The sequence below is a fragment of the Ochlerotatus camptorhynchus genome, unplaced genomic scaffold, assembly GCF_037179485.1.
Source record: "Ochlerotatus camptorhynchus isolate MF236.1 unplaced genomic scaffold, CSIRO-AGI_Acam_v1.1 ptg000361l, whole genome shotgun sequence".
Taxonomy (NCBI): Eukaryota; Metazoa; Arthropoda; class Insecta; order Diptera; family Culicidae; genus Ochlerotatus; species Ochlerotatus camptorhynchus.
The window spans coordinates 11873135-11945223 of NW_027040849.1; the positions used below are offsets into that span (position 1 = coordinate 11873135).

General features: G+C 40.0%; 1 protein-coding gene across 3 annotated transcripts; it reads right to left on the bottom strand.

Annotated features, from left to right (window-relative positions):
* Positions 1–3300: 3300 nt before the first annotated feature.
* Positions 3301–47823, bottom strand: LOC135709526 (pro-resilin-like). Of its 3 annotated transcripts, none has more exons than XM_065231926.1 (5): positions 47741–47823; positions 47525–47640; positions 9874–10074; positions 9612–9803; positions 3301–4632 (listed from the first exon to the last, which is right to left on the bottom strand). In XM_065231926.1, exons 2-5 carry the CDS (start codon positions 47537–47539, stop codon positions 4555–4557), a joined length of 486 nt encoding a protein of 161 aa, XP_065087998.1. In that variant the 5' UTR covers positions 47540–47640; positions 47741–47823; the 3' UTR covers positions 3301–4554. The 3 variants fall into 3 exon arrangements, with proteins under 3 accessions (XP_065087998.1, XP_065088000.1, XP_065087997.1); XM_065231928.1 differs by having other exon boundaries at positions 47721–47780; XM_065231925.1 differs by having other exon boundaries at positions 47525–47754.
* Between the last annotated feature and the right edge of the window lie 24266 nt (positions 47824–72089).

The following is a 72089-nucleotide window of genomic DNA, read 5'->3' on the forward strand; positions in this document are numbered from 1 at the left end:
ACCCGTCAAAACTGGTGTGGGAATGTACTAAAATATTGCAGCAACTGTACTTACGGGTAACCTTTATTGGGTTCATGATCATTGTGGAATCGAAGGAAACGAAATCAATTGGTAAAAAATGGGTCATCCATGAAATTCATTGGTCCTGAACCATTTTTTGGACTTTCTTTTTGTGCTTTAAAAATGGAGCTAAAAAACTGAGAAAAAAACAAAGGTACAGTACAAGTAGACCAGTACCTTAAATTCTCGGCAAGCTAAACGGTTTTATAAAGCCGAACGCTTTTCGTTCAAAAAATTACTTATCGTTTCTTAAAAGATTTGAGTACATACACTGGTTTGATGACAGGACATTTTCCTGGTAAATATCACCTGAAAATCTTTGGTAAACTTCATGAAGATAAATTTCGCTTTTTTAACTAAAGAGTGAACGCCAAGGGGTAAGCCAACTGTACTCAGAGTTAATATTTTTGCAGCGAGTAAATTTGAGTAACTCATGATTACTCAAAGTTGATCAAAGTAGTCACACATTCATCAACAAATAAGAATTAAAAACTGTTTTAATAAACATCAACTGTCAGAGTGATCTTTTTCGTAATATTTTCATATATTGATACTAATATTAACCAGGCAAATTTAATTCATTTACAGCACATTAGCCAGAAATGCTAAATCTTGAAAAAATTATATGTTCAGGTTGTGTGACGTTAAGATTATCCAATCCAAATGAATCAATTCACAAATCCGTCGAAACTGCTGCGAAACCGTGTGAGGGTCGCTAAGGGATATTTTAGCTTGGATTGGATGATTAACTTGGAGAATTGTAGAGTCAAGCGGAAGCCTTTAGGTAAGAGTGGACAACAATATAGAAAACTAGCTAGATAGATATATAGCTCCACAGAAGATGCCATTAACAGTGAACTCATCGTCAAAACATCCAGAAAGGTATGCATAATGATGGACGTTTTAAGCAAATTTGGGGTCTACAATTGTAACTGTAAACTACAGTAATTCAAATTACATAGATCGAGTTTATGAAGAAGGAAACTCAATATCCTTCTTGAGTTTCCTTCTTTATTTGAATTTACCTAGCATAAAGTTTTGAATAGACAAATATGCTTAGACGATGAAAAGCTTCTTTTCCATCGATACCGTGACAAACTTACTGGAGAATGGAATTTCTTTTAATTAATATACCAGAAAACCATGTGATTCCTAGATGTGAATCAGGCATTCCAAAATAAATACAAGGGTTATTTTCTTAGTATCACTAAGCTATAGTCGTGATGATGCCACATGATGTTATACTAGAGAAGTAACGGGTTGCCTACAACATTTTTTAAACGATTTTCAATGGAAAGGCCAAATCTATGTTAAAAAAATTTAACCAGGAGCAGCCATGGCAAATCATTTACATTCATTTGCCTCTAACTTTTTCCATCAAAAGAATTCCGTTTAATGATGTATGAAACTTATTTAGGCTTTGATATTAACTCTAACTTTTGCCGATAACTGAAATCTGTACCTCTTATGCATGACGAACTAGAGCGGGCAGAACTTGTCACTATTTTTCAGTGAATGTAATTTACATTCACTGAAAAACATTGGTAAGTTCTGTTCGTTCCGGTTCATCATGCATAAGATATACAGATTTGAGTTATACAGAAAAGTTGTAGCTAATATCAAAACCTACAAAAAAAAATCACACATTATTTCATGGAATTCTGTTGATGAAAAAAGCTAGAGGCAAAGGAATGTAAATGAATGCACGAAATGAATGTTAATGATTTGCCATGCCCCCCAGGAGCATTACCTAGAATAAAGTTTTTTTTTATATTACTCTGTTAAAGATATTATGACAATTTAATTTACTTTTCTTAGATACGTTAAAATACTTGGATTTCTATAATGAAGGCAACACTCTAAGCTACGATTACCTAAAATTATCGGATATTTTTACCGATAAAAACCGTTACTTTTTACTTTAAATTGGATATTTTTACTATTGATTAGAACATTTTTAACGTTAATTATTGTTAATCCATAATAGCCGATAATTTAGGTATGTGCACTTTCTTCGATTATCGGTAATACTTATTTACCGATATCTAGGTATTCTTTACCGGCTTTTAGGTATGTGCATCTTAGCGTGAATCTTCTCCATGTTGATGGTGATCATTGGTCTTCATTCAATTCAGGTGAAAAATACTTAGTAAGGTTTAACAAAAATGTACGAAGATAAGGATTCGAGGATAGTGATCCAGTTTGATACGTCAATGGATGGTGATGGGTTTGAAACTTCTGAAATGTTTGCTACGTCAAACATCTGATGGCACCATTTGGGAAATAAACACGTACACAAACAGGTTGCTGTGCTACCGTGCTTTCAATAATGAGCAATTCGAGTTACTCAGAGTTACTCATAACTAACTCCAATATTACTCATGATTAAAAGCTGTCTTGCCCCTAGGTGAAAGCTCTGAACATTTTCTGTGTGATTGTGTTGCACTATTTCATAAATGATGCAGATATGTTGATAAGAGTCTGATGGGACCTTGGGAAATCTGGGCTGCTGCCCTCTTTTTTTCATGATTTGTTTTCCGTCCATCTTGTTTTCCGTGCTGAGCACCAATGCTACCGACGCCAGGGAGGCAGCTCCCGCTCCTGGACCCTACCTATCGACTCATCAGCTCATAAACCGGGGACCAACTGCTTTACTTCCCTTCTAAACGAAGGCGTGATCAGAGACGTTATGCCTTAGAACATCCCGGTGGCGCCGACTGGGATTGAACCCAAGCCTGCTGGGGTGAAAGGTAATCACGCTTACCACTACACCACCGGCACCGCTAGGGCTGCTGCCCTCAATCAGGTAGTAAATTTCATGAGGAATGTATTACCTGGTTGCGATAATTACTTACAACAGTAGTGGTAGTTACTCAAACAATAGTGGCTTAGCACTACGTTATGGCATAAATAAAAAAAGGATATGGTCGCGGTGGTATTATGTTCCCAACATAGGAAAAAATGAGGAAGCATAACGAACTGGACCCACAAGATTAACGAAAGGTTCTTGAGTTCATGCCTAAGGAAGTCGTAAATAAAATCGATCGAGAAGACTGGGAATCTAAACCACCGTTTTCAGAATGAATGTGTTTTAACGAAGTTACTGTCAATGTTTGCCAAATATTGATGATCAATTTTGCTCTTTATCTTTAGAAAATCATTTTGCGCGTCGTACAAAGGCTAAGTATGTTAGGATTTCTTTCTATTCTATGAAACTGTTTGCGTTGATTCATTGAGGTATTTTTATATTTTTATAATTTTTCTCACTTTTCGTCATTATTTTGCGTGGCGTAAATTTGTATACATATAATCAACTGGCAGTTCCAAAGTTCTTTCCTCATCCGTACTCGCCGCTTAAGACCATCATTTTAATTTGGAAGACTTGCCCAACTCTCGCATGGCAGTTTTGCATCTTAAATTTCCACCCGCTATCTTTACTACTTTATCTCTCAAAACGAAATGCCTGCTAATGTCGTAAACGTGTGAGTGTGGGACTCTGCGAAGACAAGTACATTCTACAGGCGGAAAAGCGATCCAAAGGGGGAGGAGCAGTGCATTTTACGATTTCGAAAATCACCTGTGTCATGTTTGAAATTCTTAACGAGCGCTCTTTCCGAACGTCTACGGAGTTCTATGTGTGTCCGTTGTTGCATGGGGTAATAATCGTAAAATTAATTAGACTTAATGTGACATACTCCCCGTCTCGCTCCGCTTGCAGATGTGGGTCTTCGTTTTTTGCCCCTATTGACCAAACATGATTATTTCTTCTATTCATTTTCGCGAGAGGAACGTACTATAATGGTTTAAACATTTGTCGTGTCGCTGTGGATGGGTCTAATCGTTGTGCACGGGGGAATGTAGTTTATGTTCAGCTAGTATCACTTGAGTTACGGGGGGAGAATAGCAAAATTAAACACTGGACCATTTGCATTGGTCCACTAAATTTATGACTATTCTGAGAAACATGTACAGGTTACAATTATAAATAAACGCGCGAATATATTTATGTGCTACGAACGGTGATGGTGCTGAAGCAGTCCGAAAGGGTAGTTGTGGCTAAGGGTATGCGCTTATCCGGCTAATTTTTCAGGTCATTAATTTTGTGGTGCGCGGATTATTCTCGTTTCTTGTCGCGTTTCGCTCCATACTGGCATCGAAGATGATGATGATGATTAATTGGGCAACGAAACTATGCAAGCGTTTCGTTGGTTTTTCCTTCTTCGGGGCAATTAAGGTGCACTTAGCGGTGTACGATCTTACATGGTTTTATATAAGAACTAAATGGGAGAACATGGTTCGTTCGTTCGATGTGTCATCGTGAGTTGAGTTGATGTGAGGGATTTTTTGTTGCCCTTACACGTAGTATCTACAAGTGATCGATACGTGGAGGAAAAACGAAATTTTGTCATGAGAGTTCTCGGCTAATCACGTGTGGAGGGTTTCCGAAACACTCTTGGGAGGGTGCTGGATCGATTGTTGGTAGGGGTACTAAACTTAGTACTTGTATCCACCGGAGTTGGCACCGCCCTGACCTGGGCCTTCTGGGTATTTGGCTTCACCTTCGTACGTCACCTGAAAATGGAAGTGGTTAGCATTGTTGGTGAAGTTCTTGAAATAATCCACGGTTTGAATGCGCAAATATCGTAGAAGCAGAAGGTTTTTAGGACTTAAACGATTAGGACGAAAAATTTAAAAATAAATAAGACTATTCCATTCTTCGAAGGTCTCATTATATCCTAGAGGTTCTGTAAGAATGTAAGCTTTCTGAATATTGAAATTTCTAGGAGTTTCAAAATGTTTGGCTGCCCAAGTTTGGAGAGTTCTTGAAGATCCGTTAGCTATTCCATGGAGATCCATAATTTCTCAGAATGCTACACACAAACCAAAAATGTATTACATTGAATGTTAGTTGCATTTCCTAAATGTTAGCTCAAATAATAATTACTGACCATAGCAAACAATTATTCAAAGTTTCATGCAAATCGGAGATTGTCGCATCAGATCGATTCGACATTTGGCGTCCCAAGTAACAATTTTGGTTTTATGAGGATTCTGTAGACCATGATTTAGATTTGTATCATGCTTTAAAACCACTATAAAACTTGCAATGTTACTTGGGGTGTAACTGCTAAGTTTTCATGTACTGTGGAATTATTTGGGCCACATTGCGCATCTCGAAACGAAATACTTTTCGTACGAATGCTTGTATGAAAAAGTTTTTCGTTTTGATATGCGCAATGTGGCCCCTGGCATATCCTACAACTTCTAGAGCTTCCGGAACATCGAGGATTATTTGATCTACACAGACTCCCAGTATTCCAAAAAGAAAGTAACGAAGCATCAAAATGTCCAGAAGCTTACATTAAGACTCTGATCCATCGAAATCTACAATCTTTCGATGTCCTAGGATCGGTTCATCAATTGAATTTTTAAATCCCATATTGGAAAATTTACGACTCTTTCGTCACCGCCATTAAACGCATTTGAAATCATCTGCTAGGTCTGCGATCTAACCAGGCATCCACCGCCTCTGGGTTTCATCATCGAGTTTACGGTCTGGTAGGACACCCGATCTCTGTCAGTTCTCGAATATCTGCGACTCCATAGTGACCGGGTTTGCTGACCAAACATCCATCGTCTCTGGAATCATTTGCTAGCTCTACGGTCTGGTAGGACACCAGCTCTCTCTTTCTGTCAGGTAACAACACCAGTATGTCTATCCGAAGACGCCAGTACCAGTTCTCGAAGATCTGTGGCTCCGCTGTCACCGGGTTTGGTGAACAGACAGCCATCGGCTCTGGGATAACCTGTTAGGTCTATCGGTCTGACCAGACATTGCCACCTACGTGATTCTCTATTAGGTTTGGAGTCTGTCAATAATTAAACGGCTCTGGATTTTATCATCAAGTCTACGGTAGGCCAACCAGACATCCATCGCCCCTGCGATCATTTGCTGTATTGGTAGAACATCAGATCTCTGTCAGTTCTCAAAGAACTGTGGCTCCGTTGTCACCGGGTTTACAGACCAGACAGGGTGGCTGTCTTCGGGATTCTATATTCAGTTTACGGACAGTCCAGACATTCAACGCATCTGGGTTTCATCATCAGGTCTTCAGTCTGCTCTCTGTCAGGTAACAAGATCGGTATATGTCTGACTGAAGACGCCAGTCACGCTGTGCCTTCATTGTTGTTCCAGTTCTCGAATATCTGCGACTCCGTTGTTACCGGGTTTGCTGAACAGACATCCATCGCCTCTGGGATAACCTGCTAGGTCTATCGGTCTAACCAGACATCTGCCACCTATGTGATTCTCTGTTAGGTTTACGGTCTGTCAATAACTATACGGCTCTGGGTTTTACCATTAAGTCTACGGCAGGACACCAGCTCTCTATCAGGCCAACCAGACATCCATCGCCCCTGGGATCATTTGCTGTATTGGTATAACATCAGATATCAGTCAGTTCTCAAAGAACTGTGGCTCTGTTGTCACCGGGTTCACAGATCAGATATCGGGATTCTATATTCAGTTTACGGACAGTCTAGACATCCAACGCATCTGGGTTTCATCATCAGGTCTTCAGTCTGGTATGACACCAGCTCTCTGTCAGGTAACAAGATTGGTATATATCTGACCGAAGACGACAGTGACGCTGTGCCCCTAATGTTGTTCCAGTTCTCGAAGATCTCTGGCTGTGTTCTCACCGGTTTTGCTGACCAGACATCCACCGCCTACCGGATCTTGTGCTGACTATCAGTCAGACCAAACAATCACCGCCTATGTTATATGGTCTGTCCAGGTCTGTGCCGTCATTGTTACCGGGTTCGCTGACATGGACATCCACCGCGTACGGGAATCTCTGTTAAGTGCATGGTTTGTCCAGACATTCAACGGCTCTGGGTTTCATCATAAGGTCTGCGGTCTGGTAGGACACCACCACCGTCAGATAACAAGATTGGTTTATGTCTGGTTGAAGATGCCAGTAATACTGTTCTAGTTCTCGAAGATCTGTGGCTCCGATCAGACACCCATAGTCTCTTGGATTACCTTTTAGGTCTATCGGTTTGACCAGATATCTACTTCTAAGCGATTCTCTGTTAAGTCTACGGTCTGTCCAAAATTTAACGCCTCTGGGTTTTGTCATCAGGTCTACGATCTGGGAGGACATCAGCTCTTTGTAAGGATTTCTAACCAGACATCCATTGCCTCTGGGATCATCTGCTGACTATATGTCTACGGGTTGGTAAAATACCAGATATCTGCCAGTTCTCAAAGAACTGACGTTCCGTTGTCACCGGGTTTGCAGACCAGTCAGCCCTCTCTACGGGGTTCTATGTTAGCTTTACATACTATCCAGACATCCAATGCCTCTGAGTTTCATCATCATGTCTAAGATCTGTTAGGATTCCAGCTCTCTGTCAGGTATATGTCTGACAAAAGACGCCAGTTGTGCAACATATGCTTTCAGTTCTCGAAGATCTGGGGCTGAGTTCTCATCGGGTTTGCTGACCAAACATCCACGGGATGATCTGCTGTCCAACGGTCCGACCAAACAACTGTCCTTGTCACCGGGTTTGCTGACTTGGACAGCCAATTAAGTGTATGGTCTGGCCAGACATTCAACGCCTCTAGGTTTCATCACAAGGTCGGTGGTTCGATAGAACACCAGCTCGCAGTCAGGTAACAAGACTGATATATGTCTTGCTTAAGACGCTAGTGCTATTGCGCCATTAACACTCCGAATACGGTGGGTAAAATACTTTACGCCGACTACGAAGCCTCCGAAAAACGTGTAACAGCAAGTTTGCGATGACATAACTTAGCCATTTCTTGATGAATTTCAAAAATTGTGGTACCTCTAAAATTCCTAGGCTCTGTAGATTATTTAAATTGCAGAAAGATTGAAATAGGGTCGTCTACTTTTTCCAAGAGTCGTTATACGTTTTTTTTAAAGGTTTTGCAAGTGGCTTAAGCTCCATAATTTAGATTAATGGGCCCAAATGTTCATAATTAGCCAGAATACAGTCATGGTTCCTATATATGGACGCTGGAGATAACGGAATGGTCCTCTAAAGATCCGGAACATCCGTAAAAGTGGTCTATCCATAAACCTGATCCTAGAACTCCACGGTTTTTTTTTCGAAAACATTAGGAACTGTGATATAAGAAAGAATTTGGGTTCATGACATAAACATGGACCCGGATGGCCATCGGATCGTCATCCGGAACATCCGGAACATCCGTAAAAGTGTTCAATCTATGAAACTGATCATAGAGCTCCACTTTTTTTTTCGAAAACATATGGAACTGTGGAGCTCTACAATCAGCTTCATGGATGAACCACTTTTAAAGATCTTTCGGATCTTCCGGAGGACGGTCTCATAGCCATCCGGGACCACGTTTATTTCACGACCCTAAATTCTTTCTTATATAACAGTTACTAGTGTTTTCGAAAAACAAAAATCTGCGGAGCTCTAGAATCAGTTTCACGGATGGACCACTTTTATGGATCTTCCGGATCCTTCGGAAGATGATCTAATGGCCATTCGGGTTCATTTTTATTCACGACCCAGCATTCTTTCTTCTATCACCGTTCCACGTGTTTTCGAAAAAAACCACGGAGCTCTAGGATCAGTTTCATGGATTGACCACTTTTACAAATGTTTCGGATCTTCCTGAGCAAGCTCCCATGGCCATCCGGGTTCGTGTTTATATCATGAACCCAAATTCTTTCATATATCACAGTTCCTAATGTTTTCAAAAAAAAAAAAAAAAAACCGCGGAGCTCTAGGATCAGTTTCGTGAATTGACCAATTTTACGGATGTTCAGAATCTTCCGGAGAACCGTTCCGTATATAGGAACCATGACTGTATCCTGGCTGATTATGAACATTTGTGCCCGCTTATTTAATTTATGGATCTTAGGCCACTTGCAAAACCCATAAACACTCCTTTAAAAAAAAGTGTAACGACTCTTTTCGCTTTTGAATAAAGTAGAAAACCATATTTCTAATCTTTTTACAATCAAAATAATCTACAGACCCTATGAATTCTAAAGTACCACAATTTTTGAAATTCATCAAGAAATGGCTAAGTTATACCATTGCAAACTTGCCGTTACACGTTTTTCGGAGGCATCGTATTCGGAGTGTTAATATTGTGCATCATATGGTTCCAGTTCTCACAAAGTCTTGACGTACAATAAGTTTTGAACGATTCACAAGTTCTGGAGAGCCCTGAAGAGTTTGATTTTATAGGAGTTGCTAAAAGTTATTTTGCTCTAGGATTTCTGGAAGTAGTACGTGGGCTTATAAAAAACTAAGGGACTTGCATGCCATGACAAACCCAAGTAACAATTTTAGTATTATGAGGGTTCTGTAGTCCATGATTGACCATGCAGTAAGCTTCAATTCCCCGCAGAAGACATAATATGAAAAGGTATCAGATTGATCTGTTTCACTTCAAGACGATGAAAGGGTCTTGAAAGTCTAGATTAAATATCCTTTAAACTTAATCCGTCCCATTTTTTTATTAGAAAACCATTTAAACTCACCTCCGCGTTGTAGCCGTTCTTCCAGTCGGCGGTGTAACGCACAATCTGGGTCCGTCCGTCGGGCAGCTGGACGCGGTACTCACCGCGGGTCACATCCCCATCGCTGACCGCGTTGTGCGAGTAGTCGTTTCCGGTATCAATGTCGTTCACATTGTAGTTGAAATCGAACGGCATGCCCGGTTCGTGGACGTGCTAGGTTTTGGAAATTTGAAGTCGATTTTAGAGGGATGTTCGGAATCGGAAAATTAACTGGAATACTCACATCACCACCAGCCGCTGGTGGGGGTCCATAGGAAGGAGCTGGTGCAGGTGGTCGCGGGAATGGAACCTGCTGTGGTTGCTGGGCAGATGGGAACGGCTGGTTGGGCTTGTCGTAGGCATATCCCTTGTCTGGAGGTAGGTACTGGTTGTTCTGTGCTAGCGTCTGATCTACGATGGTCAGTGCCAGGCATAGTGAGAGACCCTGTTGGAGAAAAACCAAATGGTTAGAAATGCAATTGAAATGCGTTTTATTACAGCAGCAGTGAAATCAGCTGAGCGAGGTCTAATGATTTAACATCCCACAAGTGTTGCAGTTCCACATAACTTGATTTAGGTTAGGTTTGTTTGCGAGATCGTGTACAATTAATGACGGAGGCCTTACTACCATCCTCCCACACGTTGTCAAGTGTCGAAATTGGCGCGCTCTATAAAAACAATGACCTATTGAAGTAGAAAATGAAGGGAGATCTCGCAGTACCTTCTTCAGTAAAGTGAGTACAATGTGGCTGAGCTGAGGAAGATAAATGAGTCACGGAGATGGTCCCTTCCTAATCTTTCCAAACATCGCAGACAATGGAAAGGGGTCTGATCGTCGCAAATTGTAACATGCACCGCCGATGGCATCATTTTCGATTGCAGTAATTCCCTCCACAACGAACGATTGCAGCTCCAGTGAGAAGGGTTGATGTTCTTCCACAGCACCCCCCCAAACTATGGGATAGGTTGAAACAGGTGGGTTCGGTTGACTTCCGAAGAATCGTTCTTTGTCGCAACGAGCTCTGCGCTAGAACATTGGCAAACAAAGGTCTGTGTGCCACCTTAAAAGGTAATATCTCATCTCGTTAATGTGTCGACGTAAATCAATGCGCTTCTTCTACTTCCAACTATGCTGAGCTGCCGCAGGGCGGAGGAGTGCTCTGCGGAACGGAATAAATTTTGATTTACTACAACTCATTATCTGCACATCGGTTGCAAAAAGTCAACCCCGATTCGTACCCCCGAGCGGGTGGTGCAACCCATTGATCACAGTTGCGCCGTGTCGCTTCCGAAGGTTCCGAACCCTTCGATTGCTGCCGATGATGGAATGAAACACCATGCGTGACGGGATTGTGCCTTCTTCGGATAGAGAAGCTAATTAAAATTAGTTTCTATCTATCTCTCTCTCGGCGTCGTTGGCTAAATTGCCTGTCAAAGTTGAAGGAAGGGATGACAGTTCGCGCCCAGAAGCCGGATCCAATCTGAACCCAATAGCCGTCGAGGTCGTCCTATGCAAATGTGCGGTGAGCGGGCTGGCGCGCACTCAATCGATCAAGTCAGGCAGACAGATTGACAATCTATCTAGGAACTAACGGTGCTGATGGTGTGGTGCAACATTGTATTGTTGTGCGTTGTCAATTAGGAATTTTAATGGGAATTTTTTCTTTGTTTTCATATATGTTTCTGCAGGTTCGCCCATTCACGTGCGTTGATGTCGTTTGAATGTTAAGTTCTCTGTATAAGGAGCTTAACATTCACGGTGTCTGTCTTTGACGAACGTTAATTTACTCCATCAATCAATTGGACTAGAATACTTCTTCTACTTCTTCTTCTTCTTCTTCTTCTTCTTCTTCTTCGCACTTCAAGCTTATTGCTTATCGCATATTAGCTTATTGCGTTATCTTAACTTAGTGTTCTAGATGCACTTCCATATTTATTAATTGAGAGCCTTCAATGCTTGTAGCATTTTTGCATTAGTATAATTCCGGAGTGATTTGAGATTTGAGCGTAATTGCATTTGTAAACAAACACGTCAATCACCGATTTCTCGCGAATAAAAGCTTAATCTCGAAAACTAATAACGCTATGAGGTAGAGGAATGATTCCTCTATCATTTGGTTTAGTTTGTTTATGAAATTGAGCTTTATTTCAAGAGAAATTGGCAATTGACGTCTTTGTTTACAAAAGCAATTACGCCCAAATCTCAAATCACTCCGGAATTGTGTGACAAGTACAGTCATACTCTATGCTCAGGGAGCCGAGAAATTTTCCATGCTGAAAAAAATACTAGGCCGAACCGGGAGTCGAACCCAGTCAGCTCCAGCATGGTTTTAGATTGTAGCTACGCCTTTACCGAGTGAGCTCAGGAAAGCCCTGTTTGGACTAGAATAAGGGTTGTGAATTTATGTTTGTCATGCTCTCATTAGTAGGTAACGCTTTTTCCTTTAATAATGTGAAATACCTATTTGTCACATTCAATGATTCCTAATAAACCTTAAGGTAAGTCACAGCGGAAGCCTTATTTCAAATCACGCTCATTTTACCTCGAAATTTCAAGAGCACAAATATTGGCTCTCACAAAACATACAACAATGAAACTGAAACTTAACGTTTGCTACAATGCAGCACACAAGGAGTTCCTATTTCATAAGCGATATCGCAACAGTGCCCGAGATTTGTGCTCTAGAAAACTTGAAATGATAGGGCACATCATGACGGCCATTTTTGGATACTTCAAGGACTCATCTTAAGGCCGTTCGCAATGCTGAGTTACAAAATTGTGTCAAACTACTCGACAGTTATACAATTTCAAACTATCGAAACTTCAACACGATCAGCGCAACGCACATTCTTGAAAGGAGTTTGGTATTCATCCCTACATATGAGTGCGTTTGTTTGCTTCGGTGATTTTAACACAAACGAAGAAGGTCATTCTGGTTCAAGAACATGTTTCCTGGAACAATATGATTGCAATAGCGTACTTCAGCGTCAGGTAACGAACTCGAAGCACGAGAAGAGGACCCGGAGATTCCGGTGGCCATCATATTCAAAGCTACGGGCGCTGATTCGCATAAGAAGATTAGGCAAGTGGTAAGCATCGATACGGACACGCAGAAACGGTTTGCCGATTCGATGCTGAAAACGGTCAATCTACGCAACAGTGGACTCTGGAGTCCATGGGGTTGAAGCACCAAGTATAAGACAATGGCCGACTAGGCAAGAGATTTGCAGGCGGTGAGCAACTCGTGAATCGCTAATGTAAATTTTCTTCGCAGGTGAAAGCAACCTACATCTCAGCGTTCTAAATGATGATCAGCGTAAACTCACAGTTTTAGAGGAGGCGGAAGGATCGGTGCAGTCAAGTCTATGAACATACGCTGTGTCTATCGGGCATAGGATAATCTTGAACTTGAAGCTTTCGGTTTGGCGAAGAACTTTGGATTTGGATTACCTATACCGATAACGTACAACTTTCTCCTACAAATGTTTCACCCTCAAATTGGCGACAAATTCAGTTCTCTATAAGCTCAAAAAGTGGGGGGGGGGGGGGAGATCTTCCCTTCAACAATTGCGGAATGTCGCAGGATATAATCATGAACTCAAACAGTTTCTTCGCGTGTAATAGTCGGTAAAGCACTTGAACTTCAATATAGTGAAACTGGAGTTTTGGATGGTACATTTCGATACGGATCCAAATGCCAAAATCTACAGGATGATATAACAGTTGAAGATTTTTAGAATAATAATTGATCATCCAGAAATATTGGAAAAATATCCAAAGAAGTTTTTGGAGAAATCTGATCACCTAAAGGTCTATGGAATAGTTCATAAGTCACGAGGTGTCATACGAAGATATATGAGAGACGCAATTTGAATTATTTTATACCTCCAGAATGGTACCTATTTAAACTGAAGGCTTGAAAACATATCTTGAGGAATAAATGAAGATCCCTGATCACCTGATGGCTTTTGGAATAATTTCTGAGCAACCTGATATCATAAAAGAAAATCTGAGAGACGTGATTTGAATTAATGAACAGTAGAAGATTCTCAGAACAATTGATTAGCCAGAAGTATTGACAAAATATCCAGAGAAGTTTTTGAGAATCTCTGATCATCTGAAGATCTTTGGAAAAATTATGAGTCATCTGGTTTCTCTTACAGCTGAGAGACATTATTTGATGGTACCTGAAATATTCTGAGTAATTTATAGAGATCTCTGATTACCTGAAGGGTTATGAAATAGTTTCTGAGTCACTTGGATTATAAAATATCTTAGCGATATGATTGGATTGTTGAATCTGATTGGTCTTTGTACACATTTCTGAGTAATCTGGTATCGTGGAGTGAGAGGCAATCACACTTACCACTATACCATCGGCACCGCTTGTAACCTGAGGTTATCATGGGTATCTCTGATCACCTGATGGTATTCGGAATAATTTATGAGCAACCTGGTATCATGAGAGAAAATCTAACAGTTGAAGATTTTTAGAATAATACCTGATCATCCGAAAATCGTGAAAAAATATCAAGAACACCTGAAGATCATTGGAAAATGTTCTGAGCAGTCTGGTATCATATGAGAGAATAGCTGTATGATGTAAATGGGTTCACATATAAATAGATGCATTGATTCAAATATTTGATGAAATCCGATGCTGTTGATCACGGGTCGTAAGTGTTGTCACTGGTCGTGACTTGTCCAAGGGTGATATTTAAACTCGTCACTTGGGTGTGATAGGTATGGATGCTAACCTCTATGCCGGGGTCGCCCCCAAAAGTCGTAAGTTGATACACTTCTTTTTCAAGCTTATCGTTAAGAAACAAATCATCCGAAAAATTAAAGTGTTTCAAGATTATAATTTGTCGCATTATGTTAGATTCTACGGGGAGCTGTAAAACGACGGGGATATAAACTTTTGCATAGTGTAAATGGATGGATCGTTTTCCGCGCCAGTAGGCAACCAAATCGATAACTCAAGCAGCATACCGTAGCTAGAACCCGTGCTTGAAAGCTGTATGACAGTCTCCTGACCAAGTCCGGTGGTTGTATACTTATGGATGATGAAACCTATGTAAAGACTGACTTCGGACAGCGTCCAGTGACTTACATTTTACTGCAGATTAAAATTTGTTTTAGCGGATAAATTCGCACGCAAATATATGATCTGGCAGGGAATTTGCAGCTCCGGCCAAAAGACAAAGATTTTTGACACTGAGAAAATGATTTACTCGGAGGTTTACAAAACCGAATGTCTCCAGAAGCGAATTCTGCCCTTCATCCAGTCACATGATGGTCCGGTGAGATTTTGGTCGGATCTTGGGGGTTGTCACTACAGCCGGGAAGTAAAACAATGGTACAATGACAACGGAGTCCAGTTTGTTCATAAAACCCTCAATCCGCCTAATTGTCTCCAGATCAGGCCCATTGAAACTACTGGGCAGTTTAGATGAAAAATTGCCAAAACAGTGAACGAGATCACCAAAATAGTGCGTCGCTTGATAGGTCGTATTATGAGAAGAGCGAATTCCTTCGAATCCATGAAGAATAATTCGTTTCGTATTTTTTCTTAACGTATAAGGAATAGTATGCACGAGAGAGGGTCTAGGATGCGAGAGGAGCGGACTGGCTGGTTTTGAGCCACACAAACTGTCAAAGCATGAGCCAATCGAGCAGCGCCTATCTTGATTGCATTGGCAGTGTTGCTAAAAAACCGTCATAGGCATAGGTAACCGGCTAAGGCAGCCCTCAATAAAGAGATCGCCAGACGCAAGCGCGCGTGCTTTGACAGCCTATGCCAAAGCGCCAACACGAACCCATGGGGGGATGCTTACAAAGTGGTCATGGCAAAGACCCGCGGCGTGACGGCACCCCCAGAGAGATCACCAGCGGTACTGGCTCCGATCGTTGGGTTCCTGTTCCCGCGTAGGGACGCAGACTCCTGGCCGCGGATCCCAGGCGCGGATCAGGGAGAAGTGTCAAGAGTGACGAACAGTGAACTTGGCGGTATTGCCAGGTCGCTGGTGGTGGGCAAGGCCCCGGGCCCAGATGGGATCCCGGTTGTGGCTCTGAGGGCGGCCGTTGCGGAAAATCCAGACATGTTCCGTTCTGTTTTTCAGACTTGTCTGGACGTAGGCGTCTTCCCAGACGCGTGGAAGCGGCAGAAGCTGGTGCTGCTTCCGAAGCCAGGAAAACCCCCTGGGGACCCGTCAGCATACAGACCCATCTGTTTGCTGGACACCACTGGGAAACTGCTTGAGAGGGTCATCCTCAACAGGCTGTCGGCCTACACCGAATGTGTAGACGGCCTGTCAAGCAGCCAGTACGGGTTCCGAAAGGGCAGATCCACGGTGGACGCCATCCGCGACGTCATCCAGACGGCAGAGGTGGTCCATCGGAAACGAAGGGGCATTCGCTACTGCGCGGTGCTAACCTTAGACGTGAAGAACGCGTTCAACAGCGCGTGCTGGGGGGCGATAGCCCGCTCGCTACACCAGCTCCAAATTCCCGGAGGGCTGTATAAGATTCTGGAAAGCTACTTCCAGAATCGTGAATTGACGTACGACACAGAAGATGGCGAAAAATGCGTTAGAGTCACCGCAGGTGTGCCACAAGGCTCCATCCTGGGCCCGGTGTTATGGAACGTCATGTACGATGGACTGTTGAGGATAAAATTCCCGGTAGGCGTGAAAATTGTAGGTTTTGCCGACGATGTCACGCTGGTAGTCTGCGGGGAATCCCTCGAGGAGGTAGAGCTGACAGCGGCCCACTGCGTCTGGCTTGTGGAGGAATGGATGAGAACCAGGAAACAGGAGCTCGCCCATCACAAGACGGAAGTGGTCGTAGTCAACAATCGCATGTCAGTACAGCATGCGACGTTGACAGTCGGCGGAAGCACAATTAGGTCTGAGCGCTCTCTAAAACTCTTGGGGGTCATGCTCAACGATAAGCTTAGCTTCGGCTGCCACGTCGAGTACGCCTGCAAGAGAGCGTCTATGGCTGTGGGGGCATTATTCCGTATGATGTCAAACAGCTCGGCAGTGAATGCCAGTAAGCGCAGGCTCCTCGCTGGGGTCGTAGTATCTATCCTCAGATACGGCGGCCCTGCGTGGGCTGCGGTACTGGATATTGACTGCCACAGGCAGAAATTAGAGAGTACACACAGGCTAATGTGCTTAAGGGTGGCCAGTGCATACCGCACTATCTCGAGAGAGGCCGTCTGTGTCATAGCAGGGATGATGCCAATCAGCCTTATCATTAAGGAGGATGTGGCGTGCTATGACGCGAGGACCGTTCGAGGGGTGCGCAACAACGCGCGAGTTGTTTCGACCGCGAGATGGCAATCGGAGTGGGAAAACTCCACAAAGGGGAGGTGGACTTACCGCTTGATACCTTCCGTATCAAGCTGGGTCAACAGGCGCCATGGGGAAGTAAACTTCCACCTGACGCAGTTCCTGCCAGGCCATGGCTGCTTTAGGAGCTACCTGCATAGGTTCGGACATGCAAGTACTCCCATCTGCCCCACATGTGCTGGTGTCGAGGAGACCGCCGAACACGTCGTGTTTGCCTGTCCACGTTTCGAGCCAGTATCGAGCGCTATGCTAGAGATATGCGGAGCGGATACCAGTCCGGATAACATCGTTCATAGGATGTGTGGTACCACCGAGAACTGGAGCGCAGTGGTGACTGCGGTCACCCACATAGTTTCGGTATTACAACGACAGTGGCGAGCCGAGCAGCAGTTACCTACTGCCCGACCAGATCGTTAGAGTATTGCTAGAGAGGCGCCATAGCGCTACAGCGGCCCCTTCCACGAAGTAATGCCTTCGGGTGGTTCCGGGGAGGTCAAGGGCCAAGCGCACAGGGTAAGGTTTAGTGGGTCGGGAGTGAAATTCTCCCATCCCCACACCCTGAGTTCCTTCTCAGGTGTCTGTAAGCAGATTCCCCCCGGTATAAAAAAAAGGCATAGGTAACCAAGGCAGTTTGTTTTGAATCCACTCCTCTCTTATCCTAGACCCTCTCTAGTATGCATTTGAGTGAAAAACGTTTTCAAATCCGAAATAGACCCAAATGATGTTGTTCCATTGCTAAGAGAGCCATGCTTAATTCTTTCAGAGTACGGCAGTGTGAACATTTTATGTAGAAGTTGAAAATGTGCAAAGGGCAATTTTGGGTGATTGTAATGAGACATCTTTAAAAAAAAAACCACGAAGCTCTAAGAACACCTTCTTGAATTGACTACATTTATGGATGGATGAACTCATTCAAATAAGACGTATACGAGTGGTTTTAAAAAAAAACGCAGAGCTCTAGGAGCAGTTTTATTACTTTTACGATTGTTACGGATCTTCTGAGGGGTCACTCTGTGTCTCCCAGGGTCCAGGGTGGATTCGAAAAATCTGTGGTACTGTCCTGTACTGGATCTGTTACATTAATGGATCACTTTTACAATTGTTCCAGGAATTCCGGAAGACCAGCTGGTCTCCTAACAGAAGCAATTTTTCCTAGAGGTGATCAGCTATCTGCTCAACAAAAAATGCTTCGTTTATTCGTTAATGTCGATTCCTAGAATAACAAGATGTGTTATTAAGATGCTATCAGGCTGTTATTTTACTTTTATTGGAACCGCTGCCACCACCGTTTGTAAATAAAAATCGCCGGCAAAAAATGCATCGGCACAGAGGCCTAGTGTCAACCTTGGCAAGTCAGCTTATTCAAATGATGATACTAGAACTCCTTTCTAATTGCCTAACCAATTTACATACATTACGCTATTGAAACTGATTCAGGGCGATCGAGGTGATCTACTCAGCGCATTTCAATGTATGCACATGTTGTCAATACATTACACATTGTTGATCACCAAAATTGTGTTAATTAATAAATTAGGAAAACCTATCTACGACTAATAACATTGATCACCTAGTCTGAATATTTGATCCATGTGAATACCCTCTAATGGTTGAAAATTGAAGCCAATTCGGCTCCGGCATGTCGAAAAAATCACCAGAATTACAAATCAAATTTCAAAGGAACTATCCTAACTTCCTAACCTGTGACGTCTAGAAACGATCAATATCTCCACAGCTACCTACGTACGATTGCGGTTACATTTGTTTACCGAGGAGATCCACTCGGTTCAACAAATACCGCATGCATCGCTAAATCATTCTAATGAAGGTTTTATGCGATACTTAATTATGGAAACTGCTACACTAATGGCGGTACGCATTAAGCGGGTAATGTGCACCGTGATTGATATCATTACTGGGAAACCTTCGGTGACTTTGATGGGACAAGTCTAACTCTCTAATCGCAATAGTTTAAGCAGCCTCTGCAAGAAGATCTTAACGTAAAACAACATTGGACCATAAATTATCAGTCATTTAGCACAGGTTGAACTCAAGGAGCATGATTTACGGATGCCCAACAGACGTGTGCAAAGGTTAAGTGGCTGCAAATTGAAAGTTAATGGCCATCGGTTGGTGCAGTCTGCGCAGAAAGTTGTAGGCCAAAAGGTCATTGAACAGTAGAGGCACAGAAATCGTTCGTAATCAAACTAAATTCGTAATTTTAAGTAATTCACTCAACACCAACCACGCAGGTGGTCCCTGAGCGCGTGGCCGCTTCCATAAACATCAAATCGATCAACTCACCAACCATCCGTCGAACAATTGATGAATGGTCGATGATTGCCTCTCGGTGGGTGAATGGGTTTTGTAACCTTCCTTCTTCCTTGGTGTCTTTTGCAAACTCCGCTGCTTGCTCAGAGAGGGTATGCACTTGAGTTTACGAGCATCTGGCTGCAAGCGGCGGACGCCATGAAGTTTCGGAAGTTTTGTTAAGCTGGTCGGACGTACTTGTCGAGTAGATACTACTGACTGACAAGTGCCTTTTGAACACCGCCGCAAGCAGCGTGGCTACTTAAGTGCCTACCATTTCCATAACAAGGTATTGTTCAGTTTTATTAACTAGGGGCAATTTACGACGATTTCCGAGCGTAGTGATTTGGGAGCAAAAATTTACGCTTCGGTGCATATAATGGCCCATCAATCGATTAACGCTGATCAAAGTGTGATTTTTGTTTTGCTGTAAGCTAATAAATTAATTTTTCACAATTAGCCATCATCGATTCCGATCACGAGGACACGCGATCTCTCAATTGATTCCCTACACACTGGGAAATCTCCAATGAATGGAATGAAGAAGTGTAGGCATTCATGATCGCACTCAAGATTAGATAATCGGAACCGGTCTCCGGGACGCGAGTTCGTGGCATAAATTAGATTTACCAGTAGTAAAAAGTGTGCGCCATCTCACAGCAGGTGACATTCTCTCGGGCGTAAATCAGCAGCGATCTCCTGGACTTTAGCGGTGGGCAGATGAGCTCCACACTGGTTCAGACAGTTCGTAAATCGTCCCGGATCGAACCTTCTGCCAGCCACTTGTCCCAATTGTAACGGCGACAAGTGCTTCGTAGAATGCGATTCAAATGATATAATTTAAATCATCCTTGAGCACCTTGATTTCCATTTCAAATGCCGTTCGCGTTGAATTATGTCCGTTTCTGGTGGAACGCGTCGCCGTTGTTGCAATTATTACGATTTATGGCCACCGTTTTGTTGCATTCAATTTGCATAATTATTAACGGCTTCATCTCACGAGTGACTGCGGCGGCGTTCATCTTCAAGTGCCCGGTGACTATGACGATGGAGTTGTCGTGTGACTCCCGGCAGCTCCGGTGGTGATGATCATTGAGTTTATTCAATGTTTCCCCTTTTAGCAGCTCTTGTGTGCCGACAACTGGCGAACGAGTCGCTCGGGAATGGAACGAATGATTGATGCGGTCGCGAAAGCAAAGATCGGAAGATGCCCTCTCCGTCAGTACCGTCATTTGTATTCATGTCAGCAGCAGTGAGGAGTGAGCAAAGTTATTTCCTTCAAATTTTAAACTATTGAATTTTGATGAAGGATAATTTCAGAGTAACCCGTAAAGCATTAGAACACAGGTCTCATCTTAACCTATACAGTAGTGTTGCGTTTTTGGCTACACAACAGAAATTTGAATAGTTTTTTGGACAGGTTCAAGCACTTAAGCTGGGTTAAGATTAGGCAAGTCAAATGATCAACTCAGTTGAATTCAATTGGCTTGAAAAGTTAAGCTTGGTTCAACTTTTTTCAATTCAAGTGAGTTGATCAAGTCAGTTGAATGGCATGGTTTACCCGTTCAATTCAGTCAGTTGAATTCAACTGACTTGAATAACAACCCAAGTCCTGTCAAAACCCAGCTTCAAGGGCAGATCCGGTGGTGGATTTATTAGAAGAACATGCGGGACTTCAATGATGAGTCTGATACATTTTGGGAACGAGTCTGATGACCATGAGACGAGTAAAGTGCACTTCTCTTAGACCGGGTGAACTTAAGGAGAAGTAATGGAAAGATGAAAGTTATGAATTGGGATGCTAGTGGAATGCTCACTTAATTCGACTACAATGTGCAATCATCAGTGTCATTCCCACTAAAGTCCTATAGAAAACTCTTATTAATTAGTAACTCCCTTAGCTCAGTCGGTAAAGCCGTAGCTTCAAAGCAATACCGGTCTAGTTGGAAAATTTCTCCTCTTGGCTGGGCATAGAGTATGATTGTACTTGCAACACAATTATACTAGTGCAAAAATGGTACAGGCATCGAAAGTTCTCAATTAATAACTGTGGAAGTGCATCTAGAACAGTTGAGAGCACGCAATAAGCTTGAAATGCGAAGAACACGAAGAACCTTTTGAAATCTAAAGTATTCTTTCATTTCTCGTAACTACTTGCATCGCGCATCATCTTTTTGCAAGAAATCTTCAGAATCGTCATCAATCTTCTTTCTATCTACTCAGCGTGCGCACAGCAAATCACACCAAAACAAAATCTTTCCTGCATTGCAGATAGAGTCGTCCCCCTCGATACGTGCCAGGTTTGAAAAGAATATTTGCGAACCTGTAAGTGTGTATGAAATATCAACATTCATTTGATAACGGTGATGCATACACACTTAGAAATTATTATTTTTAAACGAGACGTAATTCAGCTTTGACGTAAATCATGGAACGTAAACAAATATGGCATGTAAAATTAAGTGTCCTGAACCTGAAATATATGCTACTCGACGAAAAGTGCGTTTGATTGAATTGATTTCTCGTCCTTTTCAACTGATTCTTGTGTCAAAAGGGCCGCTTGCATGTGTCGGTCTCAGGGCACTGATATTTACATGTATTTTTCGTAGTGTGTAAATACGGGGCGTATTGTATGTGAAAATGACATTGGAATGCACGTGAATTATCAGGCATCCTGAAATGAGTTGCTGGAATTGCAATAGAGCAAACAGATTATAACTCCCAGACGAAACATCAACAGAACAGTAACGAATACTTCAGGGTAGTTCCAGAAACATAAATAGTAGTTCCCAAAAATCGTAGGAACTTTAAAGAAGTTCCAAGGGATGAAAATAGAAGGAGAAGTTTCATGAACAGACTACGAGGTGGTAAGGTTCTGTAAAATTGTGGGCACTTCAGGGAAACTTAGAGGACTTTAAGGTGGTTTCATCTGCTTCAGGAAAACTGAAGGAACATTAAGAAGTTCTACACGGTCAATGAGAGCGACCCAAATTTGAGTTTAGTTTACTCATAATCGCAAAAGTGTAGGAACTCAGCGATGAGTAAATTTGCTTCATTTCTGTGGAAATCCTAAAAAATCTTCCGGAAAATGAGAAAAATGAACGATAATTTTATTCGTTCTAGGAGTAATACCAATATACCAATATTCGGGATTTTTTTACTGGACAATCCTGGAAAAACCTGGAAAAACTTGGGGCAAAATTACTTATCGATGAGATTCTGCACTTTATGTGATTTATGAGTAAACCTAACTCAAATTTGGGTGGTTTGCATTGGCCGTGTAAGTAGTTCAAGAAGGTTCAGAGGACTTCAAGGAATTCAAGAAAACTTCAGATAAACCCAGAGAGCTGGGAAAAAGGACCAAACTCTAAAGAATATCCACGGAAACTAGGTCTACAGATCTTCAGGGAGGCTTAGATATCTTAAGGATAGGCACAATAACTTCAGAAACTTTCTGACTTTCAGGATACGCTAAAAGATCTGTCAAGGTTAGATTCGATGAATTTAGGATAGCACCATAAACTTTAACAGAATTTTGAGAAACTTTAAGAAGTTCCAAGTATTTTAGGGTCGCAGCAAAATTTCAGTAAACTTTTTACATTTTTTAGGAATATTACAGATGTTCAGAGAATTTCAGGGAAGTTCAAAGTTTTTAAGGACACTTAAATTAATTTCAGAGCAGTACCAAGAAGTTCAGGAGACTTGTGAGAACTTTAGGGTAGCATCGAGAACATCAACATGGAATATCAGTGAACTTGAGGGTAGTTCTATTAGCATCCAGAAAATTGAAGGAACTTTACAGAAGCTTCAAGATACTCAGAGAATTTTCAAAGCTCTTGGAAAGTTCTGATATCTTAAGGGAAGTCCAAATAGTACAGCCTTCTCGCGACAGTTGGTTTATACCTGAATTGACTGTTGCTTTGAGGGCTTTACTGCCGCTTGCTACCATACCCGCTTTGCTAAAATCATCGTGCTTGGAACGTAGTGAACCGAATGGGCTGTATTTATACATTTCTTTATGACCAGGTTTTCAATGTTTCTGTCGTCATGACAGCCTTCACAAACCGACGACATCCCTCAGCTTACCCAAGTGGCTGTCACGAAAAGGCTGTCACGAGACATTATATACAATTGATATACGGCAGTGGAGTATGGAAGAAACCCAGAAAATGATCCCGAACAGACATGTCGGCCCGATATCGAATCAATGTAAGGTCAATTTATGATCGACGTCGGCCAAATGTCGATCTCGGGTCAATTCTGTTTTTATATCGGGTCAATGTCGGGCCAACATCGGGTTCGGGTTTGGTAGAAGTCAGGTTGGTGTCGGGTAGGCTTATATTTTCGCCGGATTGTCGGAATGTCTGATCTGTTCAAGAACGCGCGTTTAAAAAAAAAATATCGGATGACAATTTTGCAATTGGCAGCACGAACGTGATAGCAACCTTCGGCGTCACACTGGTAGTCTCAAGGCTGTCGTAGGAAAAAGAAAGCCGTTGGAATACTGTCATGAGGCGGTACTTTTATTATTTTCAGGATGATCAAAAAACTTCGGAGCAATTTAATTGATTGAAGGAACTTTTTAGAAGTTCCGAGAAATCATGGAATATTCCGTGAATTTCATGAATGTTTCTAAAATTTCTAGACATTTGCGGGTCTTCGGAGAAGATCCATCAATAACTCAATAAATTGAGAAATTTAGAGAAGTTCCTTGAACTTCTTGAAAATTTTGAGAATTTCGGGGAAGTTTAAAGACTTTACAGAAGCAACGTAAGCAAAATTGTGAAAGCTTCAGGAGAGATCAATGAATTTCATGGCGAGGCAATAAAAATTGCGGGAACCTTAAAAACTTCTGAAAACTTCAGGAATGGTTGGACAATATTATCGCAGCTCAGAGATCTTTAGGGCAGCATCGAAAACTTAAGGAAAGTCTAAACATTTTGGGAAGTTTAAATATCTTGAAGAATTAGTTGCAATGTAACAATTCTGCAATCATTTGGCATCCACTCTGATATATGATGGTTTTATAATGGCAATGAATAATCCATTTAGTTTAAATACAGCAATTCACAGTGTAAAACGTTCCTGCTAAATAGTTAATCTTTTCGTTGTTTTAAAAACCTTTTACAGTCTGGCGAGAAGTCAAAAATTGTCTTGTTTTAAAATTAAATTTAAAGTAGTTCTCAATCCCACAATAAAACTGTTCCATGAATCAATCATAAACTTCATTAGCAATTTTTTATTAATGTCTTGATAAAATACTCCATAAACCTGTTCTATCATTATTAAAGCAATCATAATAACCATTAGGTTTTAAATGACAGTAAAAGGCATATATTGTTGCCTTTTAGGCTTTTAAAAGTGTATCATAAAATCTCCTCTGTTTACAAATTGAACTTTAAGGATGGATCCTCATAGTGAATAAAAACCAAATTTATGACAACGATATCTCGAAGGATAAACGAAGTTGGAGAAAAAATCAAGCGATGCTAACGACCGAAGGGAAGTCGATTTCAGTAAAATTTAGTTCTTTAGAACTAACGGCGAAACGGGTACCATCAACGACTGAGCATCTGGTGGAGAAGAGTGAAATGAGCGTGGTTCTCAAATTTATAAAACATTGTCAAAACAGTCGGAAAACAGACCAGCCTTCTCCAGACCTTGTGAATAAATGAGGATCGGAATAACTTGCGTCAGTACCGACAGCAAACCACTGAAACTGTCAGCTAGCGGACACTAGTTGGTTTCCGATCGATAGCTGCGATTTTATTCGGCGAAAGGGTCATCACTTGGAAAAAATTGCATCGTTTGATGGTGCACTTCCAGAACCATCTGGAAGAAGGCGATCTTTTCGGGAATGATCGAGGTTACAGCAGTGCGAAATGCGAAATGTTGTGAACACTTTCTGAGTAACTGCTTCCAAGCCATCGGGAGAGAATCGCCTGGAAGAACGCTGAATTGCACAGCGCAACTATCGAAAGGTAAACAAACTTTGACGTTTAGCATTTAATAGGCAACATTGCCGCCATAAATGCTGCCATAAATCTGAACGGGTTAGGATCAAGGAAAATGGCTTTAGATAAATATAATTCAGTCTACAAGTTTTCTTCATAAAAGCCATTTTAAAACCTTATGAATTTGTTAAGGATTTCTTGAAAGCAAAATAACTTTTTCACAAATGGCCCATGAAAATCAACTTTTATGTCTCTGCCATATTACAATTATTTTGTTTTTTTTTTGCAATCTTCAATTTTCAATCTATATTTCCTTGGATAGAACTTTATTTTAGTTAATTTAGCAATGAAAAAATATTTAAAATTCAGAAATCATGAGAAACAAAAATCTTGGCTAAGCTTAATGATCGATGTGAAGAATATATTTTTTTTCTTAATGTAAAATAATTAGTAAAATCGATGCTTTCCGTGGGCGGAATCAAGTTGTTCGATGGTTACTTGAACCATTTTATAATCTTGGAAATTCGGCAGAATTTTTATACGATCAGTTTTTATTTTAATTATTTTGATAAGATCGGATGGTATTTATGAGACCTTTTTTATCTTGATTGTTGTTTTTCTAGTGAACTTAGCAAGCAGCTATAGTAAATGGCTCGGAAAATGGTTTAAATTGTTGCCAAATAGCTTTTATTGTAGCTTAAATTCGGTTTTGAAATGGATATCAATGAGTTTATCGTACAACCATTTTGCAGTAAATCAATCTTGAAGAGCTTCGAAAATATACCCTTCAGAACCTTCTCCAGGGTGGGCCAAGTAGACAGATTCTAGCATCAATGAGGTTTTGGTGGATGCATCAATGGCAAAGCAGTCTTGACCAGGGTTTTATGAATGTTGTTTTATAGTAGCTTTGTAGTATTGTATAAAACATAAAATGTTACTTGGGTTATCTCGTTTCGGTTTATCAGTCATAAAAAAAGTGTTGGCTATAGTGTGATCATCATCCAGGGGTTGCAATGTTCACCAGGGTTAGTTGAAGCGGCCCCTCAATTATGCCTGTTTTCAGACCTCCAACTCGGACCTTGAGCCCGAACACCCTCAACAACCACGGCCACAGCTAAGAACAAGGACTCCGCCTGCCATCCATGGAAACCTTCTCGCCAGCGTAAAATGAGACAGCACAATCGTACCTTACATATTACTCTGTCTTACATAAGTATTCCACACTAACGAGACTCCCCTCTGGAGCCTCCCCCATCTTTCAGAAGTACCCCCTCCGGACACTTCCTTCTATTTTCAACTTCGTAATTTAGGGAACCAGCTTCTGGCTGAAAATCTCCTTGATAACTGGAGGCGAACCAGCCCAAGGCTGAAAGCCTCCCTAATAAAGATAAATTGATTAATTAATGAATCTCCTTGATAAAGTCAACCAACCAACCAACGATGGTTAGTTTTAGTTTAAGATCATAATCATGCGCTGATCAAAAGACTGTACAACTGAAAAATTCCAAAGACTGATATCCGAACAATATAGTATTTTTATATTTTATGGCGATTGTGATAGCTGATAGCAGACAAGTTTACCCGTACTCTAGTTTTAATAAGATGGACCTAAATTGTGCGTACATTCCATAATTTCAATTATGGCCGCTCCTTAAAGAGGCGCTCCTCTTACTAAAAAATCACGGATAGGACTGTAATTCTTAGTAGGTTTAAGGAGAATTTCATCGATTTCATATTACGTCTCCATAGCTGCCGTAATTAACATATGAAAATGGCGTATTTTATACAGAAAGTCGTTAATATTGCGTGATCTTTAAGAGTTATCAATTTATTTTCCTTTAGCAAAACTTGCAAGAAAATTACAACTCAAGTAACCATCAAGCCCGCTAATTCATCTGTTTGCAATATTAGCCTAATATGCCGGTAATATAAACCTTAGCATGCCCAATGATCGCCGTGTATCAGCCTTATGTTGGGAAAAGGTGAATTAGCGGGTTTGTTGATTATTTGGGAAAGATGGACTGCTGCATACAATATTTGTAATATTTCATTAAATCTTTCATAACTACTTGATCCATTATGTAGTTTTGTATGATAAACAGCTATCCCCCCGAAGAACGCGTTACCACTGAGTTCTAATCACCGCTTTTTCTCTATGGGTTTTCAACCAAGCGCTCTGATTTTCTGCGAGTGACTAGTTCTCCATTGGCACTACTCACATGCAAAAAATCAGACCGACTGGTTGAAACCCCGCCGAGAAAAAGCGGTGGGTGCAACTCAGTGGGTAACGCGTTCTTCGGGGGATAGCTGTATTACGCTCCATTTATGTGCACCATATTTAATAAAAATTAACACTACTTTTTTGAACTGTATATGCAATGTTCTTCTACCTGCTTCCTATTATGCCACGTAGGAACACAGCATGATAGGTTGCACACACTTATTTCATGTATTCTACGGCAGCGACCATTACCTGGTTCAACTTCACCTTCACGCCGTTGCCGACCCTGCAGTCACCTCTGTAGACCCCGCCGGAGATACGAGGAAGCCGGCTGGGAAACATACGATGCCTTTTAGAGTAATGCAACCCGGATAGCATTCTAGGCTTCACGGAAGTGATTCAAGATGCTGCCGCCTCCTCCGTTCCGAAGACCAGCAGCAAACCAGGACGAAAAGCCCTTCGTTGGTGGAACGACAACACCAAGCTCCTCCGCCTTGATGACCCCGATAGCGAAGCTGCCTTCGGCAACTACCGAAAGCTCCACAACCAGCGCCGGCAAGAAGTGAAAGTTACAAAGCAATCCAGCTGGATGAACTTCCTTGACAGCATCAACGAGTCGCAGTCCTCGGTTGACCTTTGGAGTCGAGACAACGCCCTCAGTGGCAAGTGGTGTATGGCTGCACTGCATCTGCAAGTCTATGTCTCCGCGGTATCCGACCCTGACATTGTCGCGGACAAACTCGGTATGTACTTTGCCGGTCTTTCAGCCATTAACGAGTTCGAAGATGATTTAAAACGCCACGCACAGCCCCGCTCTACCTCCATCGCCAATTTCAACGTACCACCGGACCCTAGCAACACGGACATCAACCAGGCCTTCTCCTAGGAGGAACTCCGTTTCGCACTAAGTCGAAGCACTGGAAAAATCCGCCGGACCGAACGTGGTTAGCTACCCCTTCCTGACACACTTGCCCGTTACAGGCAAGGTCAAATTGTTATAGTTATACAACCAGCTTTGGCTGAATGGGGTGTACCCTGACAGGAGGAAGGAGAGCCTTGTTGTGCCAATCCTCAAAGCAAATGAAGCATCCCACGAGGTATCCAAATACAGGTATACCTCGATATAACGCAACTGTCACTTTTGACTTCCAGCGCTGATGTCTAGCTAACAATCATTAAATCAAGCAAAGTGATAACACGATAGGAGATGTGAGACAATCCTGTCCTGACAATCAATGTCTTGTCAATTTGAATAATTCAATTGTTATTTGTGAAGTCAAAAGTGACCGTTGCGATAAATCGAGGTATTCAGATATCGTCCAATCGTACTCACAAGGTCAATGGTCAAGGTGATGGAAAGGATGGTCAATCGCAGGCTAAAACAGTTCTTCGAGAACGCTTGTCTGCTCGACAACCGACAACATGCGTTTCGGAAGGGGTATGGCACCTCTACATACTATGCGATGCCTGGAGATGTCCTCTAGGAAGACAAGAGCAACGGCAGACACATTGAGATGGTCTCTTTCGAAAGCTTTTAACAGGACGTGGACTCCCCTTTGTCCTTAAGAAACTCGTCGGTTGGGGATTGAAAGGCTCGATAGTCTACTTCGTCGAAAACTTGCTCACCGATCGTTCTTTCCGCGTCACGATCCCCAGGGATCGGTCAATACTGTGACGCTGTTCTTGATCGGAATGAACGGAGTCTTCAATCAACTTCCTCGCAACATATTTCTAGATAGAGCTGGAATTAGGGCGTAACAGCTTTTGTAAACAATGACTTCTCTCGATGATTTCTCGGAAATCATGGCTCTTTCTGGCAAATTGACATCACCATCGAGTTGACGAATACTTCTTCTACCAGATGGATTTGTTGGTTTGTGTAGGCGTGCCGTGAATTCCAGGAAATCAACTAGAGAAGTCATTGTTTACAAAGGCTGTTACGCCCTAATTCCAGCTCTATCTAGATTTATCTTCGTCTATGCCGATGAGGTCCTCGTGGTTTCCGTCGGCCGAACTCCAACCCGCACCTGGATGAGGGCACAGGCTGTTATCTTGGGCCCGTACGACTGGTTTCCAGCTATCCGCCGCGAAGAGCGTCAGGTGCCACGTCTGCTCCTTTCTCCATCGAGTAACTGGACCACCGATATACATAAACAACACTGCCATCCCGCTGTGGAAAACACTAAAGGTCCTGGGCGTCCGCATCGACCGCAAGCTTTGTTTTGAGCCCCACTTTCAAGCCGTCAAGTTCAGCTGCCGTAGCAGGCTAAGCCTGGTGCGGACAGTCTCCAGACAGTACCGATCCAAGAACCGAAACATTCGGTTTAAAGTGGCACGGGCAATCATCGACAGCCGCCTGCTCTATGACCTTGAGCCCACCTGTTCAGCCACCGAAAAGCTGATTAATACCCTTGCTTCGTATTGTATTCGGCCTTCTCCCGTTGACGCCCGCCGATGCTGCCTGCATCGTAGCGGGAATACTTCCTTTACGGTTCCACACACATGCAGCTATAGCTATAACAAAAAAACCCGGATGTTGATAGGATCTTTCTCCTCGAGGAGGGGAAAAGAATCATGACACTCACTCGACACTCGTCAACGCATCAACCGACTATCGCTAACAGAACGTTTCGTCACGCAGTGAGAGTTAGAGCCATGCTTAACAACAATCACCAGTAATGGTCGCTACTCACAAGTAAAACGTAACACTCGCTGTTGATGATGTAAAGCACAACGAAAACAGTGAAGACTTCTGCAGTACGATGATGAAAAAAAGCGAAACGACAGAAGAAATTGAAAACAATGCCTACGCATTCCAAGTTTGCCTCGGCAAGCGTGACTGTGTGAGTTACAATCAATGCTTGAAACGGAAGCTGTTGGGCTCACTCACATAAGCAAGCAAAGCAGCAACTGATTCAAAACGAGCACAGATGAGTGTCGTTATTGTCGGGAATGATCAGATCGGTGAAGGATCATCACCGAAAACGACATTCACCAGTTGCTTTTTACTTCTTTCGTCAACTTGATGGATGGTCATAGAGAGAGCTTCGACGAGCACATTGATAGGAATGTAGCAAGCGTTACTACCATCATCTGTTTGACGATCGCGATTGTGATAGGTCACAACTCTGACAACCGGATAAAGGACAATATTAAATCAAGAGGCTTTGAGAAGGTCGGTTACAGAACTAACTACATAAATATACCCCAACTACACTCACCGGTACACTGATGGGTCATGATCTCAAGCAGGTGTAAGCAGCGGTATTTCCGGCCCAGGTGAAGCGATCAGCAGCAGCCTAGCCCCGAAATGTTCGGTATTTTCAGCTGAAGTCGTAGCCATCCAAATTGCTCATCCAGTACGGATTCTCACAGTGCTATCCAGGCTCTCCAGTCTGAGGCCCCAGTACATCCATCGGTATAAAGTGTGATCCGGTTTGCGCCTATCAGCACTATATAGTAGACTGATACAAAATTTGAAATTTTCGCAAACGGTTCCAAATCGGGTTCTGATAAGCCTCCGAAAGTTTAAACTCATTTGATAGGAAACTGACTTGGCACAAACCATTTGAAGTTTCTATGGAAATTACTATGGAAAACCAAAACTTTTTGTTCATTGTCTTCTAACCTTTTTACATATTGTACTGTTAACAAATTCTTTTACTATTCTTATGGTAATTTTTATCAGCTACAACTTTGCAGAAAACCGTTTTTCAGCCAAACGTCAATAAATAGTTATTAATTGTTTAAGAGATTGATAATATTATGGCAAGATTAAGCAACTGTATTGTGGGCAACACTGTATTCTGCAGTGTGACATAGTAGCCATGATTTTTGTCCTCTATTCTACGCGCCTTAAACACCAATGTTGCCTGTTGAACAGTTGATTGAGCATTATCATAAGACATCAGTGACTTGAATCATTAATAAATTTTGTTCCTTAAATTTAATCGAAAAGTAGTGTTCAACAAAGTTGTAGCTGAGAAAATTTTCAACAAGCTCAGCTATCATTTTCTAAAGTAGAGTGAACTGGTGAGTTTTGAGATAGATATGAACCGAAATTATGGTTTTTTTTCCATATTAAATCCCATAATATTACAAAGGGGGAGAGGTAGCTCATCGATTCTTCCGGTTCGCCTCCTAGCATCGTGCTATAAGGTACCAGGCGATAACCAGGGTAGTTGATCGATAGCTCGATGACGTCATTTCGTTGGCGTCTGCAATGGGAAATTCTCATAGCAGGCGTTGACGATGGGACGTTGTCGAGTTGTTGAATAGCAACTATCGTGGTAACTCACCGATTACCTGTCGATCTGCCAAATTTGGAAAGACGTCTGCATTGAATTGTCTCATATAATAATATTCCGCCCACTATATCACAAGAAATTGCGAGTAGCTGAGTGGAATGGAGATAAGTTAAGCATTGGGTACAGGACCAAGTCTCCCCTGGGTGGTGCCAAAAGATGAGCGCAATAGAATCATCAAGTTGCCATAAGACACGGAATGAGACTATTGCATGGCTGGGTAGTCAAAGTCTTCCATTCGTTAGTCATTTCAGGTGGATTAGAACAGGTTTAGGTTTAGGGTGGGCGTTGGCCAGATTTGGATTTTTCAGATGTAATCCTGGATAGGACCCTGTCATTGAACGTCGCGTGAAAGTGGAACTTAATGAAGGCCTAAGTACTTTTTCGTAGTTTTTAGTTTTCGGATTTGAAAGATCGTCGGTTACAGTGGCCTGCTTACTGAGCAGAAAAACGCGGTCCCAGGTCCTTACATATCAAAGAGATTTATGGTAAAATCGCTTGTGTATCGTGTATTTTGCGAAACTCGTTGTTGTCGTTGGTTCCGGGTTTGAATGGATACACAAATTTGAGCAACGGTATTATGTGATATGAGGGGCTCGGTGGCCTTAGAGCAACCGTTTTTGCTTACTGAGCAGAACATCATGAGTCTAATCTCAGGCCCATCCACATTCAAGATTCGTCAATCGTTTTATTTGTTAATATGACTACATGGTAATAACAGCAACTCGGTGATTAAAAAGGTGCTCGTCTGCCTAGTGGCAAACGTTTTTGTTTACTGAGCAGAAGACCGTGGGTTTAGTCCCAAGCTCCTTCGCGTTATATGATCGTTAGGACATCAATTCAGCTTACCGTTTACCAAAACGAACCCTGCTGCAAACCCAACCCTCTTATCCAACATCCCAGTGATTCCTCGTGGAAGTGCAGAGGTGTTCTCGGCTTCCATCAAAGCAAGTGTCATGTCAACACAATCCTTCCCATTCCTTTCTTGACCTGTGTTCGGGTGCGGCCGGCGCTGGTATTGCCTAATTTAAGATCACCAGTTTTTACACATTGAGGATGATTGCTAGTCCCAAGCATCGTCTATTGGTTCTCTGTGTAATTACAGCTGATCTGGCAGTAACAGAGTAGCAACCGTGGGCGGTCAATCAAGCTCAAGCTCAAGCTCAATTAAATCCCATAATATTATAAACTCCGCTGAGGGTCCACCTTATGAGGCCCTTTTTCTCTTTTTAAACGAGATGAACTAGCCAAGGAGCTAAACATCTAGCTAATAAAGTTAAATACAAAACTAATATCATGTCCAAGGATGCCAACTGGTTTTATGAAAAGTCTTCTACTAATTCGGATAAAAGGTTATAATTATAGATCACGCTTTTGTCAAAAAACTTGTTCAAATAGCCAAAACCGTCGTTACTCAACAAACCACCAATCACAACATTGTAATGCTTCGAAAGTGTGAGAGAATCAAATGCGCTGCGCTCTTCAAGCATGCAATAGTTTCCGACTAAGACTCATCTGCTCATTGCATAAACCGATCCACAAAGTGTAACCAACAACTGCTAGCATCAGAACCTGACACTCGACGCCGAAGAACGATACCAAAATGTCATCACTCCCTCCTCAACTCAACGTCGGAAATGAGAGGAGATGTTAGTGGGAAAAAATTGTGGTTGACTAAATTACCCTCTAGTTTGACATTTCGCTGACGCTCAATACTCGCATCTCAGTTTTGCAAACACAGAGCCGGGTGTCTCGCATATAGATACTGTTTCGTCCAACGGACGAATGAGCGAACGGGTGGATACAATCAGACCGTGAAATACGGAATGAGCTGGGCGAGTGGTTGTGATGTTCAGCGGAGACAATTTCGTGGTGAATTCAATTAAAATTCTTCTGCTTTATGACACCGAACTGCATTTCAACTAAGGTTGTTTTAGTTGATAAACGCTTAGGTTGGATAGTCTTCAAACCTCTTGAAAGGTGATCCAACTTAATCTCATTGGGTGCTGAAGTGGAACATCCAAAGCCCAATTCCTAAGACGAAAGATTGTTAAAGCTTCATGATGTCATTTGGAACCTCATTACACTCAAGAGTTCCAAGCCGTTTCCAGCACTCATCTATACTGTAACATACACCTGTCCACATATCACCTGTCGCCGAGTTTGAAACCAATTAGTATACATTCGAATCACTCCATTCTGATCGGTTCCCATCCGCAAGAGCCACAACGAAATGACCCGAAGCAACCCCTCCGTTCCGACACGTCAAGATTGCATTCCAACTGATGTCCCCAACCGAAAGTGACAGACAGCAGTGGTAATTCGAAACATCATCATTACGGCGCTGCGCAGATCTTCTCCTGATCTAGCAAACGGATCAATTTTTCAATTTTTCCGCCACCGCCACCCCCACCGCCAAGGCAGCATCCTCGCTCGTTCAACTTGTTAATAACATATCATTAGCCATCCTCAGCCAGGGGCGCAAGTCAACCTCTGCCCAATTGACTGCCAACTGTCGGAGATTTTTCCAACTGCCAGTCATTTGGCAGCTCGTTTTCTTCTTAGGGAGGTCCAGCGAATGGCAGACGGTAGTAAGTTGCACTTTTCCAAATCGCCAACAGCCGCGACCGCCGATCGATGTTTCCACTAATTTATCATCATGTCTACACACTGTACTGCTCTGCCCGTGTGCGACGCCCGTCGTTGGCTTCAACAGGTAGTTAGCTTACAAATTTTCGCGGTCCAGTGAATCGGTGATAAATTACTCTCTCGTAGTCAGGGGTGAAGATGCTGCTGTTACTGCTGTTGCTGGGACATTGTGACTCACGAATTGTCTGTCGATGGCGGAGGGTCTGGGTAAATTATCGTGCTTCTGGCGCTACCGTCCACAGCATCAATTGATTTCACATGCAGTTATGAGCTGCTGCTATGCAACGGCAGCATAACCTCTAATTGACAATGGATCATCAGTAGCTGGATGGATAAGTATGCGGTGAAGGATGAGCTTAGACTGCCATGAGGGGGAGCGAAGTGGATAGAAAAAAGTGTTTAACAACCGTTTGATTGCTGACACGCGAATCGAAATGGGTTGTGCAATTTTTAGCGAGGTCTTTGAGGCGGTATTCAGTGCGATGGTACAAAGGTTTTTGCACCGTTCGTGACATTGACTGGCTGGGAAGGAACCCGGACAATAGTTTGTGTGAGAATGTTTGTAGATTGAATAATTTGTACGTTTTCGTGGATTTAGAACTTTGAAACTAGCGTCCACCCGCTCTCAGTAGCTAAGTAAGAGCTCTAAAGGTTGCTGGAGATGGAGAAGATCCTGAGGGGGCTGATTAAGGGGGTTTTAAATGATCCTGAAGCTATGTTCCGGGGATTCTGGGAGTTCTTGTGGTTGTGAATGATGCAAGAGTTCTATAAGTGATGCAGCCGTAGAAATTGTGAGTGTTTTTGGAGTATCGATATTTCTTGAAATTCTCAAGATTCCTAAGATGTGGTACAGTTTCATCCTTTAGTTCTTACAGTTCTTACTGTTCCTGGAGTTCTACAGCTCATACAGTAACAGAGTACCAGACCTTTTTTAGAGTTTCCAGGAGTTCTAATGTTTCGGATGTTCAAAAAGTTCCTATCGATACTGAAGTTATTATTTTATATTTTTCAGATTTCCAAAATTTATAGCAGTCTCAAAAGCAGCTTCAAACTATATTTTGAGATTTTTTCACTTCGGTAAAAAATACTTTGAGATTTGAGGGGCAGCTGAAATGTTCCTCATGACTAAAAGTGTCATTTGTATCTTCAGATCACCATTTTAAATCGAGCCTTAATTTTGAATAGGGCCTATAGAACAATGTTAAGCTTATCTTTAGGAAACTGTTACTCAAAAATGATTGTCCAATCGGCTTGGTAACTTGGGTAATGTTGGAACTGTTTGAAAAAAAAATGTACCCTTGATAAAAAAAAAGAAATTAGAATACAAATCTAAAAATGGTTTTTCTGAAAAACGAATTTTTCGTATTTTTTTTATTTTTTTATATGTTTTAGGAGGCAATGAGTGCCACATATTGCTCTTAATTTGAAGATGGATATTCAAAACATGGTTCAATTTTTTTCCGACTTGATATATTGAAAATGAACTTAAATAAAATTTGGTAAAATCACACCGTTTTCGAAAGGTAGCAAATTAAAAGTAGATTTTTTGTATAGTAATACGTCTGTGTTTTCTATATGGGGGTAAACTTTGTGAAAACCAAAAATTGAACATGTAACGAAATTATGAAAGATTTTGAATGTTAATAACTCAGCTGCCCCTGGACCAATTTCAGTCATTTTATCATCAATCGATCAAAAATATTTATACGCATCGATAGTATTGACTGTTGATTATCAAATTAGAAACTATTGAAAAAGTGGTAAATGTCAGGCATAACCAAAAGCGACGAAATAACTAACATATCCACCAATTACGTACAGTCATCAGAGAATCGTTTCTAGACGAAACATGTCGATGTAGCATTGCTGCTTCCCCAACACTGTCATCAGAGAGTCGTTAAGAAACGAAAAAGTCGAAGTGGCATTCACCTTCGATCATACAAAATGCTCTCCATAGTTGAAATCTGATAACCAAACTTTTCGTTTCATTAATAACTTGACTTCATTGATACGTTTGTTGTTCTGAATGATAGAAGAACATAGCAGAAGTAGTGCGAAAAAGGTTAGTGAAGCCATGGTCATCAAAAGAGAAAATCGATGAAGAGAACACCCCTCTGCCCCTTAAATCAGTCGCTGCCATAGCAATGAAAACTAGCATCGCACCGCTTTTGGTTTTTGGGTTACACTTACTGGTTGCAATTTTGCTGTTCAACATTTTCGAAGGACCACCAAAAACATGAAATTAAACTATTTTGTAGGGTTGCCTAAAAGTCCAATTATTCGATTAACGATTAATCGTAAAGATTTTTCCAGCTATTCGATTGAATATTTATCAAATTTTCTATTATTTAAGCGCGTAACCGAAATCCCTTCTTATTATCTAGCGCAGCAGAGAAAATAAATAAAAGTACTTATTTATCTGAACAGGCATGAAGAAGAACCATGACGTAAAACAGGATCATAAATTCGCAGAAAAAAGTGTTAAGCGTCTTTCTGCTAAAGGCTAAGATTTTCCAACTTGTTGAGATAGGGAGTTTATCGGGAAAAACTAAAAAGGAGAGGAGCTGTAGCTGGGTGGACAGTGATATTCTGCGGCCTTCCAACCTGTCGCAGACAAAAGTTCAACCCCTGTCCAGCAGCAGACGGGCCGAGACTCCATCGGCCCTTTTCAGGGTCACCAAGATTTTCTCAAAAAAGTTAATTTCTGAACCTTGCCTAACTAAAATTCATATCAAAAGGTTCTTTTCAGGGCAATCATAGTCATACTATACTAAAGAGTATGAACGGAGAGAATCCCGCTCAAATTCCTATTCCTACACAAAACACAAGCTCCTGCTGCAGTTAACAATAACATTTATTATATAAGACCACGTAGTCCTATGTTGGTAGTTTTTGGCCATTTTCGAATGTATTTCGCGGTTACATACATTGGGTTGAACTGACATCTCTGAAATGTTATGAGTTAGCAAAATGTTATCGAAGTTCTTTGTTATTGTAAATGTAGTGTTCTATCAAGGGGCCTCCCTTAGCTCAGTCGGTAAAGGCGCAGCTACAAAGCAAGACCATGCTGGAGGAGGTGGCTGGGTTCAATTCCCGGTCCGGTCTAGGAATTTTTCGGGATGGAAAATTTCTCGACTTCCCTGGGTATAGAAGTATGATTGGACTTGTCACACAATTATTCCAATGCAAAAATGGTACAGGTATCGAAAGCTCCCAATTAATAACTGTGGAAGTGCATCTAGAACACCAAGTTGAGAGCACGCAATAAGCTAATATGCGATATACAATAAGCTTAAAATGCGAAGAAAAAGAAGAAGAGTGTTCTATCAATGTATCAAATCAAAAACAAGTTTGAACTAAGTTTTGGAATTTTCTCCAAAAACATAATATTTTTCAAATAACAGTTTTGTCCATTATTTCTCCACATTGAACTTTTATGCAATTGGTGGTATTCATTGTCTTCTAAAACATATAAAAAAATAAAAATCATAAAAATCCGTTATTGAGAAAAACGATTTTTAAGCTTTTTTTAAATTAAAAGAAAACAGTAGTTTTTTTTTAGAGTGCATTTGTTTTTCAAATAGTTCCAGATGTTCCCTGCAACATTTCCCACAACAACGTTACAACATTGAAGATAAGCTTGACATTTTTCTGTACATCCTTTTCAAAATACAGGCTTTTTAAATCGAGCCTGTATTTTGAAAAGGATGTACAGAAAAATGTCAAGCTTATCTTCAATGTTGTAACGTTGTTGTGGGAAATGTTGCAGGGAACATCTGGAACTATTTGAAAAACAAATGCACTCTAAAAAAAAACTACTGTTTTCTTTTAATTTAAAAAAAGCTTAAAAATCGTTTTTCTCAATAACGGATTTTTATGATTTTTATTTTTTTATATGTTTTAGAAGACAATGAATACCACCAATTGCATAAAAGTTCAATGTGGAGAAATAATGGTGATCTGAGGATGCAAAATGGCATTTTTGGTCATGAAACTTTTCAAAGGATAGTTATTGAATTTGTGAATTCGTCTGCAATCGCTCGTATACTTTTCTTATTGTTAAGTATTGATTGAGTAAACGAGAATTCAGAAATTGCCAGAGAATCTCAGGTTTTTTTTTCAGGCTAAATGAATTTCCTTGAGGATTTCTGGTTTTCCCGGATTTTCAGGTAGTAGGCACCCTGTTCAAAGTTTATGGTGCATGTCATCGTTTTAATGGATAGAGAAACCATTTTTCCGATTTTAGGGATGTTTGATGATATGAAAGTTCACAATGTTCCGACATATATTTTTCGCAGAATTTCTAAGGGTTGCTGGAGTTCGCAAAAATCCTAGATTTCTGAGATTTCTCGCAGAATTTTTGAAAACTTTCGAAACATCGACATTTTAGGAACATTCAGAAGTCTTAACGTTTTTGAGTGGCTAATTTCGGGAAGTTCTATAGTTCTTTGCATGAGTTTCTGAAAGTTAGAGTATGAGAAGTTGTTGAAGTTACCAAAGGTTAAAAGGTTCGTAAGGGTCTAGGAGCACTTACGGTTCTTAATTTTCCGTGATTCGGTTCCTGGCCACTGCGGAATGGAAGGAAATGAAAAAGCCGATACGTTAACCAGGCTAGGATCATCTCAACAATTCATAGGACCAGAACCATTATGTGGAGTCTCTGCTTGTTCTCTTAAAATGGAGATTAAGAAATGGGAAAAAATGAAACTGGAGACCATTGCTAGCCAGTCGAAACAGTACATAATTCCGAACATTTCAATGACTAGCAGAATTCTTGAATTATCAATGAATGATCTCAGTGTCTATACTGGTTTGATTGTAGGCCATTGTCCATGTAAATATCACTTGAAGTTAACAGGAAAACTTCAATAGGATATGTGTCGATTCTGTGGCATAGAAAAGAAAGACTCTGATCACCAGCTATGCTCGTGTACTACAATCTTCAATAAATGGCGTATTTTCCTGGATAAGGGGCCGCCATAACCCTTCGATATTTGAAATGCAGATCCCAGTTAAGTACCCAACAAACAATTTTAGTTGCAGACTAGCTTATACAGGCAAAAATTAGCTGTATAAGCCAATTTTTGGTTGTATAAGCTAATCTGCAGCTAAAATTGTTAGTTGGGTAGTACATTTCATTCGAAATATAATACCTGGCTGGGAAAATGCTTTTGGCCAGTATATGTCGGTCTCTTCACAAAATAGTGATACAACATACTCATAAAGCCAAATAAAAACGGGGAATACATCACAATAGATCAATGTAATGGTAGCAGTGATGAATATACCCATACCACATAACATATGTGGAACTTCATGCGTAATAACTGACTAAAAGTGGACCCCTTTTTATGTGTTGCCTCAGTGGTATAACTGGTATAGTTGGCCATCGATCGTCAAAACTAAATTTTCATGATATCGACACTTAGCGTTCACAAGGACCAATGTCGAAAACTCAAACAATGGCTTCTTCCGTAAATTTCTATCGAATATGGGGACTCTCCCTCTACATAATCATCATGGTGGTTTACTTTAGTGGTTTTCTATTCTCGAGAAATTCGCGGAAAAAGTCATTGTTTACGTTTGCGACATTGACTCTTATGAAATGCAATGGTTGCATACTCTTTGACAATCTGTGCATGAAATCTAGCGAACTTTGTCTTGTCTCTTCACTCCGCCGTGGTATCAGTGAGGCACCGTCTCTTCACGCAAAGCTTGATAGGATCTCATGAGATTTTCATACGAGTGAAAGGGAAAGGATATTTCCACAATGTTTCATGCACAGACAGACGTTTGCTGAAGGGGATTTACTATAGGAGTAAAGAGTTACAGGGTGGCCGAAAAGGCCATTTGCAAGTTTCAAGGTAATGCGGCCATTCTTTTCTCGAATAGCTCTACAATGGGGCTGATCGAAGGATTTTAAACTAGTATTTTCAAATCTGTTAGAAGCCAATCAAGAGCGTTAGTAACCAATAATATTGTTCTCTGTGCTTTTAGTAAGTCCACTTATGAATGTTATGATTTCAGCACGAACTATTCTGTTGATGGATATTAACGCAAATAAAATAATGAAATTTTATTTCAAATTTGATTTAAGCCCTAGGGTCAAAAACTGTACCACTAGTGCCAAAACTGGTACACTTACCCTACGTAAAATAGAGCTAAACGATTACTTTCGTTTTAAATAGTGCTTATGTTGAAAAAATAGCTTTTCCTGGTAACTTTGAGTCAGCTAGCTGGGATTCCCAGCCTGTGACCTTTAGGGGTGGAAAAAAGTTTTTAAGGATCCTGTTTAGCCACTCCTTTGCCTTTCCACGTTTTTTAGTACAAAGTAATTGGAGTAGATCTTTTGTTGGGATTTGAGCAAAAAAATTCAATTGGCCGCAGTTATCTTATCTCATCTTTCTTTATTAAAGAGACTTTCAGCCGTCGGTCATCTCTGCGACTTGGCCAAATTGAGAAACATCTGGAGGGTTGAATCATTGGGTATTACAGGTATCGATGCGTTCGATTTTGCGAAATTCTTGGAACGATGGTATCTCAAAACACTGCATATTTTCCGCCTTAACTGGACCTCCTGTTGCAAAATTTTGCTGCTTAGCTCTGGACTTCAAAATGTGTGTTTTAAACTCCTAATTTGCGCGGTCGTATTTTTCCTCCTACGAATCCAAATGAAATCAAAGGTTGATGCAATTGGTTCCAAACAATTTGTAAAAGTTTAACGAATACACGGTACATACATTCTTCTTTTTTCAAAAATAAAATTGAAAAAAAAATCACCTGCAGAAATTTAGAATTAGAAGAATTAAACAAGTATTCGCGAGGAGTTTCCCCACTTTTCTGCCATAACTACAGAAAAACAATACGTATCACTTTCAAATGGAAAAAAATGTCTACTTTTTTAAATGCAAACATTAATATATTTTTTGCTGTGTGAAGCAAGGTGATGAATTTGTTAAATCCAGCTTTATAGTTATATATAAAGGACTTAACTATATAAAGATAAACAAAGACATAAGTTCAGAAGTGCTAAGAAGTCATAGAATTATAAACCACTCTATTATTATTTTAATAGAATTGACTACCCCTTGATTTATTTCTCATTTTACAGCTGACCAATTTGACAGATCGATGTCTTTCTATACCACTTGAAATCACTGAAATTGGGTTGATTTTGGGTGACCGAGTCCACATATGTTATGTGCCCATACCTAACACGAACAGAAACGAAACAGGAACTTCTTGAATTTCTAATCATTGCTGGAAATTGAAATATTCCTGGAAGAAGGAACATTGTTGCCACTTTAGGAAACACCCATATAACCAGATTACCAGAGAATTCAGGCATTAAAAAAATCTGGAGATAGAGAAGATCTTGATGTTCTGCTGTTAGTGTGGAAGTATTCCCTGTTTTACTCGATTTCATTTCATAAATTTTAGAGTCGTTTTATGGATTCCAGAAATATTTGGGTTTTCTTAAATCACTTCAATATTCCGGGAGTTCTACAGTTCTTTTGTGCGAAATTTAATTGAATTGCTCTCATGGATGCTGGATATCGTGTTTCTGGAGTTCTTAGAGGGGCTGGATGATTTAGAACAGCAAATTACAGCATAACGTCGCAACCCACCATTATATTGTAAGTGCAAAATGGCAAAATAAAATCTCCTAAATGGATTTAAAAAATAAATATAAAATGGCTTGAAAATGCCAACATCGTGATTGTATGAAACCCTAAAAACAGAATGACATAGAAATGACTTAGGTACTTAAAAATTGCCCAACATTGTCAAATAAGTCAACATAGCTAATAACAACTAAGCTGCGCTCTAATACCATTTCAGTCCAATAACGGCCTTAAATATTCGACAATGGTCTGAAAACCCTTAAAGAGTCATTGGAACGCATAAAGTAGCATTTCATACGACAAAGTCGAACTAAAGGTAATTAGAAAAGCACCCAAAAAACGATGAAATGGTAGGAAAAAAAATAAACTACTAGTCAAAACATGTTTTCAAATGAAAAAAAAAAAACAGTCTCAAATCGCTGAAATGGTTTTGGAAAACGTCCTGAAAACATAAAAAAAAATATTGGAAACGCAGACGCTACCTTTTCTTTTTTTTTTCCTTTGGTTTGTTTTTTTCCGTCGATCTTGTTTTCCGTGATGAGCACCAATGCTACCGACGTGCCAGGAAGGCAGCTCCCACACCTGGACCCTACCTATCGACCCATCAACTCATGAACCGGGGACCAACGGCTTTACTTCCCATCCGAAGGAAGGCGTGATCAGAGATGTTATGCCTCAGAACATCCCGGCGGCGCCGACTGGGATTGAACCCAGGCCTTCTGGGGTGAGAGGTAATCACGCTTACCACTACACCACCGGTGCCGTTAGAAGCTACCTTTGAATACAAATATTTTAAACGCTTCGGCATCTCTTAAAGGTTTGAAACCGACAACTCAGCTAAAAATCTGAAGTCGTCAAAATCGCAAAAAATACTAATAATTCAATACCCAACAAACAATTTGAGCTTGTTAAGAGCTGAATGTGCAATGTTTTAGCTGAAGAAGCACATTTTGGCATGAACAGCTCTTATTCAGCTTTCCTTGTTTGTTGGGTATGGCCTAAACTTTCAAAACTGGCTATAAAATACCAAAATGGCCTTGACATCGCAAACAAATTAGTACGTAGCTTCCGCGGTAGATTTTACACTCATTATGGGTTCGCATGGATTCTTCTGATTCCCTCGGAAGTATTTCCTGGCCTTCCAAAAAACAAAATTATGCCTTTCCTTAAAAAATTCTTCCGACTTATTCTGGAACATTATAAACATGAAATTGTTTACTCCTTTAAAAAATTCTTAAAGACTGTTTCCCGAAAAGTTGGAATAGATTCCCAGGAATTGGAAATCGTGCATTTTGGTTAATTTCTCGGAATGTTCCGGGTAGGAAATACTGATCTTGATAATAACTTTAATAACGAAATTATTCACTGTATCACGGCTCCGTATAGTTCTTTTGGACATTTGAGCCTTAACATAGATTAATTGAAATAAAAAGTATAAACATTTTCCAAAGCTACTGGGAGTTTGAACGTCGTTCGGTATCTTGGAATCAGTAGTCATGTAAGAAGTTTTCAGAGTTGCTGAAATTCTTGAATTTTTAGAAGTTTATAGAATACGAGGAGATTAGAAGTCACTTAAGTTTCGAAAGCTCCCGCAGTTGTTTTTTCTTAATTTCCGTACTGAGTACCAATTGCTAACGACGCCAGGGAGGCACCTCCCACACCTGGACCCCTCCTATCGACCTATCACCTCACAAACTTCCCTACTACCTCCCAGAAGGAAGACGTGATTAGAGATTTCACGTCTCACAAAATCTCACATGGAGCCGACTGGAATTGAACCCAGGCCCTTTGAGGTGAGAGGTGATCATGCGTACCACCACACCACTGGTGCCACTGCTCCCGCAGTGCCAGGAGATTCAAGAGTATCAGAAGTTTTCAATCCATCTGAAGCCCTAGTAACGTTCAATGTTTCAAAGATCCTGAAATAAGATCCAAAAACTTCATAGAGTTTCAAGAGGATGCTCCGAGACTCTACAAATTAAAAAAAGGTTCAAGAAAAATACATCATAGCTCTTTTAGTCGTGGTTCAAACAGATCTCTTAGTCGACTTCGGCATTTTTCGCAATTCCAATAGTTTTCCGGGACTTATAATATTCCCGTAGTATTGGATTTCCTAAAGTTACTGATGGTTTTGAAGAGCATGAAATTTTTGAGTTCTTTGTTGTTGTTGTTTTTGCTGAACTAACAAACAAACGATTCGAAAATCTTCGGACTACTGATAGCGAGAAATAGAAAAAATGTTTCTTAATCAAAGTTACTTGAAATCATCTCAACTACAATTTTACTGAAGAACATGTATTATTACTTTCAAACATGAAAGGTTAGTTTTTCTAAAACAATAATTTCAGGACCAGCCTTATTTTTTAAACGATCAAACGAATTTATGCTGAAGTTGATACTACACCTTTAAAACTTAAGATAAATTCACTAGGACTTTTGTATTGCTGAATTGCCATTCTGGACCACTGCAAAGTGGTCCAGAATGCAGATTTATCTGGAAGGAAATGTTTTGAGCCTGAAATTGAAACTATAGACTAAAAATCTCTTCTCAAAAGTTGTTCTTTATAGCTAGGCCCTCATTTTTATGACAATGAATTCTAGGGTGGTTCTTATTGTCATTGAAGTCAAAAATCTAGCTTTCTTGTTTGAAAAATTAAGTTATACATTCTTCGGCAAAGTTTTTTTTTCTCTATTTAGGAGATTTGTAGCCGCAGGCTGGTTCATCTCCGGAGGTTCAGCAAAGTTATAGCTGACTTTGTTTTCGGAGTTGACTTAGGCTGTTCCTGAAAAAATAGTTTTTTAGCACTAACTTTTTTATTTCAAATTTCTCATGAAAGTCATCTTGTAGAGACTTTTAAAGCTCTTTAAGACAAATGTTCATAGCAAAAGCTGTTGCCTGTATATCTTCTAATAAAAAAGATATTGCCAATTATAGTATTAAATATGAATAAATTCAAATTGATTTTATACGAGTTTAAAAATATCATACCTCTACTTTTCATATAATTGAGAATAAAATACGCCTTAAATTTTTTTTTTGCCCCAACCAGAGATATTAACATTAGACAAGGGCATATTTTTGGCAGAAAAACTTCAATAACTCTTGATTGGCGAAAGATATCGAAAAGCTCTGTGCAGCGCCTTTTAAAGATCTAAAAGTTATTCGAAGACACCTTTGCTGAGAAATTTGAAATGAGAAAACTAGAGCAAAACAACTGTTTTTGTTTTTAGAAGCACCCTTACTGTATTGAAGAAAATAGCTCTAAATCGATCAATTCATGAGATAATACACTTTTCAATTTCAGGCTCAAAACTCACCCTTCCAGCTAAATATGCATTATGGACCACTGTGAACTGCCCAAATAACATTGCAAGCTTTATAGAGGTTTTATAGCATTCTACAAGTCTTAATCATGGTCTACAGCACCCTCATAAACCCAAAATTGTTATTTGGGTGTGCAATGAACAGTGAGCCAGAAAAGAAATCTAGCAGGAAAAATTAATAACGCTCTGAGATTTCATCCAATTGAGTAGATGTCATCTGAGAAGTTTCTTGGATTAGTTAGAACTACAATTTGGTGGATAAAAATAGTTTAAGTTTTGGCCACAAAGATGGCGCAGCGATACAAACTTTATTATATCGCAAGATAGAGGTTTCCTGTCTACCTTACACATAAAAGCTTTACATCTTCAAACATCTGAGATATATGTAGTTTAATAAAATTTACCTGAAATTCACGTTTTTAGTATTATGTTTAGAATAATTTTTGAAAAGGATACTAGGAGAAATGTTGGCCTCGGCAATACCTTAACCTATTATCGTCAGGGGGGTAAACAACATCCTTTAGAGCTCAATTTTGGCATGTGAATACTTTGTGTTCCACAGCATCTATTAGCTAAATTTGAGTGCTCTAGGACTTTGTTTACCCCCTGACGACAATAGGTTACGGTATTTCCGTAGCCAACATTTCCCCTATTATAATTTTTCCTCAATCGGTACTGATTGATTCAAACTTTTTTGGATCAATGCTGTTATTTTTGGAGGTCTGAATAATATATATAACATGAAATTTGAAGACAAAATCATAATTTTCTGAATGAATTTGCTAAATACTGCGTAAGTGAGCGTCAATCAACTTATTCAAAATGCACATCAAATAAACTATAATACCTTAAAATGTCTCAGAGATACATTTGAGATACTTGAATTTAAATCATTCAATATATTCAGTTGTATAAGGTAATTTGATTTACAATTAATTAAAATCTTCATTTCCTTCGCTCCTACGCACAACGGTTCAAAACTCCAAGGAAACGTGATAAACATATAAATATGCTGACAGACGAGTTAGTTTTTATTGGATCTACCAAACACATGGGCCGATTTTGAGCCAACCAACACACCCAAGTAACAGTTGTTTTTGTTTTATGAGGGTGCTGTAGACCCTGATTTAAACGTTTCGAATGCTTTAAAACCTTGATAAAAGTAGCAATGTTACTCGGGGACTCACACATACTAACTGATTACAGGAAAATCTCTTCATAATCGGTAAAATTAAGTCTTGCAATTTGAAATGTACATCTAATGCAGTGTAATGACGTGATAGATATGCGATTGTATCGATGTTCGTTTCATTATTTGTGACCACTGTGCGACTTATTGGTTCAAGAGTTTAACTTTTTTTAAGAGTTCATTTGAGTCGAGAATGCAAGTACTACTCAATCCTGTTCTTTCAAGAAAATATTGAAAATATTCCATTCTTTAATATGAAAATTTTTCAAAAAAATCATCGCAAAATTTGAAGGGTTTGAAATTTTATTTAGATTGATTGAAATATTCCAGCTTCAATTCCAATGCTGATATCGTTTCTTTCTTTTTAACATCAACGAATTTCATTCTTACACGTCTATGGAGCTGGCAGCTCTCTCTAAGATTTCGATGAAACTTCCTGGGTGCAAGGACTTAGTCCACTTAAGCAATTCTTCAAAGTTTTTTTCCTCGAAAAATTAGCTACATTAGCTGTGTCCAAGTCACTTAAATTTAATATGTGTTGTTATTATACAGCTTATTTGCAGTTCTCACTTCAATGTTGTCAAGTTCACATAAACATAGTCCTGCGGCTTTATGATGCTCGTTTATATTTAATTTCCAAAATATTTTGAGCCATTTACAGTATATTTTTATGTGTCAGATGCATCCCATCTTTTTACTTTGAATATTCATCACATGTCATTGAAAGCGGAGCTTTCCACGCTGAAATTCATTTACCGAGCTCATAACAAGAACAGCGTAAATTTAACATGAACAGCTTACTCATGTTTGATAAAGAAATACAATAAATTAAAACATTACACAGCATGTGTCGATGACCATTCACAGAATCAATTATCCAAATATCAAATCGTTTCGTTCACTGATTTCACGGTAACTCCTCTTTAAGACATCATCCACAAGTCATATCTTGGCACTACTCACCAAAAACTTCATCATTTTGCTAGTTTTCGTCGTTTTCAAGTTTCTTTTGCAATCTCTGGAATCTCACTCAAACTTCACTCGGTTTTCTTCAATCAGTCCTACAGGTTCGAAATAATCTGCAAAGTCCAAAAACAAAAGAAATCACTTTGAGTTTGAATCGTTCGCACAAACACCACACTCAGATTCGGGATACCACCACCAGGATTGAGCAGTCACCTAGAACAATTGCTGCTTCGCTTTCAGAACACCGAATTGAACTGTCTCACTATGATCGAGCGAGCTTGCCTTTTATTAACTGTAAATTGAAGCCCCATGTGCAGCAGATCTATTTTCCCCGAAGAGCACAGCAGCATCGACCGAGGATCGTCTTCTTCGTTTGTTCGAGTTACTCTCAAATCTCCGGGGGAGAACGGCAACAGCAAAAAAAAATTGCCACTCAGTTTTACGCTCAACTGTTTTTGCTGCATCCAAATTCATAGAATAAAGGACTTATTTAGATCTCTTGTTGTTATGTACAGCAATTATTGTTGTTATGCTACGCCGAACGGCGTGTGAGTCGACCACCCGTCAGCTCGACAGCACGTGAAAGGTAAGCTCTTGAAGGAGAGCTTCTCTGAGCTTGGAATGGAGTTAGGGGGTGGCAATTCTCACTGAGAAGCGAGAGCTTTGCGAAGATGGAACTAGCTCACCACCAACCGACCGGTTCGTGGAAATTTTCTCTGAGAGTGATCGTCCGCCTACAGACAGAGAAGGAGAGGAAGATGCTCACGCGTGCGAATTTGATTCTTGGAAAAGCACCCGAGGAGGCTTGGTGGTAGAATATTTCATGCAAGCTGCGCTGACGTCACTGTCACTGTTATTGAGGCTTGGCGGATTTGAACTTGACTCGGAACGGAGTTTGTCACTGGGTATCGGTGCATATGTTTGATCTTGAAGGAAGGTGTGGAAAATGCATGATTGATTGATTGAAGGAGATGAAGACCGATCTTATGGCTGGGGAAAACGACAGTTGAAGTGGAATGCTGTGCCATTGTGGTATGATGTAATGGTTTGTTTGAGCTGGTATAAATGTGAATATGATTTTTTGTAGTATTGTACCGAACGAACAGGATGTGTTTTGTGAAAATTAAACAAGAAACAAGAAACAATTTACAAGAAACAAGAAAAAAAAGAAACATAAGACATAGTTTAATGTATTGGAAAAATATATGGCTTTCTAGAACGCTTCATTTTTGTTGCAATGCATGTAAGTTTAATACTGATTGTGTTCTGTGTGTTTATAAATAGATCCTGTATTTTTTTTTTAAATATTTGTTGGAATTGAGACTGATCAAATAGAATCTTAACCTTCTATTTTTCAATCCCGTTTTTTGACGGGGTGCATTTAAAGAGCATGGTCAAAAATAATCGAATGTTCCAACAAATGTTATATGAATGGTTAGAAAGATAAACTTTTAATTTACCACTTACATGATTGACTTTTTTCATTTGACTTGTTTTTAAGTCGATCTTGTTGTCCATACTGAGTACCAACGCCAGGCAGGCAGCTCCCACACCTGGACCTTAACGATCGACCCATCAACTCATGGGCTGAGGACCAATGGCTTTACTTCCCTTCCAAAGGAAAGCGTGATTAGAGATTTTATGAACCACAAAATCCCGACGGTGCCGACTGGGATTGAACCCAGGCCCTTTGGAGGGATAGGCAGTCACGCTTACCACTACTTCACCGACGTTGCTAAATGGTAAACAAACCATTCTATATAGTATCGTATATATAATGTTGTGTAGTGAAATGATAAGGAAGTTATTTAAGCAACCCACACAAAATATACATAATCAAAAAAAAAAGATATCAACGAAAAATTTCACGGTGGAGGAAAACCGCATGGCAAATCAAGACAAGCGATGTCAGGGTAATGCATTTTTTTCTAATAATTACTTTTTTCAATTTTTCATTTTGATGGAACTTTTATGATTTTTTAAGAATTCTCAATCTTTTAAAATCTTTAATTCATGAACCAAGAAAGTATCGATGATCCAAGTAAAAGATAAGAAATTTTCACACGAGACAAAAGATATTGAGAAAAAAAAATCATCATTTGGAAAAAGGTTTTCCCTCATTTTATTTGCAATTTTCCTAAGCCGTGGAAACTGTCATGGAATACATTTTTTTTTTAGTTTATATTTGTTATGCATTGCTGCGATGATTTATTATCATTTCACAAAACAAAATTCTAGAATACTTGGTTTATGAATTATGGATTTTCAAAGTATGAGAATTTCAGAAAAAAAAAATAGAGAAGTTTAACCAACATTTTTGGGTTTGTTCGTGTTTTAGTTATAATTTTAAACCAGTAATAGATACCACTCTGAACTTTTCACCTGTGAATGAAAAAAAGTATTGAAGAATGACAAACATCATTTAAAAAAATTTAAAATATCTCACAATGGACAGTGGTCCAGAATGCAGATTTAGGTGGAAGGATATGTTTTTTGTCTGAAATTGAAACTTTAGACTAAAAATTTTTTCAACAAAGTTGTTCCTTATAGTTAGGCCCTCATTTTTATGACAATGAGTTCTGGGGTGGTTCTTTTTATCATTAAAATAAAAATCTAACTTTTTTGTTTGAGGAAAGAAAGGTATACATGTTTCGGTAAAGTTATAGCTGAGCTAATTTCAAGCAACTTTCTACAAAAAGAACTTTTTTGTATCTTTTAAATTGACCGATTAAGAGCTATTTTCTTCAATTGAACAGTTGTTTTCTTATTTCAAATGTATCAGCAAAGGTGGAATAACCTTTAGATCTTTAGAAGGCGCAAATTTTTGCTGCACAAAGCTTGTTGATAGCTTTCGCCGATCAAGAGTTATTGATGTTCTACTAAAAATATGCCCTTTTCCAATGTTAATATCTCTCATTGGGGAAAACAAACAAATAGTTTTTTTTGCGGTGTTTGAAAAGGTGCATGTTATTCTCAAGAAATTGAAAAAATAGAGATATGCTATTTTTTAAACTCGTTTAAAATCAATCTGAATTTATTCATATTTTTACTATAATTGGGTATTTTTATTAAGAGAGATACAGGCATCAATTTTTGCTACAAAACATTCGTCTTAAAGAGTTGCAAAAGTCTCTAGAAGATGATTTTCATGAGAAATAAAAAAGTTATCGGGAAAAAATGGTATTCATAGTCACTCTAATGACAAATTTAAAAAAAATGTATGATGAGTCTAAGATTTCAATTTCAGGCTCCAATCATATCCTTCCACCTAAATCTGCATTCTGAACCACTGTGCAATGGTTTTTCCTGATTTTCCTGGCGAATTTCCGGCACCGAGAAAAGGTTTGTGCAAACATTTTTTTTAGTTTATATTGTGAATGGATAATTTAGATAAATTTCTTATCATTTCACTAGATAGCGTTCTTTCTACGATACTTGTTTCATGAGTAATGTCTGGAAAAATCCATTAGCTTCAACTAAAACTGCGACGACGCAAATTTTTGAGGAAAATCGAGGAAAATTTTCCTCACTCACTTTCTACCATTTTGAGATGAATTTGATTAAATGGTGAGTTAGTTTAATCGGTAGGGAATGACGATCTAACGATGTGACAACCGCCACAGTAGTAAATGGTAGTAGTAAAATTACGTTTTTTGTTGATTATGATTGTAGATTGATTTCACATTTCAATTGAATAGCCTACCTGGCTCTTCATCTTTGTTTCATTGCTTATTCTAATTTGATATTTGCTGATTAACAACTAGTTTACAGAATACCCCTTGGGGTGTGTTTTGTTTTAATTGAAAAAATGTGATAACCTACCTAACTATGAATATATCTAACCAGCGCTGGGGAACGGGAAGTGGCCATCACTCTAAGGAGGAACATATACTGTTTGCTGCTGCCGAGCTTCCAGCTGAAGATGATCGACGCCGTAGGAGTGGAAGTTTCTACTCCTGTTGGCCCCATCTCCATCGTTGCGGCTTACTGCTGCTGACGGGTTGGTAGTAGACCTGCGAGGAGATATTGTTAAGCTAACACGATGGCGGGAAAACTTCACCATCGATGGTAACCTGAACGACAAACGTCAAGTTTGGGGCAACAGTCGACGCAACCAAAATGGCTCCACCGTACAATGACCTGCAGGAAGTGCAGTACAACATCTTGAGTCCGGACACTCCCACCCGGTTGAGTAGGTCAGGTGCCTACGCCACCATCGACATCTACATCAGCAACTCGGCCAACAAGTGTTCATAGATGAAGCGATTTCCCGGGCCAGGGAGCAACATGTGTCAGTATTCAGACGGGTAAGTAATACTCTGAATCAAACTATTAAATTTATTGGTCACTGGTGCCATACAGTTTCTGTTACTTTTTTCATGGATCTCGAACTGCAAAAAAACCTATTAAACATCATTAAAAAAATAGTTTGTTTGATAATTTTTATTCAACAGATGCATTCACTTGGGAATCCATCACTTCGCAAGTTGAAAGTATTTTGAGATTGACTGTTAATTTCAATTCTTGCAATACTTGTGGATGATAAATGTAGATCGTTCTCAATCTCTCACTTTATCACTACACACTACAAATATATTTTTGACAGATCCTTGGTCAGTAAATCAAGCGTCTTAAAGATCAGTAGTGCAGCAATCCCATATACCTTATGGGGTTTACACTGTTTTACAAGGTTTTCCAGTCATGGGAGAGGACTGTAAAAGCACAGTGAAAAAGTTCACTACCACATCGAGTAAATGAAAAAAGTTAGAGGCAAATGAATGTAAATGAATGTATGAAATGAACGCAAGTGATTTTCCATGCCTGTCTGTAGACTTGCAAAATTGTACCGGAAAGTGCAGTTCGTTGCGATAATCGTCTATTTGGAGCATATTTCGTGTTGTGAATACAGTGAAAAAGTTATCTAATCGGACATCTTGTAGTGTTTACTGTTGTGTTATTGTCGATATCTGATGCTCTGCCGAATTAGAGCATCTCCACAGCTGTTTCTTAATTAGTTTTGGAACCTGAGTCAGCATGACTTCCGCCTGTGACCAATGCGCTAAACCAGTTAAAGGCGATGAAGAATCCGTCTCCTGCATGGCTTTTTGCGACATAATGATTCACCTCAAATGCGGTGGCACAAAGTTAAACAAGGTTTTTCTGAATATTTTCCACACTAGCCCGAACTTGTTTTGGATGTGCAACGAGTGCGCGAAGCTGATGAAATGTACTCGGTTCAAAACTGCTGTTTCGTCGTTTGGTAGTGCGATTCTATCACCGAGAAATAGTAAATCGCACACGCTGGGCTTAGGAAGGAAATGACTAAGCAAGGACAGCAGATCGCCCAGGTGTCGAAACAAATCGCATTGACAACTCCAGCACACTTGAGTTCCGGCGATCTTATGCGTCAACCGCCATTAAAACGGTGCCGCGATGAAGGCTCGCACGCCACCAAACCACTTGTTGGTGGTAATAAAGCAATAACGGATGACAATGTCTTTACCGAGATCCTTACTGTTCCTGAACCCACCGAGCTGTTTTGGCTGTACTTTTTTCGTATAAATCCTAGCGTAAAATCGGAATCAATCGAGAAGCTGGTCAAAGGTTGTGTACAGTGCGATGATCCGATTAAGGTTTTGCCGCTAGTTAAAAAGGATCCGACATCAGCCGTATGAGTTTCATATCGTACAAAGTCGGATTGGCTTCCAAACTATGCGTAGTAGGTCTTACATCGTATACATGTCCGAAAAGAATTTTGTTCCGTGAATTTGAAGACGGTTTAAAAAACTTGTGGATGCCTCGTTTGAACACGCCTGCCATCACGATCTCTCCTGTTCCGGGACTCGATTATCCAAAGCCTTCTCGACAACTACAGCGCAGCAAAGCTTTCTCCCTCTGCTTCGTGAGCACACAGGACAGGGGTCCATTAACTTCCTCGGCTCCTTGTGCACTAACTAAGCTAGTTCCCCATCACCCTCCTCTAATTGTCGTTGAGGACAAACGGTTTCTTATGACTTCCGTAAAGCCGACCACCGTAGTATCATACATAGATGTATTGTCTAGCATGGTATTGGAGAACATCCTTGATCCAGATGACGTTGAGGCTGCAGCACAAACCTTTTCACATTTCTTGGCATATGTTATTGATAGACACGTACACGATAGAGCTACGTAGGTTGAAATCAATCAAAAGAGCAGCATTGAGAAGATTTACGAAGTACGCTTTCTCTGAAATTATATTATGTGAGGCTGAATCACATGTACCAGCGAGTCAGTCGTGAATGCTTTTCAAGATTCCAACGAGGCATCCAGCGCAAACTTAAGCTGCACCCAAAATCCTTTTGGAACTACGAGAACGAGCAACGCAGGGAATCCGGCCTCCCAACGGAGAAGTTTGCCAGTGTATTCACTAATGAGATACTAACTGACGACCATATTAACAAACGCTGGGTGCAATTGATGTTAATGCTGAGATGATTTCCGAGGCCGCGACTCTGCTCCAGTCATCCTTCAATCCTGTACCTGATGGAGTTCCATCTGTATTTTTGAAGAGACATATTGCTAGCTTGTTAATTCCGCTTCATAACCTGTTCCGCCTGTCTCTCTCCAGTGGCATATTTCCATCCTGCTGGAAATTTGCGCACATGTTTCCCGTCCACAAAAAACTTCAAGGGACAGCCCTATGGGGTTGTATGCAATGGAGACGTAGGACTACGTGATCTTATTTAATAAAACTATTTGTTAACTGCAGCAGGAGCTTGTGTTTTGTGTAGGAATAGGAATTTGAACGGGGTTCTCTCTGTTTATACTCTTTAGTATGACGCGCTTGGCATAGATGGCCCACAGCGACTCACAAAGAGCTACTGATTCCGATCAATAGCGGTGCGCCTTCTTCCTCCTTCTATGGATGCTCATGTGGGCTGCAGCTTGCTGCTTGTAGGCAGCCTTTCGTTGTGTATTGGAGAACGCCACGCACGCCAAGCACTGCACACGGTAAACTGAATCCGATCAGTGGTTGAGGCTAGCCTTGATAGCTAGCTGCTTGCGGGGAGCCTTTCGTTGTATGCCGGAGAACACCACCACTCACCACGCGGTGATTGAATAAACATCGTTTGGTGAGACCGAATGCAATTCAACTTTGAAATCTGTGTTAGGAAAATCGTATTTCACCAGCAATCGGTGATAATTTTAACTTATAAAGCATTCGTGCAGTTTTCAACAGTGATATTTTGAAAAATGATTAAACTTCTGATAGATTGGTGTCAAAAGTATTGAAATTGATTCAGGGAAAGCTGAGTTATTAACGGCCAAAATCTTTCATAATTTAGTTACATGTTCAATCTTCGGTTTTCACAAAGTGTACCCCCATATAGAAATCACAGGCGTAGTCCTACGTCAAAAGGAAGGAAACGAGCTATGGATAACTGTCGAGGAATTACATCGTTAAGTGACGTATCGAAGCTATTTTAGCTAGTGATTATGGAACTATTGCTGTCCCATTGCAAGCAGTATTTGAGTGTTGATCAACATGGTTTACTGTCGGCCGCTCTACAACCACCAATCTGCTGTGCCTCACTTGCTGTGTAACCGAAAGCATGTCAGATCGGGTTCAAATGGCCTTCAGACCTATCCGCAGCATTCGACAAGTTGAACCATGCTATTGCGATTGCTAAACTCGGTAGGATCGGCGTATGCGGTAGTCTTCTGAGTTGGTTTAGATCATATCTTAACCGGTCGCCAACCAAAGGTTACCATAGGAGATTGCAGATCAGCTAGCTTCTTTGCCGCATCAGGTGTGGAAACTTGATATTAACTGTGGGTGAGAATCACCCAGCACGCTACGGTAGTCCCACGTGTCTCGCCTGCCCGACGGCCTTCCACGGAAAAAAGGACGAATACAGAACTCGCGTGTTGAGGTGTTGCTCAGCCGCGAGAGGATGAACGTGTTCATTAGACTGATGCAAAGTTTGAAATTTTCGCTCCACAGTGCTCAAACGGTTCCAAATTGTGTCCTAATTATCCTCCCAAAATTTGAACTTCTTTAGTAAGAACCTGACTTGGCACAAACCATTTGAAGTTTATATGGAAATTACTATGGGGAAACCATAATTTCGGTTCATATCTATTTCAAAATTCACTAGCTCACTCTACTTAGAATGATAGCTGAGCTTGTTGAAAATTTTCTCAGCTACAACTTTGTTCTATACCACTTTTCGATCAAATGTAAGGAACCAAAATTATTAATGATTCAAGTCACTGGTGTCTTATGATTATGCTCAATCAACTGTTCAGTAGGCAACATTGGTGTTTATGGCGCGTAGAATAGAGGACAAAAATCATGACTTTTATGTCACACTGCAGAATACAGTGTTGCCCACAATACAGTTGCTTAAACTTGCCATAAGATTATCAATCTATCAAACTATTAATAACTATTTTATCTGACGTTTGGCTGAAAAACAATTCTCTGCAAAGTTGTAGCTGATAAAAATTCTCATAAGAATAGCAACAGAACATGTTAACAGTACAATATGGAAAAAGTCTTGAAGACAATGACCAAAAAGCTTGGTTTTCCCATAGTAATTTCCATATAAACTTCAAATGGTTTGTGCCAAGTCAGTTTCTTATTAAATGAGTTTAAACTTTCGGAGGCTAATCAGGACCCGGTTTGAAACCGTTTGAACACTGTGGAACGGAAATTTTAAATTTTGCATCAGTCTTGTGTTCATCCAGCTGACAGTTTACCGAGAGGTTCAACCATAGATGTTATGCAATGCGGAATAGTAATCCATTCAGTCATTCATACACCTCACATCCGGTATACCTCAGGGAAGCCACAGGGGACCGTTGATTTTTATACTGTACTTCAACGACGTGCATCTGGTCATCGAAGCTTCTCGGTTATCATATGCAGATAACCTCAAAATCTTTCTACGAATTCGCTCCATTGCTGACTGTCACTTTCTTCAACGCTAGTATTGAACCCAGCCAAATGCTCCGCTATTACGTTCTCACGAACACAACAACCGATAATATTTAGCTATGACCTGCTTGGCTCGACAATCGACAATCGAACTTTAGGGTTCATTTTTAGGATAGCTGAAAACTTCACCGATATCTACTGTCTTAAATTTATTTATTTATTTATTTATTTGTCGTCAATCAGTGTAGACCGTTTTACAATTGTTGTCTTAAGTGCTCCTCTATTGTTCGCTTGTTTGATCGACGCTTGAGTATTGTTCAGCGGTTTGGAACCCAAACTACAACAACGTCGTTTTCTTGGTTTTGCGTTGCGTAGATTGTCTTAGAATAATCCGTTTCGATTGCCCAGTTACGAAAGCCGTTGTCAACTTATCGACCTAGAACTTCTCCGGACTAGAAGAGACACAAGCAGAGCCCTAACCGTGGCCGGTATACTGCAAGGAAGGACAGATTGTGAGGCTATCCAGAGGCAAATTGACCTGAATGTTCAACCCCGACCGCTTCGTAATAACCTTATGCTAAGACTGCCTAAGAGAATATTCAATAGAGTTGCATCTGTTTTCGACTTTCATCTCTCCCGTGATGCGCTTCGTCGAAAGTTTTCTTCTGTTTTAAGCCGTCTGGAGTAACTGACTACTAAATGTTCTTTTTTATGTTATGACCAAAATAAGCTGCTTTTAGAATCTTCTTACACGGACGATCAGTCCGACTCAAAATTGGGTCGAGTCAACTCAACTTTGGCAGATGTAGATTTATTCAAAAGTGAGTTGAATTTTCCTAGCAAAAGCCGTGGAAAACCAGGAAGAATGTCTAGATTATCAAGAAAATCCACAACAATTTTACTTACTCTTGCAGTAAACAAATCCCCCTCTCCCCTTCTGGCACGCATAATTAATATATCATTGTAAGTCAGAGTGGAAAAGAATTCCAAATTCCAGGGAACGATTATCCATGTCACTAAATAAATGTGGTCCAAAGCAAACTGGAGGAAGCTTACACGAAATTAAAATGTGCTCACTAATAAGATGCATCAAGCAAAAGTTCATTCGGAGTTCCATAGAAAAATCAAAAAAAAAAACATCCTCCAATCGATTCATTCCGCGATTGAGCAATGGAAGGAGACCCACATTCTGCAAATTCCTGAATCACAATAGAAGGGCTGATGTTGATCGACAGTTCAGATCCTCTCCGTCTGTCTATCTGCGACACCAACCCCTAGTCCGCAGCTCTACCCTCATTCAAGAACCGTATCTAAAAGGCTAATCACGCCTCGCCGCCACCGAACGTTCCATTGACAGTGGCATTCCGCAGCGATCATCTTCGATCGTGAACCTCACGATGATGCGCAATCATATCCATCTGTCTACCATCATCTGTTGTGAGATTGTAATCGGGTACAAAAACGGTTCTATCTACAGCGTTCCTACGAGCTAGCTCGAATGGTTTTGTCTTGACGACTTATTTTTTACATAATCAACCAGTGATTCGATGCACCGCCCACTCAGCGATCAGCCCCTCTACAGTCACGTAATGAGAGGAACAATTGAAAATTGGCAACCTTCCTGGCCAAAACATTAGACCTTTCTACTCCGGTTCAAGCCAAGTTCGAACTCGAACTCGGGAAGAAATGGTTCATTAGTCATGTTAATCGAAAATTTCGTACGAAACCATGCGGCACGGGAAATTGCCCCGGTGAAATAGATGAGATCGATTAATTTTTGCTGGGTTCACTTATGGCCAGACAGACCGACTGCAGACGACGACCGTTCGTCAATTATGCAATGTTGCACCTCGGTCAGTCGTTGGCGTCGTCGTAACTGATGGACATCAGTTGGTGAGTTCTTCTGAACCCCCTTCACCAATGATGGGTAGAAGCAATCAACAGTCACTTTCGTTGCAAAATACACGCTCTCTGTACGGTTTCAATCGATGTTGCACAGATGGTTGCGGCTTCTGATTGCTCCAATTTCCCGGTTTGGGTCGATCGAAGTGTGTCCCATCCGAAAACAGGCACAATCCAAGATGGTATTGAACTTTGAAGATGTTTGCAGCATTAACTCTTCCAGCACCAAACCAAAATCAGATTTTTCAGTATTTTGGTAATATTTTCGGTAATTTTCAAGGGATTTCTCCTTTTTTATCTTGTTTGAAAGGATATTAGTCCACTTTTCTTATGGTTCAATTAGTCATGTCACATGGTGGATGGTACGATTGATGGTTACATTTAAGGATTTTCATGGATTTTTTTTATAAATAAGCCGTTTTAGCTAGTTAAAACTGATTGATTTCTGGTTGCACTGAAGGATTACTGGCTTATAGAAAATTTTCATAAAGCATAATAATCTGGATTTTACGGTGCAATGACAAGAACAGCTCGCATGACCAACATATTATTGAAAAGTTGAAGAACTAACCTTTCCAACGGTATGAAATCATTAGAAAACGGATAAATCGAATCCGAGATGACGTAAGGTCGTCATTCACTGCTCATGCTCCCTTCACCGCTCACTGCATATGTATTATCATTATTTACATACATTTACAACAAATACCAATAGTATAATTACAATTAATACCAGTAGTTACATTGATCATCATTAGCTATAATGTACACAAGAGACACACGATAAAAATAATTATACTGTGAGCGGTGGATGGCAACTTTATCATTTACGAAAAAGCTGTCGAGTTCACTTTCAGTGTGGTGCTCGAAGAGTTAAGTCGGGGGGCGGAGAAATTGACCTCTGCCATCCATCGCAACCGTGAAACTGCTGCAATCGCAAATTGCACAAGTACTCATTAGCATAGCTGATTCTTCATTTTCGTTTTAGAGATCTCCCACCGATTTGGACCCAAATTGTCCGAAATGTTTTCCAGATCGTAGGATACCTGGCGTTTCGTTTCCATTCCACCCACAGCGGCGGTATGCGATAAACCATCACTTTTATGACGATGAATTTATTACACCCCCATTGTGCACGTTTTTGAAGGGGAATTCATCGAGAAACTGCAGTCACTACATCTCCTTCCCCAGAAAAAAAAGTCCGCTTGCAATTGGCTTTCGTTAGCAGAAATTGAGAAAAACGAAAACATTCCGGATGACCTCTCCGGGGGCTACAAGAGCTACCGGTGCGATGGTGGACAATTGTGACGTGTGGGAATTCGGACGCATTTTATGAGTCCGGAACATTTATGATGCTCGCGGCGGAGACGGTGATGGTCATAAAGACGATTTTAATGAGTGGAATGTTGGGTATCTGCTACCGCTGCTGCTTCAAGATCTAGACTCTCAAAGGCGAGCAATGACATGGTAAGATGGTACCAACTGGGATGGAAGTGTGATGGTTCACTGCGCTAGTTGCTCATTTGAGTGCAGGTCTTAAAAGTGTGAAATGCGCCAGACAAGAAGACACCATTAACGGAAGCCGATCTACAGTGGTTTCAAGGCTGAGAATGATGAGAGTTCTAGGATCGTGCCTCGGGTGGATTTGCCCATTACTTTGTGATGCATTTAGGTGTTCGAACTTGAACTTGGCACTAAGATTTACGGAAAGATAACATTTTGAAGACGAACTGTATTGTCGTGAAATCCAAATAAACGATCATTTAATTTTGTGTTGAAACTGCGGGCCTCACTTTCGATCGCCTGTTCTTGAATTTCTGCGTTAGAAATAATTTCTCTGATTTTTATGATTACTTCGGCCAGAAAAGATAAATTTACCATTATCATCAGATCTATTAGCACTACAGTAATGACCCAATTTGGTCAATCCCACCTTTTTATGTTCTATCAAACCCATGCGCTTTTTCAGTGGTGTCAGTGCACCTTAACACTCCGAACACGATGCTTCGGGTAAAATGTGCAACGGCAAACTTGCAATGTTTAAAAAATAATATATCACCTTTTTATTGACGAATTTCAAAACTAATGGCGCCATTTTAAAGCTAAGACTTTAAATACTTATTGGGTATCAATAGATATAGAATTTAACGATAAATTTCTTAACAATAATTTTTCAAACATTGCCAATTTACCGTTACACATTTTACCGGAGGCATCGTATTCGGAGTGTTATACATCCATGTTGAAGATGAATGAGAATGATTTGGAATTAGAGAAAAATATTGAAAGATAAAAGTTTGATGTGCAGAGGGGTTGACAAAATCGGATCATTACATTATTATGTCAAAATTATATTCAATAACAGCGAAATAAATCTACAGGATTATTTTTAACGCATTATGATCGAGAAACTAGACCTTCTCCGACTTGCATGGAACTTTGCATAATTGTTAGTTATGAGCAATCATTCACATTTTTGTTAAAATTTGGCCAGTTTGAATCAAGTAGTTTTTGACGCATGGCTACGTCTTTGTGTACTATACTGGAGTACAAATCAAAAAATTGTGTGACAAAATAGTGTCATGTTTTACACGCTTATAACTTGACTGATCGATTTCAATTCTTTACAAACCATTTGATTCAGATTTGATATAATATTTGTTTGGTATATTAGTAGTGATATTACGTTTTATTTTCCATTGATTATGATTTTACATTGTCCGTACATACCGTACATGTCCGTCATACCCTACCCGAGGTAATCCTTCTTGGATATCGATTTGGAAAATTCCTCTTCGATCCTTCAGATTCTTATAGTAATCTGCTTGGAAGTCGATTTGGGTAAAAATTTACTGTCGCCATGGCGCCTAAACGCAAAAGAAAGGGGCAAACTCTTGACCCCCCTTCTGAAGAAATTTAATTGGGTAATCAATTTGATTTGCTCACGGATGATGAGACTGATCCATCATCCAAGAAAAATTCTAGTAAACTTTCCCGGCTTAATGCCAAGAAGGAAAAGATTCCCCCTATTGTGATAACCACTTCCGATTTCCATGCTCTTCGCATGGAACTTTTGAACTTCGTGAAAGTTAAGTTTTCTCTACAAATTGGACGTCGGGGTGAATGCCGTGTATTGGCTGAAACCTTGGACGGATTTAAATGTCTTCTCAAGTATCTTACTGAGAAGCATTACAAATTTTTTACTTACGACACCAAAACTGAACGTGTGTTCAAGGTTGTCATGAAAGGACTGCCCAGTGGTGAATCCCTGGATCAGATCAAAGATGAACTGGCAAAATTACTTGGAGTTGTGCCACTCAAAGTAATCAAAATGAAAATGAAATCCCGTCCTGGCGATTCGCGCAACGGGATTTCTAATGATTTTTATTTAGTTCACTTCAAGTCTAGTGAACTAAACAACCTTAAGGCCTTAGAAAAAGCTAGCCTTATGCTCCATGTCCGAGTGAAGTGGGAACACTTCAGGAAGACTGGAGGAAATTTCCAAAACCTCACCCAGTGCCGTAAGTGCCAGGGATGGGGTCACGGAACTAAAAATTGCTACATGCCAGCTAAATGCATGAATTGTGGTGATTCCTCTCACGCAAAGGACGACTGTCCTGTGAAGGAAGATCCTAATAAATTTAAATGTTCAATTTGTGGTGAAAACCAAGCATCCATATTTTGGGAATGTAAGACTCGCAAGCGATCGTACAATCTCGTTCTAAGCAACAGGTAGGAAACGCTCCACGTTTCCGAAATGGTACAAATTCGGTCGGCGAGGAACAAATTCTACATTCGTACCCGTAGGTACAAATATCTCCCCTGCTTCAAATTCTTCATCTATACCTACTCCCCTCGCTGCTAACAATATTCAACGAGTAAATGGAGCTATCTATGCTGCTATTGCAGTGGATAGAAATCAAAATACTAACCAACGTAGGGTAAACGCACCCATAGTGGAGGTAGTACCAATAGTAGTTGTATTGCAAAGAAATGCGTCCTATGTATAAATAACTGTATTTGCACAAATAAATTTACAGTGTTCACTCGGCTGTCGACAAAAACAGACCACTCTTGATGTGTGCTACGCGATCGTCTGTTTTCTCGGCAACAACCATTGTGTGGTCCTCCTCATTGTTCTTTATCAGCAGTTCTTTCGGTCGATGCGTCGTCGACTTTGGAAAGCAACCGTTTCGTGATGAGTGTGTGAGTGCGGACCACGTTTTGCGTCCATTGCTGCAATGGAAGTACTCTGACCACTGTTGGCGTAACTGCCATACAATGAAACCACTGGAAGCGACTCCAGTTCTGATGGATGAGGCTTTTTGGATAGCGGAAGATAAAGTGTTTATTGTGTTGTTTGGTTTGAGCCTTATCAAATAAATTAATAAACAACAACAAATAAATTTACTGCATATCTATTCATCTATATCTTACGATGCGATGAAGGCGAAAGTGTTTACATTTTGTTATAAAACGAGTTGGAAAAGACTGTATTTAAAACTAGTGGACATATTATACTGAATTCGTTAAGATTTCCCAAGCAGAATCCATTTTTCTTTAACGGCTAAAGCCACTATTGAACTTTTTGAACCACATCATTCTGCTGCTAATAATCTGGAATATAACCTATTTTGGCAAACTGAGTGCATTTCAGCATATTTCAGTAAATTTTTGCTGATTTTTCCCTCTGTGCCATTATAGGCACAAAGAAACACGCATGTTCCCATAGTGGCCGCTTTCCAATGTTTACAAGCGACAGCCAAAAACAAACTCGTAGCCAATTTAAGTTTTCGTTTAGTTATGGTCTGATATCAGGTAAAAACAGTAAATTTTCGCTAATATTAAGCGACTGCAACATCTAAATTTATTGCAGCATGGATTCGTCGACGAAATCCGCTCCAATATATGACGAAGTGGCGATCTCCCGGTGCATGGAACTGGTGATCTCCAAGCAAAAGTCATTATACGGGGCATGTAAAGCTTACGGTATTCCTCAATCTACCGTTCGCTACCGGCTTAGTGGCAAATGGACCACAAAAGTTCGGAAAGGACCGCACACTGTGCTCACAGAGGATGAAGAGCGGAAACTTGTCCAGTACTTGATTAGCATGGAGAAGAAAGACTTTCCGGTGGTGAAAGAGTTACTGCTGCACAAAGTGAAATCATTTTTCGAATCAAATTATCGACCCAATCCGTTTATGGACAATGTTCCAGGTAATTTTTTAAACTCTTTGAAAATTGTGTTTTGGTTGTAGGTCGAAAATGGCTGAAAGGTTTTCTTCGTCGACACCGTGAGATAACCTTCCGCACGCCGGAAACTGTATCTTCCGCCAGCGCAAGTGTATCTCCTTTGGTTTGTTTTTTCCGTCGATCTTGTTTTCCGTGCTGAGCACCAATGCTACCGACGTACCAGGAAGGCAGCTTCCACAACTGGACCCTACCTATCGACCCATCAACTCATGAACCGGGGACCAACGGCTTTACTTCCCATCCGAAGGAAGGCGTGATCAGAGATGTTATGCCTCAGAACATCCCGGCGGCGCCGACTGGGATTGAACCCAGGCCTGCTGGGGTGAGAGGTAATCACGCTTACCACTACACCACCGGCGCCGCTTGGTAATATGTCATAAAAATAATTGAAATAATTGTGTGGTTATAGAACGTCCCAATGACGAGCTAATAACGTATTGGGCACGTCATAATACGTCCCGGGTTTCCCCAGGGGGTGGGGGAACCCACACTATACGTCTTACCCACAGTTCTCCTATTTCTACAAGTCATACAAAAATTACCTTAACTTAAAGCCAAAAACCAAAAGTGACACAGTGTACCTTCGTAGAAACGGCTAGTTTCTGACAAACCACATGTGAAACAATAGTTCAATGATAGTTAGTCATTTTTAATGGTTAAGAGCATACCAACACATCCGTTTATATCCCGGGTATCCCCGGAGAAGTACACACTTAAAAATACCTAATTTTACACGTGACGGAATCCATGTTTGACAGAAACGATGAGACGTAAACAAACATGTCATGTAAAATTAAGTGCTCCGAGACTGAAAAGTTCGGTACTCGACGAAAAGTACGTTTGATTGAGCTGAGTTTTGCGTCTATTACGACTCAATTTTATGTCAAAAATGACGCTCGTATATGTCAGTCTCAGAGCACCTAAATTTACATGATTTTTTTTATGTGTGTAGCTATTTTCTAACCGCAGTCAAAATTCACCATGTCATACATGAAATAATCACATGAGCTAACAAAACCCTTATCAATGGTAGTCGTTTGAAGTGCCCAGTATCACACATTTGAATAACCTCCACTATAGGTACTCGATGCCACCATTATAGGAACCATACCACCACTAAAGGTACATGGAGTATGGTAGAAAGCAAATGTTTTTTTTTTACGATTTTTTTGTTTTTCGATGATTAAAATAGTTATTTTTTTAAACATCTAAGATATTTCAACCATATAGTTAGATAATCCGTGTAAACTTTTCAAAATTTTACTCAAAATTAACCTAAATATTCAAGTGAGATGACTAAATGCGCCACTATTAGTACACTACAAGATAATGAAGACGAGCTATTTAACTTTTTGAGAGTTCATAACGTGCATATTGCCGTTATAACTAAAACGTTTCATATGGTTAGAAGGGACGCACATTATTTCATTTATAGAAATGATCGTCTTGATGGAGCATGTGGTGGTGTTGCCATCATTGTTCAAAGATGCCATCATTTGTAACCAAAGTTTTTGAAAGTTTGGGAGTTTCTGTTGAAACAAAATTTGGACAACTTACTTTTATAGCTGCCTATTTGCCATTCCAATGCGTAGGCCAGCAAAAGAATTTTCTCAAGGGTGACCTTCAGAAACTTACCCGTCATAGGTCTAAATTCTTCATTATTGGTGATTTTAATGCAAAACACCGCTCATGGAATAATGCTCAAAGCAATTCCAATGGTAATATTCTGTTTGATGATTGTTCTGCAGGTTATTACACTATTCAATATCCAAACAGGCCAACAAGCTTTTCTTCTGCAAGAAATCCCTCCACTATTGATTTGGTCTTAACTGATTCATGTCAACTTTGTAGCCAATTGGTTACCCATGCTGACTTCGGTTCTGATCACCTTCCAGTAACTTTTGAAATATCCCAAGAAATAATTTCTAATCCCAACAGCTCTACTTTCAATTATCATAGAGCTGATTGGGAGCAATATCGAACATTTATGGAATATAACTTCGATCCAAACATTCCTTTGTAAACCAAAGATGAAATTAATTGAATCTCTGACTACTTCTATAGTTGAAGCAAGAGCTGCCACAGTACCAAAATGCGAGGTTAAACTCGATTCAATTATAATAGACGATGATCTTCAGCTCTTGATCCGTCTTAAAAATGTCCGTAGGAGACAATATCAAAGAACACGCGCTCCTGCCATGAAATTTATCTGGCGAGATTTGCAAAAACAAGTTAAAAAGCGATTCTCTGCCCTGAGGTACAAAAATTTTGAAAATAATGTTTTTAAATTGGACCCGAGTTCCAAACCCTTTTGGAAATTCACAAAAAAATTGAAAAAACCTCAAAAGCCTATTCCAGCGCTTAAAGAAGGTGGTAAAATTTTGATCACAAATTCGGAAAAAGCTCAGAAACTTGCCAAGCAATTCGAGAGTTCCCATAACTTCAGTCCTATCCTATAGTCCTATTGAGAATCACGTTGCTCGGGATTATCTGAATATTTTCTCTCGGGAAAATATTTTTGATGATTCCTGGGGGACTGATTTGGACGAAGTAAGGTCTATAACTAAAAAGTTTCATAATATGAAAGCTCCAGGTGAGGATTGAATTTTCTATATCCTCATCAAAAAACTCCCAGAGAGTACCTTGTCTTTCTTGGTAAAATTATTTAACAGATGTTTCCATTTGGCATACTTTCCTGATAAATGGAAAAATGCAAAAGTTGTTCCAATTTTGAAGCCGGATAAAAATCCTGCTAAAGCTTCTAGCCACCGTCCAATAAGTTTGCTTTCTTCAATAAGTAAACTTTTTGAAAAGATAATTTTAAATAGAATGATGGCTTACATCAATTCGAACTCATTTTTTGCAGATGAGCAGTATGGATTTTGCCGGGCATTCCACTTCTCATCAACTCTTAAGAGTTACAAAATTTAATTCGTTCAAACAAATCTCTTCGATGATGAAACACCTCTAGGACTATATCATTTATATTATTGAATTTTGCATTTATATTATAAATATTCACTTTTTCAGCTTAGAGATGAACTAGCCTACAGAAGATAAAGTAAAGTTAAAGTAAAATTAAAGTTAAGTTAAAGTTAAGTTAAAGTTAAGTTAAAGTTAAGTTAAAGTTAAGTTAAAGTTAAGTTAAAGTTAAGTTAAAGTTAAGTTAAAGTTAAGTTAAAGTTAAGTTAAAGTTAAGTTAAAGTTAAGTTAAAGTTAAGTTAAAGTTAAGTTAAAGTTAAGTTAAAGTTAAGTTAAAGTTAAGTTAAAGTTAAGTTAAAGTTAAGTTAAAGTTAAGTTAAAGTTAAGTTAAAGTTAAGTTAAAGTTAAGTTAAAGTTAAGTTAAAGTTAAGTTAAAGTTAAGTTAAAGTTAAGTTAAAGTTAAGTTAAAGTTAAGTTAAAGTTAAGTTAAAGTTAAGTTAAAGTTAAGTTAAAGTTAAGTTAAAGTTAAGTTAAAGTTAAGTTAAAGTTAAGTTAAAGTTAAGTTAAAGTTAAGTTAAAGTTAAGTTAAAGTTAAGTTAAAGTTAAGTTAAAGTTAAGTTAAAGTTAAGTTAAAGTTAAGTTAAAGTTAAGTTAAAGTTAAGTTAAAGTTAAGTTAAAGTTAAGTTAAAGTTAAGTTAAAGTTAAGTTAAAGTTAAGTTAAAGTTAAGTTAAAGTTAAGTTAAAGTTAAGTTAAAGTTAAGTTAAAGTTAAGTTAAAGTTAAGTTAAAGTTAAGTTAAAGTTAAGTTAAAGTTAAGTTAAAGTTAAGTTAAAGTTAAGTTAAAGTTAAGTTAAAGTTAAGTTAAAGTTAAGTTAAAGTTAAGTTAAAGTTAAGTTAAAGTTAAAGTTAAGTTAAAGTTAAGTTAAAGTTAAGTTAAAGTTAAGTTAAAGTTAAGTTAAAGTTAAGTTGAAATACAGTTAAAGTTCAGTTAAATATCATATTATAATCTATTTATACTCACGAGTGCGTGTGTGTGCGTGTGTATGCGTGCGTTTTTGTGTTTGTGTACCTATTATAAATCACTACAATCAGCAATAGTTTACCAAAAACGATCCCTGCAGCTGCAAACCTTTCCCCACATCCAACATCCCAGTGATTTCTCGTGGAAGCGCAGAGGATTTCTCGGTTTCCTTCACAGCGAGTATCACGTCAACACTTTCCTTCCCATTCCCTATTGGACCTGCATTCGGACACGGCCGGCGCTGGTATTGCTAAATATTAGATCTTCAGTTTTTACACATTGAGGATGAATGTTAGTCCCAAACATCATCTGTTGGTTCTCTGTGTAATTGCAGCTGATCTGGTAATAACAGAGTAGCATCCGTGGGCGGTCAATAATGCTAATGCTAATGCTAAAATGACAAAAGCGATTCATTATATATTTTCTTGTAATTTGTACCACTGGATGACTATTTTCAGTTCTGTACTTTAATATGGCACCATTCGCAATTTATTGACATTTTTTTTTTTTGATTTCAACCAATAGATTTCAAAACATTCAGATTACTGAATTTTTTTTATCATGATATCAAAATAATACTAATTTAGTTTTTTTATTTTTTTTTGTTTTCCTACCTAAGTTATAATAACATATTGATAACTTATTTTGTTTATTATTAACGAAATTACTTATATAAAAACGCTTACATAGATTTGTTATCAAAAAAACATAATTTGTTATCTTCTTAATATTCTTCATATATCATTTAGATCTCATTTTTGTTATGATAACTGTTAACTCGACCACACGGTAGGCAAAATATGTTATCACGAACGCTTATATCAAAATATCAAAGTTAGTTTTCATTTTGTTTTCATTCTCTGCTCGGGTAGGGAAGTAAAGCTGTTGGTCCCCGTTTCATGAGTTGATGGGTCCATAGGTAAGTGTGGGAGCTGCCTCCCTGGCGTCAGTAGCATTGGTGCTCAGCACGGAAAACAAGATCAACGGAAAGCAAATGAAGGAAAAAAATCTCTTTACATCTCAGAAGTCATTTCAATCAGAAATGCTGTTTCTTTGCTACATTTTTTCTGTTGCAGCATAAACAAGGACGCAATAGTTATTTTTTACTCATGCTACATACAAATCTACCTATTCGCATGCCTCATTCTGAAGATACAGCACCACCCGAAAACAGCCTCCAGGATGAGTCAACACTCGACACCAACCTATTATAGGATACACTTACCCAGTTAATCCAGCACAGACGCCCACACGGCCCATTCTCCTTCAGGCCACCCGCTGTGTTTAATAACGATTCAGTTCCGCAAAGCTAGCAGTGGAATGGAATCTCGTTCTACAGCAAACCACATCTCAACATTACCACCTAACAGCTCATCTTCATGCGATCACGAATCGAGTCAAACATTCCATTCACCAGCTCGCACTGATACCTCGGTAGTGCAACATGCATGTGACACAGAGTTTCACCATCCTTAGAACCAGCTGACTGCCAATTTAGCTGTGTTCTAACGCTCATGATCGGTTGTCGTCGTCGTCGTCAGCCGTCGCCGTCAGCCGTCGTCATCATCGTCGTTGAGCGACATTTGGCAAATAGTAGGAATTTCAATTTCAACAATTTCCATGATCTGTTGCCTGCTCGACATTGTACCGGAGGCAACACTGGGCAGGTTGATCCTTGCGGTCGTGCTCCTCCTCCTCCTCGTTCTATCTTGAGGATACCAATCCTCTACATCACGAGATGCAAACAAGTTGCTCACTCATCCCATCGACATCGTCATTGGATCGGTGATCTTGTTCGAGTTGTCTTTGACGGTTGTGCGACAAATCGACAGACTATGAGCCCCTGAAGGAAGGTCCCTGGTAGTTTTGTCTCGTCTTTCGTGTTTGCTCTCCTGCCTGGCGGGGCTGATTTATGCTTGAGATTAGTTTAACATTTCATTGAAATAGGTTTTGGAATCTTACGGCTGTGACAGTGGTGCTGGGGATTTGGGAGATCAATTTCGAATCACCTGCAATTAAATTTAGAACCATGATGGCAGCACTGCCATTCTGGGAAAATATGTCACAACCGAAGAACGACGATGATGTTCTGCTTGGGAAATTTGAGTGGAGGGTTTGGAAATCGTCGGCAACTGACGATGAGGAAATCATTGGCAAACATGAGACTCATTTTCGCATCGACCGCTGCGCATCCAACTCGGTGTAGATGGGGGAGGATTTCTGGCGAGATTTGAACCATGAAATGAGGATCGATTGCAGCTCCGCACCGATGCACTCATAAATAAACAATGGAAAATGAGGAGGAGAAGGAGTAGTTGCACTGCATAGCTGCTGCACCTATTTGGAGAATGGATCGGAGCAAAAGAAAGAGATCATGCAAGTGAGAGGAGGGCTGTCGGGTGAATCCACCACAGGTGATGGCGTTTAATTGCAACAGAACATGCAGTTTTATGGTCCGGCTCGGCAGATGAAGGTGAATTTGTGTTTTTTGTTTGCTTGTGGCCTAATGAACTGAAAGGATTTCAAGGAAATTGCTGTGGGTGATGTGATCACCACCTGTTTTTGTGAAGCAAAAACTTCTTCAATCAACTGCCTCCAGAGCTTTAGAAATTAAGTTCAATATCAACTCCCACATAAATATAACCCGATGAGATCAACTGTCAACCACCAGAAGATCGTTTTACGGAATCCGATCACATCAAGCCGGCCATAAATCATCATTGCCACCTAGCTCGGGACTTTGAGGAAGCCCTGCATCAAAACAAAATACGAACACCTACCGATCCGGACAAGTGCAAAAAGAACATTTTTGCCTAGGGCTACGAACTCGACCACACGCTGGCAAATTGCAGGTTCTCAATCCGCGGGGAAGACAGTTCGACTAGTTAACCTCATCAACTCATCTCTAACCGTCCGTCGCGTCGTCTCTGGGGAGGCCCTTATCTGCGGAGGATCTACGATTGACGGCGACGGCTGACGGCGGTTCCACAGGCAAAGGTAGGCTGGCAAGTACTTAAACTCTCCCCTTCGTTGGAGAGCGCTGTTCATGACGAGGGTCATTAGCAAGAGATCGAAGTGTCTTGTTTTGCGATCGAATCAAGTGCAAATTAGTTCCTGGTGTGAGCCTGTGTGTGTGTGTGATGCTATCTGCTGGTTCTATTAGTATATCTTGAATTGTACATCCTGTCTTGATTTTTTGTTTAGCAAATGATAATTAAAGTTTAAGCAATTAGTTCAATTATTAATCGTTAGCATTGCATATTTCAAAGGATACATCCTTTCAAATATTCATCTTGGCACGAGTGTTTAATGACCGCCGCTTGATTGAGTGATTAGAAGATAACTCAGCATAGATGCTAGCAAATAACAACGAAAATCCAACTTGCATTGAAGGTATAATTTACTCGGCCTTGACCTTGTTGCTAGATGCAACCATTCACTTATTCCAAGTAGTATCTTAGGCAGGAAGCACATTTCAAAGATCTAACCGCAAATATTGGATCTTTTTCAGGAAAGGCGAACTTATACGATTGAGTTGCGGTTTTCAGGCAGAACTTCTGTGTGCGTATGATAAACTATAGCCAGTGGTATATTGATTAGTTGCACATTGGAATCAAGCAGTATCAACTACTGGATCTATGAGTACCGAGTGCCACATTATATACGGTGATAGATTGAAATGAAAAATTAAAATAATCCAGGATGGTTAATCTTTTCGGAAAATTTAAGTTGAAGTTTTCGGATTTTCCAATACATCACATACTTTGAAAATTCATAAATCATGAACCAAGCATCGTAAAAAGAGCGTTGTGAAGTAGCATGAAAAGGAAATTATCGCACCAATCCATAAAAAAAAAAATCTAAAAAACTACAAGGGACAGCCCTATGGGGTTATACGCATTGGTGACGTAGGACAACGTGGTCTTATATAATAAATCTCATTTTTCAACTGCAGCAAGAGCTTGCGTTTAGTGAAGGAATAGGAATTTGAACGGAGTTATCTCTGTTTATACTCTTTAGTATGACGCGCTAAGCATAGATGGTCCACAGCGACTCACGAAGAGCTACTGATTCCGATCAATAGTGGTGCGGCTCTTCCTCCTTCTATGGATGCTTCTCTGGGCTGCAGCTCGCTGCTTGCAGGCAGCCTTTCGTTGTGTACTGGAGAACATCACCACTCACCACGCGGTGATTTAATAATCACCGTTTGGAGAGACCGGATGGCATTAAACTTTGAAATCTGTGTTAGGGAAATCGATTTTCGCAGGCATTCGTTGATAATTCTAATTATCATAGCAACAGTTGCACAGTCGTGCAATTTCCAATTGTGACATTTTGAAAAATGATGAAATTTTAATTTATATAGTTGCGTAGAATAAATTCCTAACGTATTGAGAATTAAAATCCATCATCTCTGGATCAAAATCAGGCCACTTTTATGCCGCAACCGACTTTGGTTTTTGAAATTGCACCCCCCAATGTTGCCTTCAAGAACATGGTTCATTTTGAATTTCCCGCCACTACCGCAAAACTGGAGTGGTC

Coding starts and splice junctions, on each gene's coding strand:
- LOC135709526 (XM_065231926.1), bottom strand. Junction 9,804..9,873: donor CACCAGCGGCTGGTGGTGAT/GTGAGTATTCCA, acceptor TCCAAAACCTAG/CACGTCCACGAACCGGGCAT. Junction 4,633..9,611: donor AGAACGGCTACAACGCGGAG/GTGAGTTTAAAT, acceptor TTCCATTTTCAG/GTGACGTACGAAGGTGAAGC.